The sequence below is a fragment of the Mangifera indica genome, chromosome 12, assembly GCF_011075055.1.
Source record: "Mangifera indica cultivar Alphonso chromosome 12, CATAS_Mindica_2.1, whole genome shotgun sequence".
NCBI lineage: Eukaryota > Viridiplantae > Streptophyta > Magnoliopsida > Sapindales > Anacardiaceae > Mangifera > Mangifera indica.
This window is the reverse complement of record NC_058148.1, coordinates 5,205,341-5,277,429: the sequence shown is the minus strand read 5'-3', so window position 1 is coordinate 5,277,429 and position 72,089 is coordinate 5,205,341. Positions and strand designations below refer to the sequence as shown.

The window sequence follows — 72,089 nt, the reverse complement described above, 5'->3', positions numbered from 1 at the left end:
CATTAACAAGTTCATCAATACCACTTCATAATACCATTCATTATGAAAGCAAGGTGAGACACAAACCAAAGATGTGATGTGGTGTACCATGACTGGTAAGCGTGCATACCCTTATGTAAGATGGAGGGATAAATTTGTAAACTGGTTGCAATGTACGACCATGCATGAGGAAGGGAACAACCATGCATTCGAGTGATTATTGGATAAATCGTGTCTTCCAATGTTGAGGGACATAACACAAACGGTTATAACTGCCTACATGATTGTGCATAGGTGATACACGACCATAAGTGGCAATATTTTAAGAAAATTATATAAAGAACCAAACCTCTTGGTCAAGACATATTTCAGTTACTGTTTTAGAAATATTTCTCAAAGACAAAAGAAATCGAGATTGAGAGAGATCAAAGAGTGTCATCGCTAGAATTAAGAGGCTAAAAAGGGAAAGAGATCGTTGGAAATCAATAGCCACATGAAGAATCTTGCACACCTCATACATCAAGAAATAGGCCATAGCAACTCATTTGAATTCGTTTTTGGATGTAATGGCATGATGTTTTTTATCGGTTATGAACTTTATAATGCTTGGTTGGAGATAAATAATTAATTTTATGTTTAATTTATTGTGATTAAGCATTATAGAGTGTTGAATGTAACTAGGCATGCTGAACATAGAGAATAAAATGAAAATATGATTTGTGATTTATAATTATCAAGTTTGAGCATGCTAAAATGTAAAAACTAGGATGTTATATATGTATGATCTAGGCTTAGAGATTCAATTTCAATGTTTTAGGGCATAGAGACATTCTTCATAAGTTGTGATGTAATTCTTTATGATAATGAAATATGATGGGTTATGTAATTGATCTATGATTAGGATAAAAAGTATGATTTGTTGAATGTAAGGAATGGTAAATTTCATTTTTTTTCTTCGGTTATTTTGGGATATGATTAAGTTTCGATGTTTGTACAATAGGTTTGATATGTAAAAAAAAAAAAATGAATGTATTTATATATATGTTTGTGGGTATTTCAAAAGAGATAGAGGGGAAATGATTCAAACTGTGATTTGAATGTTTTAATTGTGATCTATCATGTAAGGACTTACTATGATATGATGTAGGTATTAAAGACTTGTTGAATGTGTTATTTAAAGTTAGAAATCAATTAGGACATGAAAATAAATGAGCTTAAGCCTAGAATTTGTGTTCCAAATGTCATGCATAATTGTACCAAGGACAGACATGGCCATGACATGCTTAGGACAATTTCATTTTAAGTCATGCAAGGTTATGCATGAAGGGACACGTGCTTGTACATCCGATAGTGGACGCTCATGACTAATGTCCAATGAATAGTGAAAGTTAAAGAAATGAGTCATATGTTTATTAGGTTGTCTCGAAGTATAGTACAAATTTTTTGGGTACACAATAGTGCCCAATGTACCTAAGAGAGATAATGTTAGGGCATAATCTATGAATAAAGTGAAAGTTAAGATGAGCCTAAGATGATTATCCGACTTGAGATACATGCATGCAAGACATATCTTAGGATCATTATATGAGAGCACCATGAATTTATACTCCTTACATCACCCATTGTAAGACATTATAGCCATAGTAAGGTACCTTGCTCATAGTAAAACATAGTTACAGCTTGGCAATCTGTAATACCATAGGCAAATAAGTTGCACATCAAATGCTCACATGGCCACTATATCAAATCCTTATATCTATGTAGTCTAATTGTCCTAGTATATAGTTACAGATGAAATAGTATTTTCACCTGAAAAATGATGTGGTCACACCACTTTAATGATCAAGTGAGACCCACATAATCTTGAAAGATGTTTTATGAGTCTAGAGGTTCCTTAGTTTACATAAATGAGTAGTAGGATTTATGTCATCATAATAGAAGTTTAGAGATAAACTTTTGATGATTGAGTTATAACAGATTGAGTGTATGAGGATTATGAAAAAGTTAGTAAAGTCTTTTACTTACTGAGTGACATTTCCTTCACTTTCGTGTTTTTCATGTGTATAGGTACAAGTGATCATAATAACTGCAAGACAAGTGGTAATCAACAGGTATAAAGTGGTATAAGGGTAATTTAGTGTTTTTATGATATATGTTATTTTCAAATTATGTATTTGAGATTGAGATATCATGCTTATGTATTTAGGCATAAACATGATAGGGATTATAAAGAGATTAGGACTAGTGCCCACAATAGTTAGTCAAATTGCCATTGAGTTGCCTGTGGGGAAAAAGTGTTGAGTAATCATATGTTGTTGGGTGAAACTATGATGATAAGGGATTGAGAATTCGATATTGTTTGAATTACCAAATTTTGATGTAATTCTCGATATGAACTTCCTTAAGAAATATGATGAAAAAATGGAATACAAGTTGAAGAAAGTTTGGTCCAGTTTGGACGAAGGTGATGAGTTTATATTCAAAGAGGGTCAGCTATTGTGTATGATGAACAATAGCATGAAAGTAAGGAAAATGTTGAGTAAAGTTTATATGGACTACTTGGTAGACATTGTGAGTAAGACAGATGAGTCAATCTCAAATTTGAGCAAGACTTCATTGGTTTTTGAGTATCGAGATGTGTTATTAGATAATTTACTAGGGTTGGCACTTGAGAGGGAAGCGGAGTTCAATATAAAGTTGACTCTTGGTATAACATCGATACCAAAGTTTCCATACAAAATTACCTTAGTTGAACTTCAAGAGTTAAAGAAACAATTATGAGGATTATCATGTAAAGTTTACTCTTGGTATAACATCGATATCAAAGGTTCCATACAAAATAACCCTAGTTAAACTTCAAGAGTTAAAGAAATAGTTACAAGAATCATCAAACTAAGTCATTCTTTGTAGGGTGTACCGATTCTATTTATAAAAAAAGAAAAAAGATTGATCAATGCGGATATGTATAGAGTATATGGAGCTAAACACAAGGTTAGATCAACAAATTTTAAAAATTGTTTGCAACACATATTTTAATTATTCAAACATGATAAAACCTTTTTTTTAGTTTATATTAGTTTATATTTGCTACAAGTGATAAACTTACATTTATTGAGAGAAAACATCAATCATAAAAGAATTACAATAACACAGTGTGACATTGCAGCATTTCAGAGTGGGCATATAATAGTCATAGCATGAGAATTGTAAACCAATACAACGTTCCATCTATTGCCATCGAGAATGATAAAGAGAAGTATCCATGTGACAATACATTGATGGATGTGGGATGTAACAATTTACTTTAGCAAAAATCATTTTAAAATCCAAACAATCCAACGAAACAACTTGAAACAAGTGAAGACACATTTATTGAGTGTGATTTAGTAACAACTTAGGATAGACATGAAAGGTTACTTATGAATTCATGCATGTAACACAGTACAACCTAAGTTCTAGAGTAATGTTATGTGCACTTTATCTTTACTTTAAAATTACTTAGTTACATGATAACACATTACCCAAATTGATATTCAATATAAGTATGCATAGTTTTATTGTTAAGGAAAAGTTACTAAAAATAGACTATAAGCTACTATAAATTATGTATATTGCCAATAAATCTAATGAAATCCCATACACGAATAACCAATAATCTAAGAACAAAAGACGGTATTAAGGAATAGTTTAATTGCTTCATGTCATCAGGTCATGTTTGTATTGTGTAAATTTGGGTTTCTTATCAAACACCCTAAACCATAACTTGAGTCAAAATAAAATTGTGTTAAAATTTCTTACCTTAAACTACTCTAAAATATTTTTGAATTGACCTAATTTGACCTGAATTAATCCAACCTATGTTAGTAATAAAGTCGTGCCAAAACATAATATGTAACAACATGATTTGTTATGAAACAACACATTTTGTTAAATATCAAGGAAATTGTTAAATGTCAAGGAAGAACATGATTTGTTACAAAATAATACACGAAACAATATTTTGTCAAAATAAAATTGCTCTATTTCAAGTTAATACTAATAGTTTGTTTATTGTTTCTTTATATGATCAATTATAGAGATAAAAAAAATAAAATACCATAATCAAAAACTTAAATAAGTCTACAATTTCAATATCAATTTCAAAATAATATAATTAATAACCAATGAGTTTAACAATTACTTGTCAAATATTTAAAAAATTTAATTTTTAATTCATATGATCAATGTGATTATCATAAATATTAAAATCATTAAAAAGTATTTGAGTAAATCACACCTGACATATTAATTCAAATCAATAGTGTTTTTAACAAAAAAAAAAAACTATTAATAATTTTTTACAAGTCTGCCAAAAAAAAGTTACTAAACTAAAATGGATGTCATTAGGTGATGCAATACTGATTTCTTTGTTGACTCGAATTAGGGAATAGAGATTTTATAGATTAAAACTCTTTCTCTCAAATTAAGAAAATAAATGATATTAGAGTTTTTTAACTGTTATGATGTTATACAACACTATGTTTAAATTTTTTGGATTAGTTCTGGTCAATTCATGTTGACTTCATGTCAACCTGAACATAACTCAATTTTTTAAGGGTTAACCTTAACCTAACCTGAACTAACGGATCATATCAAATTTTGTCAGGTCTAATTGCTAATAAAGCTAATGAAATCTCATACACCAATAACCAATCATCTAAGAATGAAATATGGTACTAAGGAATAGCTTAATTGCTTAATCAAACTTGTCTTTTCTACTATGCCCACCAACAATTGAAGAGTAGGTCATTGCATTAGGCTTGAGATTTTTCCACGCATCTCATTCAAAAGTGTCATATCTTGTTTTGTTTTCCCTGCTGATGAGATAATTGAAAAAATTAATCAAGTTGTTGAATGTCGTAACATTGGGATATGTTGCATCGTTCCGAATCTTTTCAACTAATAGTCTCTTTACATCTATCCACCTACCAAATTTCCATGTGTTACACAAAATAATATAATGTGTAATAGTTTAGCATCAATAAGATGGGATGTCATTCAAGAATTTGATTGCTTCATCCAACCTTCTTTCCTTACAAATTCCATTGATAAGAACATTGTAGGTAACCACAACCCTTTATTGTGTATGACACCTAGGATCTCTAATAAGATTACAATGAATAAAATCATAATTAATTTACAATTAATCATCTTTTTATTACAAACTATAAGCAACCTCTAGTAAGACTTCATGGCCACCCAACTAATTAAGAATCAATGTTAAACCAGTAATACCTTTCTATGGTATAATTACTATGCAATCGAATTCTTTCATCATACTAATATTTTATCAAGGCTAAGACATAAAAATAGTTTCTAACTCAATTCCCTTGACTTTATGATTTGGCTTCCAAACAACCAATCAAGTAATATTAGATTTGGGCGCCAACTCTAATCCTACTATAGCCATAAATTTAATTGGTTGTAGATATCCATCAAATAACACCATAAGATATCTTCTCTCAAACCTAGGAGTGATGATTTTTTTTTATCCACCATGGTCTTGCTGCACTTCTTAACATACACAGCAACTACCATATTGATAGCCTTAAGAAAAAAACTACATTAAGCTAATATCAAACTAGGTCGGTTAGTATACGAAATGTTTTGGTGATCTCAAGCCTAGGATCAAATGTACCGCTATTCATTAGAGGATTTATTTAATAGATATTAGGTTTATATCTATGTGAAATCCTCTTGAAAAATCAATCTGGTGAACATGTAGTTAATATGCACCCATATATTACACTAGGTTGACACCAATAATCTTGACACGTGAGATTTATCGCTATTTTTTGGTAGGATTGTTTAATAGGATAATAGTCTTACTTTGTATCCTTGATTAGAATAATATTAAGGGTACAAATGCTTCTAGATTGACTATCACATGTGCTTGTAGAGTTCTTACAATTAACTTACACGTTGATCACTTAATCATGGTTATACCCCTTTAAGAACATTCATCATATATATATATAAGTAGACACATATGTAATAACAAATTAATAATTTCTAATTTATTATTAATATGATACATCAATGGAGTTAAATTATAAAATAGTTTTTATCTAGCACTAATTTCTTATAAAATCTAAGTCTTACCATTTAAAAATTTGAGTTATCTTTTATATTGAAAAAATGATTGCTATGATATCAAAAAATGTTTTCAATTAAAAAAAAAAAGGAGGAGTTATTATCAACTCCCTCTAGGTTCAATCAGATAAATTTTAGAAATAACACAAATCTTCCCACCATTAGAATCGTTAGAATTTACTATAACCTAGGCTAATGAATATTTACCTGTTTACTTATATGTCAATTATTTTGAAAAGTTGTGAAAATTTTTATGAATCATTTTTCTATTTTTACACTAGTTTATTATAGAATTGTATTTGAAAACTTTTTTAAAAAGGCTTTTTTAACTAATTTCTATCAAAGAACTCCTTACTTCGGTCCTTTCATTTATATTAAAACGTTGATGCGAAAGGAGAGAAGGGATGGAAGGAAATCAAGAAGCAATGGAAAATAAAAATCAAAGTTAGTGTTTTCAAAGTGGGGTTGAAGAAAAGGAGTGTCCACCAAATTAGGTGTTAATTTAACATTTAAAATTTTAAATATTTATTTATTCATTCACTTTAATTATTCAATTATTTAAAGTTAATAGTTAAAAAATTAAATTTCATGCTGATAATTTATTATTATTATTATTATTATATTATGACAATGGCATGGATCTTGTGACTTTATGGTATGCACACTCTTTGAATTGTCGAGAAAAAGCTTTAAAAATTATGTATAGTGAGAAATATTAATTTTTAATTTTCATTTTCGAACTATAAAAAAATATATATTAATTTGATTTTATCAATTATGGATGGTTAGATAAGAGTATAATTTTATCAAATTATAGAAATTAACATTGGTATTAAAGAATTAATTTTCCTATCCTCCCATAGGGAATGTAGTTGTATTTAAAAGGAGATAATTAAAAGAGAGGTGGCCGGTTAGTTGTGAACACAACAATTAATGCACTAAATTAATTATTGATTAGGATTGTAGCCTTAAATGCATTTATGAAATTGATAATCATTTAAACTAGTTAATTAAGGCCGCAAATACAAGTCGGTTCTATTGGGCACAAGATCCCCTATAATAAATAATTAGGTCCATTAATTTACATTAGTATTGTAAAATTTTTTCCTACCCGAATTTTAATGAAATAAATTCTCATCCTTTAAGAATGAAAAGTTATACTTGTCCACTCGTCTTCCACTTCTGTTCATTGAAAATCATTACATGGAAAGGTAAAAAGATTATTTTGCCCGTAATCTCCTCACACCATTTTTTCGCTACTATGGTCAAACTCGTGTGCTGTTGGTGGCTATTTTTGTTGGAATTTCAACGGCTTTCACCACAATCGTTTTACGCTATCGGCAAGTTATGTCATCATTGCCTCACATCATCAACTCAAACCATTTCTAACCATTTTTGCTAAAATCTTTTTGTCTTTAACCACTGTCATCTCACACCACTATCAACTCATGTAATCATCGTCTCACATCATTAGCTCACTATTTGTGCATCATCGCACATGCAACATCTCTGATGTTGCTCCTCATCTTGCTACACTTCACAATCTTTGTCATAAGATTAATATGTTCTCCTCTGGCCAAGCCTTTGTGAAAGCAAGGGGACCTAAAACATAAAAACTTATACACAAAATGCAAGGTTCTCCCATTACATAAGACAAATACCCATTTATTGCGTTTAATCTTGTAAACAGAGGAATCCTTCCCACATAACTTGAGATTAGGGATGATAGAATTATTTGATTTTACTAATGCCACTTGTTTCATTCATATTCAAACACATACAAACATCAACATCAATTGTTTTACATATCACTCTCTTAGTATACGAGAAGAAAAGTTTCACAATTCAAGTTTAAAAACTAACCAACCATTTTAGACATTTTTCTTTAAGTTGTCTTCGTTCTCATTCCAATAAAAATGTAGAGTTGATTTTTTGTAAAACAAATTAGCATTGGGTTTGTTGTGGAACAACGTAGAATTATAAAGATAAATTGTTATTTAATATTTGTGTTACATATTTGTGATAATTAAATTTCATACTTTATTTTTTAAATGATAAACTAATGATATATAATTTGTTGGAAATATAAATTGAGCTTACAAGTGTGAAGATTGAAATTCATATTATACAAAACTAATTGGTTTGTGTTAAAGTCCAATCTACACACTTATATACCACTCTTTTATATTCTATTCATTAGATATAAAACTCTTTTTCTTTCCTTTTTATTTGAGTCTCCAACACTCTCGCTTAAGTGTAAACACCTAGGCTAGACCTAGCCATTTAACTCAGCCAGTTTTTGGTTAGGTGTATTGTTACTTGTATCCAGAAATACTTAAGCTGTTAAACCCGTCGTTTGACTCGTACTCTGATACCATGTTAAAAATATAAATTGGGTTTACAAGTGTGAAGATTGAAACTCATATTACATAAAACAAATTCGCTTGTGTTAAAGTCTAATTCACACACTTATATACAATCCTCTTAAGTTTTATTCATTAGATATGAGACTCTTTTTTTTTCATTTTTATTTGAATCTCTAACATAATTAATCAAAAGTTTTTATTAGCGAAATGGATAAAGAATAAAAAATTGACCTTTCTAACGGAAAAAACGAATATTTTAGTTTCATGAAAATTCGGATGGGAAATGTCAGTCATTCAGCCAATAATTAACTTTATTTCTTGATTTTTTAACCACCTCATTTACTCTCTTCTGATTTACATTTGTCTGTACCATAACTAGAGAGGCTCCTATTCCTCTGCGTGTGTGTATAAAAAAATATGTTATATGACATTTATTTTTTTCAAAAAGACTAAATTCCATTCCACTCTTTTTTGTGAGCATGGATTAAATTGCGAGATTTCAAGAGATCTCAAATTTATTTTTATTAATATTCTATAGAAAAATTGGTTAGGTCTAACAATTTGAAAAATTAAATACAAACAATAAAAAAATAATTAAACCCTCATAAATTATGAAGATATAATATCTTTATAAATTTGATATTAATTTATATATAAGCAATAAAATAGTTTTGCTCTTTAAATGAGTTAGCTTTTACATGAAATGGGTTATTTAAAAAAATAAAGTTGAAATATTTGACCATTTTCTCATAAATTTTTATGCCTTTCACCACTGTAGTCTTGCACCATTATCAACTCATGTCACGTATCATCAACTCACCACTAGTAAACAATCACACATGTGACATTTCTAGTATTGCTCTTCCTCCTACTGCACTCCACAATCTTTGGCATAAGGTTAATACGTTCTCTACCAAAGCCATTGTGAAAACTAGGGGAGTTGAAATGTCAAAAGTTGTACAAATAATGCAAAGCTCTCCCATTACAGAAGATAAATATCTACGTTTTGTTTTCAATCTTAACCTTTTATAGGTAGAAGAATCTTTCCCACCTAAATTGTGATTGAAAATTATAGAATTGTTTGATTTTACCAACGTCATTTATTTCATTTATATTCAAACAGAAACAAACATCAATGTCGATTATTTTATAAATCACTCTTTACTAAATGAGAAAGAAAGTTACACGAATCACCCAATCAACCATTTTAAGCATATTTGATTTTTTCATTTTTGTAAGTTGCCTTCTTTTATCATCCCAAACAAAATGGAGAGTTGATTTTTTGTGAAACCAACCATTTTAGACATATATGATTTTTCTTTTTAGGTTGCCTTCATTATCATCCGGAACAAAAATGTGGAGTTGATTTTTTGTTATGCGAGCCATTGGTTTGGTGTGGAAGGGTGTAGGATGAGGGGGGATAAATTACTAATTTATATTTGTATTAAATATTTATGATAATTTTATAATTTTACTAATGTCGGCAAACTTATAATTTGCAATAAAATCAAACGTTTTTTATTTACCAAAGTGGATAAAGGATAAAACAAATCAAACTAAAGGTGAAAATTTTAATTTTATCAAAATTTAGATGGAAATTATTATTCGACCAATAATATATTTTTATATAATTTAGTATTATTTTATCTTTAATTTAAAATTAACTAATTATATAATAGGATATCATTATTTATGCATACTATTTATGCACATAACATTACTCTACACATATAAATTACATATAATTTTACTACTAAGTAGATATTAAGAATAAGTTATATGACACTGTATATTTTCAAAAAGACTAAATTCCATTCCTTTCTTTTTAGTGAGCTTGGTTTAAATTGTGAGATTTCAAATTTATTTATATTAATATTCTATAGAAAAATTAGGTTAAATCTGTCTAATTTTACTAATGGGGAACTTATGGCCGAATTGCATTATTCTCTAATTTGTCTTTAAACTATTAGTTAGGTCCAACAATTTAAAATATTAATTACAAAAAAATAAATAAATAAATAAACCCTCCAAAATTATAAAGGTAAAATTAACAATAAAATTATGTATATTAATTAATTTTAGGTATACATTTTATGTGTGTCATCATGTGATTGATTAATTTTAAATTATAGATAAAATAACACATAATCATATGATAACATATATAAGTGTATATGTAATTATGTATCTAAAATAGGTATACTTAATATTGTTCTAAAATTAGACATGAGCAAATGTTACTCACTAAATGAGTTAGCATCTTACATGGAATTGATGATTTAAAGAATAACACTGATGTACATGATAACCAAATATCATTTTCCCTTAAAAAAAAAAATCCAGAATCCAGAAGGGAAACACTTCATCAATATCACTCCAAGTAAATTTATGACATGTACAAATTTTTCTCTCTTCTATCAGAAACTGGGGAAAAAAAACTGACATCCGTGATAGAATTTTATGGGATTTGATAGATAATCTCCATTCACCTAATACTCTTTCCTCATAAATAATCTGCAAAACCTGTTCATTAGCACGTCTCTAACCTGGTATCTATCTTTTGCATTGAAGAAGTAGTTGCATGCATTCATGGCTTCTAACTGTTAAGGGTCCTCCATTCAATAACCCCACCTTTACTTGTTTTTGTTTGCTTTGCATTATTGTCTTATTGGTTCGGCTATTAGAAATAGGCCAAAAACTTGTTCTCACCCAAATACAGTGAAATCTCAAAGTTTAGCTCTTCAATTTTTTAAAATCTAAATACTTTCTTATAGATAAATTTCTATTAAAATTTTCAGTTATAATTAAAAGTGAAATCATTATTTAATAATAATATTTAAAAAAATAAAAATTTATATCATTTTATTCCAACAATTTAAAAAACTAATAATTTTCTCCTGAAATTAAGTTTTGAAAAGTGTCAATTTCCCTCTACCTAGGGTTTCTAATTTCCCAAGCGATTTTCTAGTGAACGATCGTTGATCTCTCTCTCTCTTGACAATGTCTCTCCCTCCAATGTTTTCCCTTTGACCAACAACATCTTGAATCCAGAGGAAGAGTTTTGACTCTTCGTTTGGATTTCGTTGAATCTAGACATCATCAATTGGAAAGAGAGAGAGATCGATCATCGTTTATTGAAAAATCACCAACGAAATTTGAAACCCTAGGTAGGGAAAATTGTCACTTTTCAAAACTTAATTTTGGGGAGGAAATTGTTAGTTTTCCAAATCAAAAGGGTAAAATGATACAAAATTTTATTTTTTTAAATATTATTATTAAATAATAATTTTATCTTTAACTTTAACTAAAAATTTTAATAGAAATTTGTTTATAAGAGAGTATTTGAGTTTTTAAAAGTTGGACGGTAAGACTTTGGAATTTTACTATCAATAATACTATATGCACAACTTTATGCACAAATAATGATATATCATTATGTGATTGAGTATTGTTTTATCTTTAATTTTTAACTATTCAATTATATGATAGTATATTATTATTTATATATAAAGTTATACACATAATATTATTCTTTCACTATTCTTGGGGTGGGAATAACTATTTCAACCTTAGAAATAAGAGCAAAGGACTATTTCCTACCTAAATTTAGGTGCATTCTTAAAGTCACATCGTGAGGTTTGAAAAGCCAAAAATTTCATCCATCTATTAAAAATCTTAGTTAGGGTTAAAGTAAAATCATCATTTAATAAAAAAACTAAAGTTTTATATTTTTATCCCTTTTAGTTTGAAAATCTCATAATTTCCCTCACCTGAAGTTTGAAAAATTAATATTTTGCCCCTAGGGTTTGTAAATCATCGTTGACGATGATGAACTTCACAATCTCCAATCGCGTTGGTTCTCCCTCCTGACTTAACTTTCTTTGTCGATCACATCCCAACCAATGGTGAAAACTATTTTCTCTGATGAAGATAAAATTGTCTTTGTCCAATACAAAAACTACTATCAGAGGTCTCAGATGGCTAGATCGTCTTTGTCTAAGATCTTTGACGGTCATCTTCATGTTAGACGAAAACAAAATCGTCTTTGTCCTGACAAAGACACTTCAAAAAACATGAAATTGTCTTCGTCGAAGGAAATAGGTTTTGTTGGTGGTTAGGATGTGATCAACAGGGAGATTATAGCCAAGAGAGAGAGCCAACGCGGTTGGAGACGACCATCTCTAGTGACGGTTTGCAAACTCTAGAAGAAAAAATTTAATTTTTCAAACTTCAATAAGTGAGAGAGAATTGTGAGTTTTTAATCTGAGAGAGTAAACGTAATAAAATTTTAGTTTTTTAAAATTTTTTATTAAATAATAATTTTACTCGTAATTATAACTGAGATTTTAAACAAATTGATGAGATTTTTAATTTTTCAAATTTTATGAATGTGACTTTAATAAGACACCTAAACTTGGATGGGAAATACTACTTCGGCCTCCAAATAATTCTAAGCGCCAATTGTCTGCAGGCTGCAGTTGATTGATTTCATTAGCCCATGGTTTAATGTAACCGCCCTCCCATCTTCCTTCAGCATTTAAATCTTCCACCAGTACCACTTTTCTCAATCCTTCATTAAAGCTCACCGGTAATTTCAAGCTTCTCTCTTTCTTATAAATATGCCTCTCTCCTCCTTTTCTTTTGCCTCATCAAACAAAAAATGGCTCTCATTGATTTCTCTTTCTATTCCTCCATTTGTTCTTACAATCATCTCTTCTTGACCGTCCTCTCCTTTCTTGTTTCAGCCTTAATTTTCTTGGCTTCCATGAGAAAATCGAAGTTGAAACGTGTGAATCTTCCTCCAGGGCCTGCTGGATGGCCGATTGTGGGAAACCTCTTTCAATTTGCTCGCTCAGGAAAACCTTTCTTTAAATACGTTGAGGATCTTCGTCCAATTTACGGCCCCATTTTCACTCTCAAAATGGGAACGAGAACGATGGTCATTCTCAGCGACGCCAAGCTCGTCCATGAAGCTCTCATCGAGAGGGGCTCTATCTTCTCCACCAGGCCGAGAGAAAATCCCACCAGAAACATATTTAGCTGCAACAAGTTTACTGTAAACGCCGCCGTTTATGGACCAGTTTGGCGCTCGCTGAGAAGAAATTTGGTTCAGAATATGCTGAGCTCAAGTCGGATTAAAGAGTTTCAGCATGTGAGAGATAAAGCAATGGATACATTGATTAACAGATTGAAGGCTGAAGCAAAGGCAAACGATGGAGTCGTTTGGGTGCTGAAAAATGCCCGTTTTGCGGTGTTTTGTATTCTTTTAGCTATGTGTTTCGGGATCGACATGGACGATGAAACGAACGAGAAAATGGATCAAGTAATGAAGCTCGTACTCATCACATTGGATCCAAGAATTGACGATTATTTACCCATTTTAAGTCCATTCTTCTCAAAGCAACGCAAGAGAGCACTTGAAGTACGAAAAGAGCAAATCGATTTCATGGTGCCCTTCTTCGAAAAGCGTCGGAAAATGCTCCAGAATCCGGAATCTGACAAAACGGCCATCTCCTTCTCCTACCTCGACACCCTTTTTGATCTCAAAGTTGAGGGGAGAAAATCAGGGCCGTCCAATGAAGAGCTTGTTTCTCTTTGCTCAGAGTTTATCAATGGTGGGACAGACACAACAGCCACAGGAATCGAGTGGGGCGTTGCCCAGCTAATCACCAACCCACATGTCCAAGCCAAACTGTATGATGAAATCAAACAGACGGTCGGTGATCGAGCCGTGGCCGAGAAAGACATCGACAGGATGCCGTATTTACGAGCTGTGGTGAAAGAACTTTTGCGGAAACACCCGCCAACATATTTTTCCTTAACACACGCAGTGAGCGAGCCGACGACTCTGGCCGGCTATGACATTCCGACGGATGTGAATGTGGAGATTTATTTACAGGCGATTGGGGAGGATCCGAAATTGTGGAGGAATCCTGAGAAGTTCAATCCTGAGAGGTTTATTTCAGGCGGGGAAGATGCAGATATAACTGGGGTTAAAGGGGTGAAAATGATGCCATTTGGCGTTGGAAGAAGAATCTGTCCTGGTTTGGGAATGGGAACAGTTCATATTCAGTTGATGTTGGCGAGAATGGTTCAAGAATTTGAATGGAGTGCTTATCCTCCGAATTCGAAGATAGATTTGACAGAGAAATTGGAGTTCACCGTGGTGATGAAGAACAGTCTGAAAGCAATGGTGAAGCCGAGGGCTTAATTGGTTTAATCTCCAAGGTATTATATTAGGAAAGTTAGTATTATTGGATAAGAAATAAATTTATTTTTGTTTAAGAATTTTTAGGATTCTTATCTAATGAATCTGACTTTCTAAATACTTTATCTGTTCTCATAAAATAACCAATGATTTTATGTAGTGTATACAGAATTTTATGTGCTTTTTGTTCTTGGGGTTATTATTTGATCTGAATTGGGTCTGTATTGTTGGTTGATTTGCTTTAATGGAATATTTGATTTTGTTTGAGAAAATGATGCAAATTTCTTGAACATTCTGGCACCGGCGGAGTCCGAGATGAGATCTTGTAAATGTAGTGTCCAGTCGGAGATCAGATCTTATAATAAATAAATGTTGCAGAAGTCATCTTATCTTAAAGAGGGGTTTGACAAATATTTAAAACAAGAGTGGAATGCATGTGTTTTTACATATGTCAATTGTCATGCTGGTGAGGGCTCTGGAAGCTGTTCGAATTTGTAAAATTCGGATGGGAGTTGTGGTCAGAAACCAGAAGCCGTGTGTGTGCCACTTAAATGAAAAATGATGCGGGCACCTATATTCAATTCAATATTATATAAAGTGGATTTTTATTTATTATTAATTTAAAATTAGTTAATTACGTACACACATCACTCATTTATTTATTTATTGCGCTTTGGTCAAAAAGGCTTGTTTCCACCTAAAGGTAGGTGTAAACATAAACTTATATTTTTCGATTTTCAAAAATTTAAATTCTAATATTCAAAAATTTAGTTAATGTTAAAAGAAAAGTTGTTATTTAATTAAAAAAAAATTTTTAAAAATTAAAATTTTATTATATTTTTTCTCTTACTTTAAAAATTTAATAATTTTTTTACTCAAAGTTTGAAAAGTGACAATTTCTTTCTTAAGGTTTTGAAATCGTCACTGAAGATGGCAAAGTTTGTCATCTCTGATTGCATTTTCTCTTCCTCTCCGCTTATCTCCTCCTATCGACTTATTTCCACCTATCGACGACAGTGATTTCTTTTGACAAAGATAATTTTATCTTTATTGAAGGTACCCATTTTAATTAGAGATATAAGATTGATCGATAAAGAGAGATAAACTAAGTGGTAGGATGAATTCGATAATGGTTTTCAGAATTCTATAGGTGAAATTATCAATTTTTAAATTTTAATTAAAAAAATTATTATATTTTAAAATTAAAAGGGAAAAACATAATAAAATTTTAATTTAAAATTTTTTTATTAAATAATAATTTTATCTTTAATTTCAATTAAACTAATTTTAATTATACTGGGCATTTGGACCGATGAATAAATTCATCACATCATTCATGGATAGTTTGAGTAGCCAGAGTTGCAGGGTGGAGGTTCCAACGACCAAACATGGGTTCACGGTATAAGAGTAAATCAAACAAAATTTTAATTTATCTTTTCTATTGGTTATGTTATAAGGTCTCATCACAAATGCACTCTCACTTATTCATATTTTGTCAAATTGTCAATAATATATTTCAAATAAAAAATAGTAAATATTAGACATGTCAAGGGTTTGGCTCAAACCTTTTATTTTGGCACCATGCACCAATGATTCACAGATTGTTCGAGTCTTACTTGAGTTTGGAAATCAGGTTTGCTAGCCAAAAAAATATTTAAAAATTAAAATGCCACTTTGCACCCACCAACAACTACTAGTTTGAACGGTTTATAAAACTTTTTTAATTTTTCTATATAAACACCCAAAAAAGAATAATAAAATTAGTATATATATTTTTAATATATAATTTAGATGCACAAATAATATGTCATTATATAATTAAATAATTTTAAATTAAAAATAAAATAAAATTTAATCACATGATGATATATCATTTATATACCTAAATTGTATAATAAAAATGTGTATACATAACATTACTAAAAAAAATCATAATTTCTCAATCTCTCTCTTTATAATTCCATCAATCTCTCATTCTCGAACTTTTTTAAGTTTCAATCAATTTTTAATTTTATCTAACGACTTAGTTTTTTTTTTTTTTTAAGTCTAACAACTTAGTTTTCATTTGTTTTACAATTTTTTCAATCATTAATTTTCATTTAACAAAAAATTACAAATGAATTCAAGCACAAATGAATTTAATCCGTTTAAATACTTTGGAAGTTATGAAACTCAATACGTTGTTGATGATGTATCTAGAGCACCAACATTTGAAAGTGTGACACCACCAACGAAAAAAAAAAAGGAAACATAAATTGATGGTATGGGAACACTTTGATCAAATTGAAGAAACAATTATAAGTAAATTAATTTGATAGACAATGCGCAAACATTATTTTTCCTTTTTAACATGTGTCATTTAGGACAGCACCAGTCATTTTCACCATCATATTTTTTAATATTATAGATAAATTTCACACCACTTGAGCGGGTAACTATAACACCTACAGGTATGACCAAAAGTATTTTGGTCTTTTAGCTTTGTGTGTATTTAATTATGAATGGCTATGTTGAATTAATGCAAACATGTTGAAAATGAGATGCACGATCATGTGGGGTGGCCACACACCTGCATGTATAGTGGCAAGGGGCAAAATGGTCTTTTGCCAAATGTTCCACATAATTCAACTAAGTCTAGAAGACATGCACACTTTTGTATGGGGGCATACACACTTGTATAGTGTAAGTGAGTTTGAAATTTTAGATAAGAATGCATTTCATGGAGATTTCAAGATGTGTCTTTAATGTAACGACATACATGACTATGTATGAACAGTACACACCGGTGTATCGCTTATTATAGCGAAAATAAAAATGCAACCCAGACATGTTTGACTCACTTTTCAGACACATTTAAAAAAAAATTGCGCACTGTGAAGGTGAGCCAAGGGAGTGTTTAGCCACAAAAGGCCATTATGAATTGAGGGAACAAACTTTTGCCACGTGATGACCACTCACACTGCCGAAAGAGAGGTAAGACTAAACTCCCTTCCCTCTGTAATATGTGATTTTCATTGTTTGATTGAACTGAATTACTTTAAATGATTTGGGGAGTAAGTATTTGTTTTGGGGTGAGGATTGTACATGAATACAAACGATTATTTTGAGTTATATGTTGCATGTGTCTATGTTGGTAAAAATTTGAGGTGGATGAATGGTATGAATATGTATATATGTGTTATTTGATTTTATGTATGTATTGATTTGTTGTTGGATTGATTTTTGAGTATGATTATTAGGGTATAGGTTGGAATTTGTGTGCTTCTTAGGAAGGAGTAGTTGGACTTGATAATTGAATTGAATATGTGATCATTCTATCATGAATTCAATAACTATAAATGCCTTGGGTTGAGAATTTAGATTGTCATCGAAGTCTATACAAGTGTATATGTGGAGGAGAGAGTAGTTGCATTTGAATGGCATACTGGAAGTGTATGTTGGTTAGGAAAAAAACTGGAAATCGTAGGAAACTCAAGATGAAATTCTAAGGAATCATGCCACACACCCGTGTGTTACTTGACACACAGCCGTGTGCTTTTGCGGGAAATTTTCACCATGTGGTTTTGTGTCACGAGTGTGTAAAATTGGGGGTAGATACATACCCATGCGGTATAGGACAAACAACCATATATCTTACCCTGATTTGATTATCCATGTGCAATCCATGCATAGACGTGTAACAGAAGAAAGAACACCCCTGTGCATGGTAGCTACACCCCATGTACTTTCAGGGAAAATGGACTCTAGGATTTAGAGGATGGAAATTTAATATATGAATATTAAAATGACTACTTTACCCTTAGAAGGGTTGACTTTGGATAAAAGTTAAGAAAAAGGCCCTAACAAAGGCTACTGATAACGGAAATTGTTATGGGGATGCTCAATTATATGGACAATGACATGAACCTTGATCAAATTGAATCCTAATCGAAAACACCAACGATGCAGCATGAGATTTCTACCACCAAGTTGTGTGCAGTGTGAGCTTCACTAAGCTTAGTGCAATGTGGATTAGTCATCGGGTTATGTGTAGTGTGATTGGTCACCAAGTTGTATGCAGTGTGACGCATCACTGAGCTATGTGAGGTGTGATGCAGCCACTGAACTGTGTACGGTGTGGTGGTGAAAGCAATAAGGTTTGTTTGTGTGACCCCAACCCTAAGCTTGACCAACCTATGTATAGAGGACATTAGATAGTTGACATTAGAGATGTCACGTGTTTTCACTTGATATCGATGATGTCGTTAGACATTGTTGGACATGAGTTATCGGGGATGACACTAATATTGTGAATAGGCACTAAATGCCGAGTAATTCAGATGAGCATATGAGATACTAGAAAAACATTCGGAATACCACAACGTTAATAATAGGATACTTGGGAAACAATTGATGATTATATGTTGTGTGGTTACCTGCTTACTAAATGTGTATCACTTATCGTGTCTTTTCTATGGTTTTGCGAGTCTTGGAGTAATATGGCGATAGCGGGGCAACTAGCAAGTCGACACATGGTGGCGTATGAGGACAACAACATTTTTGTAATTTGCACATATGAAAACTATGGATATCTTTTTATGTTTTTGAACTTGCATTGGATATTTTTATTTTAATTCATGCACATAGGCTTTTATGTTGATTTTACAGATTATTATTTATTTTAATTAAAACACTTTTGCAGATTTGTGGGATTTTGTTTATAGTGTATAATTGGTTTTAAATGCGATGCTATGGCCATGTCAAGCTCAAGACCCACACAATAACGGGCCTTCGTGTCAAACTGCTCGCAAAAGTTACTAGGCTCGCGACACGACCCTATATATAATAGGGTCATGTTGTGTCAACCCTTGACGAATACTGAATCAACTAATTAATTTTAATAAAAAATAATTTTTTTATCAAATAATTTTTTCAAATTATGTTTTCTAATAAAAAAAACATGTTAAAAAATTAAAATGTGAATACAAAGAAGAGAAACTTATTTATATTGGGTGAGTTGAGTTTTTATAATCAATCTTACAAATATGAAATCCAAAACTTGAGTTTAGTTGAAATTTACATTTTTCTTAGCATTTATTTATAACAGATGAAGGAAGTGAGTGATTGTATTATTATAAATGTAAGACACTTTTGCACTTTGCATTTTACACTCTTACAAAAGTGTCCTGTATCTAAAAAAAAACAATTACTCACTTTCTTCACCCATTATTAAATTTTAGTTTTCTCACATATTTTTATTTCTTATAAAAACTTATAGTTTTTTATTATAATAATTATTTTATTTATTTATTAAATATTTTTTTAATATTTTGCGCATTGCACTGTTTTAGGCCTAATTGCCCACAAACTTGAAGGCCAGGCCCGCAGCACGGTCCAATTAGCCTGCAAGCTTGGCATAGCTTGTTATAGTTAGATTTAACAATTCATGTCATCAGATTGTGTTTATATCATATCAGTTTAGGTTTCGTGTCAAAGACTTTCAACTCTAACCTGACTCAAATTAAAATAGTATTGAAATTTTTTAACCTTAGCCTAACCCTATTATATTCAGTTGACTCGACTTAACCTAATTTGCCCTGAAATTATCTATTATTTTTACTTTCCAAAGTATTTTTATTATTTTAATTTTGTCACCAAATTACTTTAATTTATTATTAATAATACACACAATATAATATTTTGTCCATTGACAAATACTTCAAAAAATTTACATACTATAACTTTTAAAACACAATAATACTCTGACTAATCAAATCAAATTTTTACTACTTAATAATAAAATAAAATATCTAAATAAAAAAAAATAATATGAGTAATTTTAATTAAATAAAGATACAATTATTTGCAATATGTAAAGATTTCAAATTTTCACTATAAAGATACAAAAATATAATTATAATATGAGTAAAACCTTTAAAAAAAACATATCTATATTCAGGGTAACCAAATCAAATTTTTACTACTTAATAATAAAATAAAATATTTAAATAAAAGTAAACAATAATATGAACAATTATAATTATAAAATGATACAACTATATACAATCTATTAAAGTAATATTTGCTCAAAATATTCGTTTTAATTTAGGTCGTATTAGGTTATTTTTGTATAAACCCTAACATTATTCGATTTAATTTCATATTGTGTTAGATTAACTTGAAATAAATTTTATATAAAAAATTTAACCCTAACCTAATATTTTTTGTTTTGTATCGTATCAAATTAATAGGTCGTATTGAAAATTATCAACTCTAACCATACTAGTGGATTGTGTCTACTTAGACAAAACTAAAATAAAAGACTCTAAGTCGACCCAACTCTTTTAACACCTCTACAGTGGTGAATGGCATCGTTACTCATTTTTTTTATTGACAAATATACTTGAATGAGTAATGATTAATGAATTAAATTAACTTCTAAATGAAAATTTATGGTCTTTTTTCAAATAACAATCAATTCAATTCAACTGTTTGTAGAATTGTTGTCTAAGTATTTACATTGTAGCCACCTTGAATTTAGAGAGTAAAAAGTGGAGAAGCTTCTGTTCAACTACTTCATTTATTGCAATGCTCTGCTTTTGTCATTGTTAATTAAGAAGGCCTGGGGACTAAATCAACAAAATAAAAGCCACCATTAAAGATGTGACCTGGGTTTCTGTTAAATAGCCTGTAAATTGATTTAAAAAGAATATGTCTGCAATGCTGGAGAGTTTATACTTTTTGTATCAATATAACTATATTTATAATTTTTTTTATATAATTTAAATATATAGATAATATATTATTATATAATTAAATAATTTTAAATTAAAGCTAAATTATATAAAAAAATATGCACACAACTTTGCTTTTTTTACAAAAAATATTACTTTTATTTATTGCTCTTAAAAGCAAAGGCAAATGTGCGTACAAAATCTTAATAGAAAGTGTGAAAAGAGAAAGGAGTTCATTGCACAAGAAACTTGAGATTGGCACTGCCTTTAGGCTGTGTTCAATTATCAAACTGAAATCATGTAATTTCTTTTGAAAAATGAACTATAATAGCATTTAAAAAAAAAAAAAAGATAACTTTTAGGTTATTAGAAATTTAATAAACAGGAAACTATTCTTTTCCGCCCATCAATTCTGTAATGACATCATTATCATGAATAATATTATATATATAAATAAATTATACAAACTTATTTATATAATCTAATATGATAATATCTGATTAAATAATTTTAAAATGAGAAAAAAATAATATATAATTTATTTATACGTATAGTTTTATTTCATTATCATTATCAGCTGCACAATACAAGTTCTATTTCAGTTCAAAACTTGTAAGCCTAATAAGAAATTGAATCCAGACTGGTGTATTTAGATATGCAGTTCACATGATTTCCAGGGCAAGTAAATAGCTTTGACTAAGCGATAAACGGAAACCTGTCACAGGGCCTGACACAGCTGAGGCTACAGCGGTCCTGAATGATGATTGATTATTTTTCTTTTTCCGGGGGATAAAGAAACTGAGATATCCTTTGCACTTACCGCTGAAAAGGGAATATGGAAAAGTAGAAAAGCAGAAACAGAAGTGCAGCCACACGCAGAACATTACCAAGATGTTAGCCTGACCAAATGTACAAAGAACTAAGTTCCAAATGATCCTGGTGCATAAATCAATTTTGGCAAAATATGGGCACTCCCTTTTCGTTTCTGAGATTCTAAGCCTATTATATAATTACCTATATCAGGATACTAGATATGAATATCACAGTTATAAGGCCCACCAGCATAAAGAGTGCTTCATGTGGAGAATCCAAGTATTTGGTGAAGACAAATTAGAAACAAAACTGCAAGAAAACAGCTACCATTGAAAAGTAAAAGGATGGGAAAAAAAAAATCACTCTCTGCAATATTTACAAAATCCCAGAACGGAAATTAATTTTTCCTCTGGAATCTGATGTTGGTTTGATAGGTATGGCTGAACACACCCTTTTTCAGATTCAAGCAAAAGTCTCATTGATTGTAGCTTAGGCTCAAGTATTGCCATGGAAATTCAAGGGTTTGATGGACTTTCAACTTGTTTGTTTACGGAGTCTTTTGTAGTCTGATGGGCCTCGGTTGTAGTGGAAATGTTATTGCCAGCTTCTGTCCGATCATCTTCAGATGAAAATGGGTCCTCTTGAACAGGGTCCATTCTGTGGTTGCCAAGGTTTCTTGAAGAAAACCCACGTCCAGTCAGCAAGAAGTTATATGAATGCCTATCGGAAGCATGGCCATAATGAAACCGAACAGCTGAACTAAACATGGGCTGCAGCAAGCGCTTCCTGTCAGAACATTCACGCAGTGATATTCGACAAACTGGACATGTGTAATGTTGTTGTAGCCATATGTCTATGCAAGTAACATGGAAGGAGTGACCACAGTAGGGAAGAATTCGCAATGTGTCTTCACAATGGTATTCTGAGAGGCAAACTGCACATCTGCCAAAAGAAAAAAAAATTGACCCAAAAACAAAAAAAAAAAAAAAATCAGATTTTGGTTTACTAGGATTGAGGAAAGCAAAGCACATATGTGATCCAAGTAAAAAGAAATAGAACCCTGAAAGAAAACTACTAGAGTATGATGCCCCAAGGAAACAACAGGTGACCAACAATTTTAACTCTAACATCCTTTAGAAGAAAAAACATTAAAAATCCAAAATTATAAGCTTCCATATATAGCAAGAAGATGTAAAGAAGTTATATTGTAAAAATGAAGGGATTGCAGAGAGAAAAAAAAGCACCACAAATGGTGATTCCAGAACCATTCAACAATATTAAGTCAATTTCATATAACCTGATGTAGAAACTTTAAACTTTAGCATCGAAAAAACAGTAGCATCAAAAGATGATTTCAATCACAATTTAACACCCATATTAATTCTCAGCCAGACACAATCCTTCAAAAATTTCTTTAGAGTCGACAGTTGACAGAAACAAGAATATGCAGAAGTCTACCACAAATGTCTACTGTAGAACGTTGAGGCAAATTGGGAAGAAGTGAATTTAATTTGCTTGTTAAAACCTACAGCCTGGGTGCTTAATTAAATAATATGGAGAGCACACTGAAGTCAAAGCCTCAATGTTTTGTCTAGAAGGTTTTATATGGACTGTCATGCACATCTGATACCATATGCATATGTACAAAAGTTCAGACACGATACTAGTTTGGTATGATGGAGTAACTACAATTATGCTGTAAAAATTATAAACCCTATCTGATCCATAATTCGACCATGACTGTACAAAGAACAGCATATGATAAACCAAACAATCCTAATCACTTTCTATTCTCCAGACATGTTTTATCTTCTAAATAAACTTCAAGAGATAACAAACTGGTTAGCTCAAAAATCAAGTAGCAATAATCCAAAATGAAGTAATTTTGCAGAGACTCTGTGTACAAGGGAAAGAAGGAATATGGTCTTTTTAAAAACTTGCCGAATGGGAAAAATCTAAGTTATAACCCTGAGTCAGGTTTAGTAAAATTGGTTTTCAAGAGATTGGATTCATATACAATCAGGACTAAAAGATAATTTTCCACACAAAAAACAATATTTTTACTTAAAATGGGAAATCAATCGATCAGTGTTGCAAGCACCAACGCCCTTCGTCTGATCCTAAGGAAAGAAATAATCACAGTTCAATTCAACAGATACATCCTCAATTATTCTGTGCATCTTTAGACAAAATTCCATCAACTACTGTAAACTTAGAGAGGGACAGCTAAGTTTCACACAAAAGGGTAAGCAATGAATGTTAGACAGCATATCAATGACACATCCAAAGTCCAAACTAATGTTGAACACCATCTGATGGCTTATGTTCAGGTTTTAAGGTAAAACTTGGCACAATTTCCAGACATTTATTAACAAAGTCCTAAGATATTTGGCTTTACTTTCATTCAAAACAAGAACTATTAATAAAAAATGACAACCAGTTAATTCTCCTCTCTTATCCCAATTCCCTTAAAGAACTATGTTGAAGAGAGTACTCAACTTGTCAAACGTAATCAAAGACCACTTTTTTTAAGGACTGCAACTGACTGTCATTGGTTCTAGAGAGTAACACTCAAATTTCCATGTGAACTGGAAAATAAAATTTCAGAGAGCCCATAAATATATTCCCAACTCAAATGGTTCTATACACTCTACCATCATTCATAGTAGAGCTAAGGAGTATGGCTTCCTCAGTATATGCTTCACAGTATGCTTAATTTTAAAACACACTATTATTTCCACGAAAATTACTGCTTCTTGAATGCATCAAAATTCAAAAGGATAATAGCAAAATGATATTCTTTCAGCAATAAGTCAAACCAAAGGTTTTGCACATTTGACATTGGTAAGAACAGCATGCATATTGCAAAAAAATGGTGTCACCACTCATACATAGTTCATGTAAGGCATTTTACATCGTGAAATATATGATGACATTTGGAACATTTTCCATTTTATAACCAACCGTGATTTGGCCAACAAAAGCTAGAGTAATTAAGCTCATATAACAGAAACACTAAAATGCCTGATTGAATGACACTCATGTAGCGAAGACTTTTCCATGAAATTTAGAGAATTAATAAACTGAAAAAGGAGTAAGGAATACATGATTAGACACGGACACATGTTAAGGGAAAACAATGAACTGAATGATTTACTGGTTCAGTTCACCTAACACTCCATTGGATGAGTAAAACAATTGAATGACTAACATAAAACCACTAAAACTCACTTCACTTAATATTCCTTTGGATGACTAAACCAACTGAATAAGTAACAGAAAACCACTAAAACTTACTTCACTTAAACTTTTGGTCCCCGTCATTTTTTCATGGAAAGAGATTAAAAACAGAGAGAACAAAAACAATACCCTCAGCCTTGTACAAGTGGTAGATATGCCTTATCAATATACTTTCATAATGTTATATAGGCCATTGCATATCATCCAAACTTGATATAAGCCTTTAATAGAAACAAAAAGTAATGAGATGATAAATTAACTATCTCAACGAAAAGAGAAAGACTTTGAATGAAAGAAAAAAAATCAAGAAACAAAAACAACATTGTTAGAAACAAAAAGGCAACAATGAACATACTGAGCATCTTCTACAGCTGCAAAAAACTGATCACTGTACTTCTTTGTTGGAAAGTTGGCTATAGTTACAGGCTCAAGACCATGAAATCCTCTTTCCAGCTGTGCCACAAAAACAAAGTAATAGTCAAATTCATAGCCAACCCTCAAATATCCCAGAGAAAATTTACCCTATACTAATAAAGAGAACAAATGAAACAAACTCACTTTTAAACAAATGCACACACCAGCCGATCATGTCACAATGGCAAAATATTTTCCATCAAAAAATAGAAGTAAAAGTTGACAATAGAATCAAAATTATTTGGGACAAAGATACAAAGGGTCAAGCTCAGCCAAAAGCTGCTATGGATTAGTAATTTTACCAATACAATACCAATTCCCAGAAGTTAAATTTTACAAATGAACAAGGAAATAGAGCTACAGTGGTAGACTGCAGATCATTTCTGTAACATTCAACAAGAAATTATCAACAAAAACATGAAATACAAAAAAAAAAAAATCCATTATAGCATTATACAACTCAAAAAGTGATCATTTTTACCACTTTTACCTTGCAACTAAATCAGTAACGTTAGAGATTGATGAATATTACCATTTTCATTTACTAACTACTTTTTTCACCAGAAAGACATAAAAATTAGGTAAAAAGTAGACCTTTGTTTGAAGCTGGAAATGAGCAAAATATTAAAATTAAAAGAACCCAGAAACCAAATTTTAATGGAAAGGCTTACCAAGCCGAAATCAGATCGAGAGGCAATGGGAAAAGATCTCCTAGATGCATTCAACTGAATCCGAGCACAGACAAGGCGTGTACAAACAAACACTATAAACATAATACTAACAGCGAACCCTATCACTGTCATAACCAAATTCATCCCTGAAGATATCATCTTTTCTTTAAATTTCTTCACTTTCCAATATCAAAATCTAAACTTGATTCTACAACTCCAACCACACCAAGAACTCAACTCAACCCTCTGTAAGTTTCATTACAGAACTCATTGTTCAGTACTCGAGACTGTTTCATAGGATGAAAAGAGGAGGAGAAGTGCGAAGATGGAAGGTATAGAGGGATTGGGCAGAGCCATGCAGTGAAACCCACATGGAAAAATAAAGTTTTGATGAGGGATAGAGTGAATATAAGATGAGATTTACACAGATCTAAACACAGTAATAATGTTAGCAGAAGACTTTAAAACGGATCCCTACGGTACAGAACAGAACTGGTTTGCCTATTTTTTACTTTTGTTTTTGTTCTTGGACTTTTTTTTTATTCCTTTTCTTGTCTTGCTTGGGGGTCTATTATATATTCCTTTTGATTATTTTATTCATGACAGTCTTTTGAATATTTTCATTTTGTCAGAGAAATAATCTTTTATTTATAATAGAAATATACGCTTGCTAATTTTATAAATGGCACAGTCGTTTATGCAATAAAATTATGTATGAGAATTGCAACTTTTAAGGATAATAATAATGATTAGCCTTTTCTAAATCAAGTTTATCAAATATATAAATCATTATTTTTGTATTTAAAATTTAATTATAATATAAAAATATTATAAAAATATTCAAAACTAAATAATTGAATTGGTTTATTGTTTTTACAAATGAATTAAATTTTTTATTTAAAAACATTTGAAAATCAATTCAAACTAATTTAAAAATTAATTGATTTTTTAACTATGCTGAAAATACCGTATTGTCAAAATAAAATTTTGGTTATCTGATTTTAAATTGAATTTTAAAATTAGTATTACAGCTTTATCTTTATTACTCAATGCTTCAATTAATTGTGTTTTTTTTTTTTTACAATTTTTTAGGAATTTTCACTTTTGTAAAATTGTTTCATGAAGAATGCTTTTTGTTACAATATTAGTTGTATTGCTAATTTAGGTGTAATTTATACTCTAATTTAATGATTATAATTAACGGTAATGTAGACTTGATTTTAGAAATTGTAATTAACACTAATCTAGGTTTTAATTTAGTGATTATAATTAACCCTGATTTAGATTTTCTGTTAGTGATTGATTTAATTTTTTAATCTATATATTTTTTTAGACTATACATACTAGATTGTATATTGCTGTAAACACACAATGCAAAACATATAATTTCATTTTTATTCAATTTTTATTATCAAAATTATCATGGTATCAAAGTCTATGTAAAACCACTTCAACCGTTGGTTTTGCACAATTTTTTTTCTTCTAGCAATTATTTCATTCATTTACCATCTTTTAGGTCATCTCATTTTTTTTCTTCCCTCATCCCCACTTGATTTTTTTGATTTCTCTTATCTTTGAAATCATTTATGTTGTTGAAGGACAATATGATGTATCCAAACCATTTGATATTCTTTTGAATGATACAAATTATGTCACTTGGTCCTAAGCTATGTCTAGCTTTCTAAAAGGTCAAAAATTGTGGAGAATTGTTACTAGTGATATCAAAGCCCTAAATCAAGGTACGGAGGAAACTGATGTTAAATATGAAGAGTGTCTTGAAGATTGGGATTGCAAAAGCCATCAAATCATTACTTGGTTTCAAAATACATCAATTCGTGCAATTTCTTAAGAATTTGGTTATTATGAATTTACAAAGGGAATTTAGGACATGTTGAAAAAACATTATGTTACAAGTGATTTGACTTTTTGATATCACCTATGAAGTGTTTTACACTGCATGACTCAAGAGCCAAGTCAATCTATCCAAGGTTTTTATGCTCAAATGAGTTTTGTTTGGGATCAAACTGCTATGTCAGAGCTTGTTTGGGACAACACTAAAGATGCATAAAAATTTCAGGAATACAGGAATGAAAACTGATCGATTCAATTTTTAATGGCTTTACGAAATGAATTTAAACATACACAAGCCTCCTTGTTGCACATAGTATTATTACTAACTTTTGATCAAACAGTTGCTCAATTAGTTTTCAAAAGAAACATGGTGACACAATTATGGTAGTTTCTAATGTTCATTCTACTCCAATAGTTGTTGCAGCTACACCTATACCAAAGATTGGATATAATGGCCTTAATGAATGTCGTTATTGCAATCATATTTCAGAGTGTCAAAAGTTGGTTTGAAAACAATCTTTCAATTTTACCACTTTTCAAGCTAGATCTTCACAGTTTCGAGATACTTCATGTTTTGCTACTTCTGCTACTATTGTTGCCAAATCTGATGCTACTGTTGTATTCGCTGCTGCTATCAATTCCTCGCCAACTGACATGCCATTTTCTATGCATGATCTTCAAGCCTTTCCAAATCATCATTCTTCTTCTTCTGGTAATAATTTATCTTTTGCTATGTTGGTTGGATTTTTGGTACTACATGTTGTAATCATATGACATCTAGTTCTACCTTGTTTGTGTCTAAAGTTCCTACATCTCATATTCATGTCATTCATATTGCTGATGGTTCATCCATGTTAATTAACCATGTTAGTCATGTTTCTACTATTAAATTGTCTATCAATGACACTTATCCTTTTCCTAAAGTTAATCTTAACTTGTTATCAGTTAGCCAATTGTGTGACCTCAGTCTTGATGTTCACTTTTCTGCTTCTGGTTGTATTGCTTAAGATCCACAAACAAAATAGACTAGTGGGACAGGGTGTAAAGTCGAACGATTATTTGAGCTTATTTCGCTTCAAGCTAATTCTCCTTCTATTGTTGCTGCTTCATCTACCTCAGTTCCTTTGAATGATTAGCATTCTCGGTTAGGTCATGTTTCTTTTAGTCATTTATGCTTTTTAGTTTCTAATGGAAAATTGGGTCTTGTCAAAGATGAACATATGGATTGTGAGTCATGTCAACTTGTAAAACAAGTACATTTACCTTTTCCTATTAGTAATTCGGTATCTTTGGAACCATCTGATTTAGTCCATTTTGACATTTAGGGACCATCCCTTGTTATTACTTTTGGTGGTTCTCATTATTTTGTTATATTTGTTGATGATTTTTCTTGATTTACATGGATTTTTCTAATGCATAATCGTTTTGAATTGCCTGAGTTATACTCTACCTTTGCATACATTGTTCAAACTCAATTCTCATGCACCATTAAAATACTTAAAACCAATAATGCCATGGAATACAAGGCACACAATCATATATAATTTCTCAAAGCACAAGGTTATATTTTACAACACTCTTCTCCTGGCACCTCACAACAAAATGGTAAAGCTGAATGAAAACTTAGATACATTTTAGAGACTATTCATGTTTTACTCATTTCCTCATCCTGTTCTTAATGCTTTGGGGAGAAACTGCTCTTATAGCCATATACAATATAAATTGTATTCCTTTCTTCTGTTATTAATAATCAATTCCCTTATAAGCGTCTCTTTGGGTGTTTTCCTAATTATAATTTACTTAAAATGTTTAGTTGTGCTTGTTTTGTTCATTTGCAACCACACGAGCATAACAAGTTAGAAGCTTGGTCTAAACTATGTTGCAAGGTTTGAAAAGTCGGAACAGATTGGTTGGTCTAACCGAGAACCGAGAACTTGGAACTGTAACGAGTTTTCAAGTTGACAAACTTGTTTTCTTATATTTTTTTGGATAGGACCGTGGTTGGATTGGTTGTTTATTCCCAATTCATGGTCCAATATGGTTATTAAATCAATCAGTTCATTAAAAAGCCAAATTTTGCTTTTAAACGTTAAAATTTACTATAACTCCATAATAGGGCAATCAAAATTAAACTACAAAATCTTTCCTCATAACGTGACAACACCAGGTTTCCAGCCCTTGCGTTGCCACTGATGGTATTGCTTCAGTCCTTTTGCATTGCTGCAAATGTCGTTGATTTAGTTTTTCTACGTTGTCATCTATGCCATTGCTTTAGTCTTTCTACTTTGTCATTGACGTCATTGCTCCAGCCTATCCTAGCTACGAGTCGATCTAGCCTATGAACTAGACTAGAACTAACCCGCATAAAATCAAAACTGGAATTGCCAGAATCGAAACTGGCCTGAATCAGAATTAAAATCAGATTTTGAAGATTCGATTTAGGTTTTTATTTCTTTAAACCGTTAAACCGCCAATTTATGACTGGTTCACAAATTCATGACCGACGGTTTAATAATTTAATTAAAAATTTTATTAGTTTTAAATAAAATGATTAAAATTTTTTTATATTTTTACTTAAAAAAAATATAAATTTGCAGGGGACCATTACAAATATTGTCCCTAACAAAATGTTTTCAATACCTAGTAACTATAACTACCATTATGAATTTAATTAAAAAAATTTATGTTAAATATTCATTAGTTTATGGTAACCAAGGTAGTTATTCTTCCTCTTTACCACCTATTACCCCATCATCAACCTAAAATATTAGTTATGGTAATCGTATTATGATGCAAAGTGGTAAAAAACCAAGAGGAATATCAGACTCCACCTCAAAGCTTGAAATTTTTCTAATCACTACTTTTGAGTTTCTTGATAGCAATATAAATAAAGACTTTCCAGTTCTAAAATGGTGGAGTCGTTATACATCAACATTTCCACTAGTAACAACTATTGTTAAATAAGTCCTAGTAACATTGACATCAATTGTCGTAGTGGAACAAGTTTTTAGTCAAGGGGGCAATATATTGGACGAGAGGTGATCAAGTTTAGCTCTTGAATCTATTGAAGCCCAAGTATGCATAGATGATTGGACAAGAGCCGAATTATGCCAACAAAATATAAAAATATATTTTAATGAAAAACCCTTTGATTTAATTACGAATAGTTCGATGATAGAAAACTATAGTCAAGATAGTATAGGTAAATGATAAGGTAAAGATGTACAGTTAGTTATAAGGTACACAAAGGTAAGAGCTTAACCATGTTTGTGTTTTTAGCTTTTCGTTATTAATATATATATATATATATATATATATATATATCGTGAACTATGTTAAAATATGATGGGATGTCATTGTTATTCTACTTATCAACCATGATTTTGCTTTTGTTTCAATTTACATATTGAGACAAAACACTCAGACTTTATCAACTCTGATTTTATGGTTACAAGTTTATATTTCCAGTATTTGTCTATTTGCTTATTACATTGCTTTTGCTTATTTTTCTGCGCACTGCTCCATTGCTGTGGTCTTCTTGCTTGGGACAGCTGCTTGTGTTGTGAAGTATACTAGTTCTGTTGTAGGTTGGTGGCCAGTTTGCAGTGTAAACTGATTGATGTCTTACTGTGAGAGGATTCAACCCAGGTATTCATTATGCTTATCAACTTTGATTCATATAAATTTTGTTGCATATAATGAAACCAAGTTTTCTGTTTAATAACCTCGCACTTTATTTATCTGTTGCAATATGTTTTTTATTTTGTTTAACATTATTCTGCTCATGTAAACTGAGTGTGCTTTGTCAACTTGAATCATAAAAAGTTTTTGAGATTTTATTTTATTGTTGATGAATACAGGGAACATAATTCTGCATGATTACCATTCATCAATTATCATAAAAAAATATAGTGAATAATTTAAATTAACGCAAACCTTCATATTAATTATCGTATGAATTATCTACATATGATAGTCATTATATGATTATGTCTCTATATAATTTGATCTTCCTTATTAATTATACATTATATGATAGTGATTATATGATTTTAAATTATTACATGAATATGATGAATTACCTACATATGATATGAGTATGCCTACATATGATTCGATCTTCCTTGATAATTATGCATTATATGATTGTCATTATATGATTTTAAATTATTGCATAAATTACCTATGTATTATAGTCATTATATGATTATGCCTCCATGTGACTCGATTTTCCTTATTAATTATGCATTATACGATATAACAGTGCTAGTCATATATAATATAACAGATTAACAGTGACATTATGCATTATTTAAGGCCTAGGTAGAAATTTTATGTCATGGAAGTGTGGAACTTCTATTTCATTATTTATTTTCTTACTTTTGCATCTACTTTTTATGCATTCTTGTGGTCCATGCACTAAAGGCAGAATCAACATGTGGAGGGCACCCATAACTTTGTAAACTTTATATTTTGATTTGTACGCGTGTGTTTGTGTGTGTATATATATACACACCCACATATACATTATTAAATATATATATATATATATATCATAATTGATCTGTAATAGTATTTTAACACATGTTTTGCTAAGTTTAAATTAAAAAGTACGCATAGCATAAACTTTAGTGTGTAAAACACATATAATCAAACATAATTTTTTCAAGTTTTTACATAAAATTGAAAATCCGATTGGACCAACCGATCAAAACAGTCTAATCAAAATCTATACTCAAAGCAGTTCATACCTTAATCTGATTCTAAAACCTTGTTGTGTTATTCTCTTGGATATTCTACTACACATAAAAGTTATAGGTGTTGGGACCCTATCTCAAAACGCATGGCATTTCTCACCATGTTGTTTTTTGAGAGCATAAAATGTTTTGCACAATGTCACAATTTTCTATGACACCTTCATCTACATTTTTTACTAACCTCTCAGTTGAGTTATTCCCTAAGGATTCTGATGTAGGTTCTTCTCATGACCTTATCGTAACAACCAATGATATGCCCTTTTTCAATGAGTCTGTTACATATGTTGATCCAATCACTCCACCATCCTCTGAAAATCTTTCACTTCAAAAATCTAACTAAGATAAACTCCTATTCATCTTCAAGATTATTTTTGTTATTCTACATCTAGTTCTACTCATGAGCCTCGCACTTTTCATGAGGTTTCCTTTAATCTTGTTTGGCAGCAAGCTATGATAGAAGAATTATAGGCATAAAAGAAAACTCAAACTTGGGATTTAGTTGACCTTCCCCCAAGCAAGTCTTTGGTTGGATGTAGATGGATCTACAAGATTAAAACTCACTCTGATGGGACCATTGAACAATATAAGACACATCTTGTAGCTAAACTCACTTTGAGGAGATTTTTGCTCCAGTTGCTCTATTAACATCAATTCGTAGTCTTGTCGCCATTATTACAGTTAGAAAATGGAATCTTTTTCAAATGGATGTCAAAAAAGTTTTCTTAATGGTAATATTTTCGAAAAAGTCTATATGCAACCACCACCTAGCTATGACCATCCACCCAATAAAGTTTGTCATCTTCGACTAGCATTATATGGTCTTAAGCAAGCTCTTCGTACTTGGTTTTCAAAATTTAGTACCACTATTTCACAATTTGGCTTTTGTCCAAGCTCATAGATTCAACTCTTTTCATTCGCAAAAGTAACAATGGTATTACTATCTTATTGCTCTATATTGATAATATCATTATTATTGGAGATGATAATATAGGTATTGCAGATTTTAAGAAATATCTTCGTCAGTTGTTTGAAATGAAAGATTTGGGATTTCTTAATTATTTGTTGGGGTTAGAGGTCATATCTTCATCTAATGGTTATTATATCTCTCAAGCTAAGTATGCATTCGATCTTATTTTTCAAGCGGGTTGATAGATAGTAAGATCATTTCCACACCAGTTGAGTTTAATGTTCGTCTCACTCCAATAAATGGTGTTGTTCTTTTTTTTGCTACTCATTACAAACAATTGGTTGGTAGTTCGGTCTATCTTATTGTCACTCGCCCTGACATTACTTATGTTGTTCATATAGTTAGTCAATTCATGTTTGCCCCTCACTCTAATCATTATGCAGTTGTTCTTCACATCCTTCGCTAGGTCAAAGGAACTATCTTTAATGGTTTACATTTTTTAGCTTACTCTTCCTTATAGTTATGTGCTTATTCAAATGTTGATTGGGTTGGGGATCTATCTAATAAGCACTCTACTATTGGATTTTGTTTTCTTTTGGGTGACTCTTTGATTTCTTGGCAAAGCAAGAAACAACTAGTAGTTTCCCACTCTAGCACCGAAGCAGAATATAAAACTGTTACAGATATAACTGATGGGCTTCTTTGGCTTCAATGGTTGTTAAAGGATATGGAAGTTGTTCACACTGGTTCCACTACTCTTTATTGTGACAACTAAAGTGCAATTAAAATTGCTCACAATGATGTCTTTCATGAGCGCGCCAAACACATCGAGATCAATTATCATTTCATTCGACATCATATTTGACAAGGCACTATGACACTTCAATATGTTCCCTCCACCAATCAAGTAGCTGGCATTTTCACCAAGATTCATCCTTTTAGTCGTTTTCAAGAATTGGTATCCAAACTCAAGATTATTTCAATACAACCCTCTTGAGTTTGAGGGGGATGTTACAATAATAGTTGTGTCTCTAATTTAGGCCTAATTTATGTTCTGATTTAGTCATTATAATTAGCTCTAATGTAGGCTCGATTTTAGAGATTGTAATTGACACTAATCTAGAGTCTAATTTAGTGATTGTAATTAGTTTTAATTTAGACTTTATATTAGTGATTGATTTTATTTTTTAATGTGTATATTTCTTTAGACTATAAATAACAGGTTATCTATTGACGTAAACACACAATACAAAATATATAATTTCTTTTTTATTCAATCTTTGTTATCAAAATTATCACTTTAATTCAATCTCTGTATATTAAAATATTAGGGAATGCATCCTCTGGATTTTTTTTTTCCTTTTTTATAATTTTATTTGACTTGAGTCCAATATTTTTCAATCAATGAATCAACTTGTAGTAAACCACATTTATGTGCTACATATGATATGTGACAGAGACCACTCAAGACACTTCTTAAAGTTCATTTTTTTACTTTTTCTTTTTTAGCTTCTCGACAACAAAATAGAAGATAATACCTATCACATAAAAAGACCACAAAATAAATAGAAATAAAGGAAAAAATAAAACTAAAATCCAATATCTTCTAAAAATATTTACCCAAATTTGGAATTTTCTTCTTTTAGGCACATCTCTGAACTATTAAAAATTCATAAAATCTCTCTCTCTTTTTTTTTAAACCTGCTATTTTCTTTTATTCTAATGGTGTCAAGAGGAAAAATAAGGAGATGCTGAGAAAGGAGATTTAGAAGTGGAGAGAAACTGAGACATGTTTTTGCCTAGTCTCGAGAGGATTGCAATTATGGTATTACTGTGTTAGGTTATTTTATTTTCATTTTTTATTTTCTCAATAAAAATCGGTTTAGTTTAGATAACAAGTTTTCAATTAATGGCAGACCAATTCAAATCGAAAAATGATTTGTCTAGATTTCCCAACTTTTTAACATTTTGGTTCAAATATTAAATAATTATGTACATCACTAAAAAGTAGACTTTGATTTGGTTGTAGAGACTAAAATTACCATATTGCCATCATTGGTTTGACTTTTATTATTCATTATTTATAAATATTAATAATGAATGAAGTGTCTTAATTAATTAGTCCTTTTCTGATTTTATCCTTGAATAAATAAAGAAAAGAGAAAAAAGAAGGTGCTTTGAAATGAAGAGGAAACGAGAAATTGTGGTTGTTGTTGTCAAATTCCTTGTTTAATAGTGTGACCTATTATCAAAATTTTATTTACTTTGAATATATAGTCTATCATAATTTTGTTTTGCAAGTCAAAATATTTTTTTCATATTTTACTGATATGAGATTCATTTAAAAGTGTCACATTCACCCCCTTACGAGACTTAAAGTCTTTGTTAAAGTTGAGTTTCATTGAGATTTGCCTCAGGGTCCTTATTGAAATTGAGTCACATTGAGGTTTGCTCCTTAGTCTAATAGACCCTCCACTTTTGATGTATATTTCATCATGATTTTGTTTTTGAGTTTTACAAACTAACATGCATATTGATAGTTTAAGAAACTTACATACGATTTAACCAATAATATTTTGGTATCCCTAAATGATGTGAAATATACATATAAATCTAATATCTTTTTTATGTTTTACAGATGCACGATTCACCTAAGGATGTCACAGTTGTTGCCTAAATCCATATCACATTGAATTTGTCGATGGCAATAGAACAACCACAAATTTGAAAGTCAAGATCGCGCATTGCCTGTGTGATTCTGATGCTTGATTAAGGACAAGGTTGTCTTATGTTGCAACTACGACCACTCTAAGGAAAAAAAAAAATTTTGATTTACACATTGAATGGGTGGAAAAGTGTTTTTAGCCCATAGCTTGGTAGGAAAATGTTAATCACTCTAAGAATCTTAAGTAATAACCAAGATTCATTTGAATTTTGGTAAATTTAACTTTAACCTATATATAAACAATATAAAATTTTAATTTTTACTATTAATAAAAATAGAAATTAACCATGAATATACTTTTTTCAAAATTGATTCTTTGTCTAATAAATTAAATATCAAGTTAAACATCCCTACAAATTTTGAAACAATCTTAATGCATTTGAATTATTAAAACTATATCTAAAACATACAATTTTTAGGCTGTATTAATTTCAGAAATTAGATTATATCTCAACAGTCCAAAATATTTTGATCAAGTGACTCAAAATCTAAAATAATTATGCATAATAACATCTAACCTTATTAATATAACACATAAATAAAATAAATTTTGTGAAAATTGGAGCAATCTTATCAACTTCCCTCAAGATAAATGTTTGGCTTGTGGGTCATTGTTTAAGCGGTTAAGTCAACTTCTTGTGTTGCTTAACAAAACTACAAATGGAAATTTCTATGCTAACAAATTTAGCATAAATAATGACCTTTGCTTTGGAAATTGACATTGACTCCCACAAATTGTTCATTTTTGTCTCGAGTTTTCGTTCATTTTCAAGATAAGTTGGAGAGATATTTTTAAAATCATGATGCGCCCACCAAATTGAATCTTTGTTTGACTTAGAAATATGATGGTAAAGAATCCCATTCATCGTCATGTATATTTAAATTGTTTTTTTTTTTTTTCCGCCCAAGGTTTGGTTTTAAGACACGTTCCACTCATTTAAAGCATAAATTATATTCTTTTGTACAAAATCGAACTCTCTTCGTAACAAAAAAAATTGATATAATATCAAAAATTTAAATTATCATATTATATTTAATTATTTCACTTTACAAAATGATCATATTATCTCTGTGAAGAATATCAGCATAATACTCTTTTTTAGATACATTCCTTTACCCATAATATAAACCCAAAGAGAAGTGTTAACTTAAACTTTTTTCCCCAACCAACAGTGAAATTAATAGTATTGTACCACTAATTCACATACAATGTGCAAAAAGGTATAAACACACATTTGAATCGTTGCATATAAAATAAACGAGTCCACACACAAGTGTTTGAAATCCAAGCAACCATAATAATAGTGCATAATTATAAATACACAAGTCTCATAATAAATGATAAACATATATGTAACAAGCGTCCACATGATAAAAAGTTCAAATTTTTCCTCTCACCTCATGCAACATTCTAAGCTGACCTGCTTACTCCTTCGCCACCCTACTGATCCATATATTTACCTATAAAACCACAATAAGAATATAGTAAGTGAAAACGTCTAATAAGTAGGTGATCTCTCGACACCTTGCATATAACCTTAATTATAAGTAATTTGTTCCAATCCTCAACATAATGTGGTACTCTCAAGTGTTTCCTTAGCATCCCAAATACCCACCCAAACTATTTTGACACCTAGTGTCATATCTCCATTGGCGGTATTATCTCGGATAACTAATATCAAATTATGTACATCAACGTCCTAGACGTCTATTGAAAACATTTGACATCTCAAATATTTATCATAAAAGTGCATCCAATACACTTGCTGATCGAACTTCACGCTAAGCATATCAGGTGAAAGACCCCGAGCCTCTCCTCAAGAACATTCGTTTGCTTCTAAACTAATAATTCATTCTAGATTTACCATGAAGGGATGCTCATCCCATACTAAGTAGGCATTCATAGTGTCACCTCCTAACCATGTTCTTAAGGTAATGAGAAAATTGTCTCTAACCTAAAGGGGTGAACAGACGTCATTGTTACATAGGAACGATGGTTTGTCATCATCTAGAAATCTCTACCCTACGGATTTATGTTATTTCATGCCACCACAATGCAAACCACACTCAAATGTTTATCCAAATCAGTCTCTAAGTATCTTAACATGCTCCCACAATAGCCCTATACTCAAAGTATCAACATTACATATCATGAATTTCCATGTTAATTCCACACATGTTATATCCTCACGTTAGGTACATATGTAAATCATCAGCAATAATTCAATGTACAAATTTTCTTGCAATAAACATGTCTGCCATATCTATTCACATTGAATCCTCAAATTTAAGCACAGTAACACAATCATAATCATGATTTTCAATTCAATAAATGTGGAAGAGTAGATCAACTACTTACCTCTCTTCTGACAAAAGCTAAAAATTTTCATGTTGTTTTGAGTTTTTCGACGTCTTGGTGCTCCAAAATCTCCCTCTCACTAGCTCTTTTGCACTCTAGACTTGCAAAAATAAGGAAAGTGAGCCAAGCAGCAACAAAACTCTTTTCTTTCTTTCTTTTTTTTTTTAAAGAACGATCAGTTGCCTCCAAGAATGGTCATCCCAATTGTTTCATACTTAAATGCAAATCTTGAAATCATTGTGAACTAGTCCTTGTCTGATTTCAAATTTGACAAACTGATGAATGAGCATACATTATATCATGAATGCTAATTCATCCTTCCACATTTAACCATTTTCACGCAATCAATGCGAAAGGATGGATTTGCCCTTCTTAACACATAAGCGAGTGTCCAACCCTATGGTGAATGTTTGTTCCAACCCTCAAATAATAAACATACAACTTCAACACCCCCAAAATCAAAAGCAATACAAAAGATAAAAATACTCTTAAATGTATATGTGAGTGTCATAATCCATTCATACTTCATATGTCCTTTTATATATATATAAAATAGTAAAATTATTATTTTATTTTTTAATAAAATTAGATTTTAGGTAGAATAGTGTGATTTACTGATTCAGTGAAAAAATCTTTTAAAGCCAACATTTGATAAGAAAATATAAATCATTCCATTATTTATTTATTTATTACTACTTGTGTTAGTAATGATGTCAATCAATAAATAATTACAAAAACTGAATCAAAGATGTTGACAATTAGATGCAAATTAAATTAATAACTTTTTTTTTTTTAATTTGGTGAAAGTCAAGTGGGGTAATTAATTAAGACGCAGTCTTGATAGTTTTCTTTTAGGGTTTTATTTATTTATTATTGGATAAGAACGATATGGCATTTTTCAAGACTTTTATAAAGCAAAGTGCATGTCAACTTTAATGCAACTAAGCTGCAAGATCATTGGAACAAGTCTCGTTTCTTATATCTCAAAGTGGATCTTATTAGTACACAAGAGTTTTATTCTTATATCTCAGCTAAAAGATGCTTGTTCACATTATTAAAGGATCAAATCTATGGTCCAAGAAGGATCAAACAAATCAACATTCCTGAGATCAAAGAAAGAAAAATCTTTTCATTCCCAATTATCTTGTAGCTGAACCCTTACGAACCTTAATAATTCTTAGAGTGTGATTCCAACACCACACTAATTGGAACTTTGAGAAGAGTTTGAAAATTTCATGCAATGAAAATTGTAAGTTGTTTTCAGAATTATTACTATTACAATGAAACTATATGTATATATTTTTTAATACACAATTTAATACCTAAATGATATGTCATTCTGTGATTAAGTGTTATATTATTTTTATTTTAAAATCACCTAATCACAAGATAATATATTATCTGTATATCCAATTATATATTTAAAAATATGTACTCATAACATTACTTTTAATATTAACTGGTTTATTCATATTAGTGAAAGATTAACTGTATAATCGAAGGAGCAAAAGAAGTGAGAATCCATCACATCTTTGGATTTTTTGGAAGAGTTGTTATTTGAAAAGCGTAAAGCGATGAATGATGTAAGTTATATTCAAAATTATAAGATGATTAGTCTACTTATTGGATTGATTATTTAGAAAAGATAAGGTTCTCTTAAATTATTGTGCTCTTAGGTTGAAACGTGGAGCAAGGCAAGTTTTTATATGAGATGGTATCTTTAGAATTTTGTTTCTATTTGTCTAAATTTTTTAGAATGTAACTAAAGTATAGATTTGTTTACATAAAGTTTGCTCTTAATTGAATACGTGTGATGGGAAGAATGAAGAAGCATCTCAATAAAAGAGATTTGATTCTTGGGTGTTCCATAATCAATAAAATAAAAAGAGAGGAATACTTAGGATCTTATTTTATTCACTTGCTTAGCTAAAAAGAGAGGAAAATAAAAACAACGGGGTAAAAAGGAGTTGAATATTCTAATTACTGTCTCTGTCCTTATAGATGAAACCCTTTTTATCCATCTATGTCTCCAAAAAAATTTCTCTTTTCTTCCCTTTCCTATCCCCACAAAAAAAATTCATCTCCCTTTTTTTCTCATTCCTATTAAAAAACTAGTAAAATATTTATTATATATTAGGACATATTTGTAATAATTAAAATTTTTTTTAAAGCATTTTAATATTTAATGAATTAGAAAATATGTAAGGGAGAGAACAAACTGGTAAATGGATAGGTGAGAGATATATCTGTCTTCATCCTCAATTACAAGGATTTTATTCATCCTCATTCTTATTTCTGTTCTCGTTCTTATAGAAAAATTTCCTTTTTATATGGAAAGGTTAGGTCAAGAATCCAATTTAATATACCAACTTGTCATCTAAATCTACAACCTACTTTTTAGATAATATCATTTCCATCCAAGTAAATGCATCCAAATGTTTGTAAACAAATTATAGAAAATAAACATGTGAGAGACTATTAGTTTAAACAATTATATATTATAAAATCAACCATATGCCTTAGTTGATATTATTAATTTGCTTTTTGTTGTGTCATATTCAAAGAAATAATTAAATTTTCAAGGCTTAAAATGGCTCCTTCACTTGTAATTATGTTAATGGTTAAATGGCTAATGTTAAATAATATTATCAAACACAACCAATTTATAATACATGAAAGAGATTATTTTCAAATCTCAAAAAATATATACTTTTCAAACTTATATCATTTACTTATATAATATAATATAATATAATATATAATTTTATTTTATTTTTTATTAATTAACCAAAAACATAACCTACATGAAGATATATATTTTCACCCATATTTCACTTAAAAAATTTCTCAAGTTGAAAGAAGAAGTTAGAATTTGGATTCGTCATCTTAGATACACATTGACAACAAGTGTCTAAGTGGGCATTTTAATTATTTCATGGCTAAACATTGACAACAAGATTTTCTTATTGCCCACTTGATTGACAAGATTTTCTCAATGAGTATGTAATATGAATGAACGTCTGAATCTGCCTCCTAACTTACTATCAAAAACATATATAATTAAAAGTGGTGAATTGAAATCCATAATTATTTCAAAATGTCAAATATGTCAAGTCGAATAATGTACAAAAATATCTACATTTTTTGAGATATTTCTGAGATGGGCACTTTCGAAGCTGTCCGAATCAACAGAAGCTTGATGGAGCATGCAATGATGCCAAGATGTCGGAAGCTTACTGTTTACAATGACGTCCTCATCCTATTTGGAAGTCAACATTTTGATGAGTAGTTGATTTTACGACTCCCCTTTTTTTTTTCTTTTACTGTTCACCTTAAGGACACTTCATCTTGGTGGGAATCAGAAGGTGCTCCCAACCGTTTGGATGATAAGAAGGCTACGAGAGCTATTCATATATTGATTGATAAATCATTTATTGAATACAATTATGAGTATAAATAAATTTTTTTAATTTATAGTTAGATAATATGAATTTTTTTAATTATTTAATTAAATATTATCATATCAAATTATATAAATAAATTTATACAATTTATTTATATATAATATTATTCTTATTTATTTTAAATATACATATTTTCCCATATTTTCATCGTAAAATACGTTTTAACTTTAATGGGGCGGTAGTTTTAAATGATCACTTGACCTTACAAGGAAAGATGAAAACTAGTTATAATATAATGTAAATTTCCAACGTGTCAAGATACCTTTTTTGTGAAAGACTTTTACATAAAACTTAACAACAAAAACATGTGAGCTTTATATATATATATATATATATATATATATATATGGTATTAACCAATAGAGAAAGCCCTTGTGCAAATACAATAAGCATATTTATGTCTTTTATAATATGCAACAGATATACGTAAGTTGCATTTTTCTTAACATCAATATAAGACAAAATGTCCAGTTCATTTGTGTCAAGTTTATGCTTGTTGAATCAACAAAAAATTGCCCTGCATTTACTTTAAACATGGCAAATGTGGAAGTGGCTAAGTGAAAAAAAATAATAAAAATGAAATTTTATTGAAGTTACGTATTTCAAGAGGTTTTATGTTCATCAAGTTGAAGACTTCCTTTTTCCTCTTCTTATTACCATATAGAATAACTCTTTATTCTATTTCAAAGGGGTCATGAATTCTTGCATTATTGCGTTGATAATATTAATTAACCTAATGAAGTGAATCACATCAACTGCTCTTAATGGGTTTTTTTTACAGTTGTTTTCAACTATAATTACCGTTCGTTTAATGTAATTTAATTGTCATTAGTGGCTGATAGCGACTCTGTCCACTAAGTATTGGATAAGGCAATCCTTTAATTAATTAGTTTTTTTTCTATTAATTTTTCTTTAATGAACTATTCTTATGGATTCAATGCAATTACGAGATGTTTTAACTTAATCTAGTTGCTTAAAACTAGAGTTTCTTTAACCTTTTATTCTAATCCATTCAATGTTTTGGTTAACAGCTGGCATGATATTCAAACTTAACTTTAATCTAATAAGGTGGTAATGAAATCATTAAGCTTGATAGTGGTGACTTGGTGAAATTGACAATCAAGGCAAGGATGGATAGAGACTGCTAGGATCTGGGCTGTTTTTATCTTGAAGCCCAAAAGGGTGAGCTTCGGTTATACGAATTAATAAGAAAAGTGAGGTATTGTTTTTTTATGTGTGTTTGTTCTTCGATTTCTGGTATGGTATCTGAACTCCTTTGTGACTAACATCATATAATGGAAGACTCTTCTACCTCTTTCACTCTTACCTTAACCCCTAAGAAAAACTCTACCCTTAATGACTTATCTTTGTCTAATCACAGCGGATCAAAGTGTTTCTAATGCCAACTCTATAAGCGATGAATCCCAAGCTATTAGAGGAAAACTCTCACTTTATGCTATTGTGTATAGACCTTATATTCTATGATTTTTCATCTCTCTTGCTTTTATTTCTCTCTCTCTAAAATGGGAAGAAACTTTTCAACTTCATTCCTCAAATCTATAGGCTATCATTAGTTCATGTAGCAAATGAAACTCTACAAGCGATGATCCCAAGCTATCAGAGGAAAACTACCGCTATTGGTGTGCATAGACCTTGTATTCTATCGATACTTATGATCTAGAAGAGTATCTAATCGAGTTAATTTAACATCCATCACCTTCTATGATTGTTCAGAATGAATCAATGTTTGAAACTGTTAAGAAAATCAATCCTCAATATGCTATCTAAGAAAAGTATGATAGGTTATTAATGAGTTTATTATAGTCATCAATCAATGAGTCAATGTTTAGCTATGTCGAACAACATTGGAAATTTGGAACACACTAAAGGAGTATTTTATAATGGAGTCGAAGGTTAGAGTCATGAACCTGAAAACAAACTTACAAACAATGAAGAAAGACTTCTTGACAATACATGAGAATATTAGATACATGAAAGAAATTTATGATGCATTGTTAATTAGTAGCTAGTCAATCTTTGAAAAAGAATTAATTAATTTTGTTATGGATGGACTATGACTAGAGTTTGATCTTGTAATGGTTCATTTATTGTCCAAGCTAGATTTTGAGACTTTTGATATTACTTTAACTAAAACAAAATTTTTTCTACAAAAATATGAGAGGTTAATTAGAAATTATGTCTATACATTTGATGTGGTTGGTGGTATTGCAAATATTACAAACAGGATACCTAAGTACATGTCTAATGTTGATCTAGATAGTGTTGGTGATAGAAGTAAAGGTTTCATGACCTATATTGCAAGTTTTGAAAATTTTGAATCTATTAACTCTTACACCATCTAATAGCCTCAAAAGTTTGTAAGTTTAGGCTGTTATAATTTTGGTCAAGATAGAGGTAGAGAAAAAAAATCTTTCCAAACAAAAGTAATGTGTCAAGCATGTGGGAAGAATGGACACACTTCTCTTTAATTATACCATAGGTTTGACATAACTTGTGTACGCAATATACCTCCTTCACGAACTCCTCAAACACAAATCAATTTGAACACACACAAAATCCCTTCTCTTAAGCAATCATTAGAAGAGTGGATAAAAAGAGAATAATTATTATTATATATTATCTCTTTTTATATGAATTATATGAATCAAAATATTTTTAAAAAAAAGTTATTATTATGATATTTTTATTTAACATTAGAAATGAGTAATAAATATATATACACGCCTGAATAAATGATAAAAAATTTAATATCCCAAAATTAAATGGTGTCTGAAGGCGCGTGTATTATTTATGGAGAGAGATGAAGTATTAAATGTATGTACTTGCTGAGTAACCTTATGTTTGACAAGAATTTTGAAGGCAAGACCAAGTCATTATTACTAAATGATTTGAATGAGTCATTTTTATTTTTTGGATAATTCCGGCCGTATGCTCAATGACACTTTGATCCCTGATCTACGGCAAAAGGACAGTTATTACCCTTGCCTTTGAATTTATGCATTAGAAGTTAGCCATAAAGGGACATTTTTGTCTATTCATAAAGTTAGATTAGGTTGTTTGTCTTGGTAAAACCCAATGTTATCTACTATTTTCAAATTCATGCATTAAAATTAATCCGTAATAGAGCATTTTTATCAATCCAATCGCACATTCATAACATACAACCAAATAGAACATGATAAATTAACTTTGTATTTAAATCAAAAAAGGGCACATTGGGTATTTCCATAAATACGTGTTTTAAACTAGCACGTCTCATCTTATTTTTAAATTGAAAACAAGTAAAATGTATGTGTATAAAATATGTATTAAACAATTGCATTATATATTATCATTTTTTTTTTTATCAAATGATACAACAATTTTATTTTACAAACCACAAAATTATATTGTTTTACAAAGTATCAAATGATGTTGTTTTACTTAAAATATATAAAATTCAATATAACTAGTGACAAGTTGCATTTTTTTTTTTCAAAATTAAAAACCTAACAATTTCATATTTTTCGTTACAATTTATATTTCTCATCATCAACTTATCATTTTATCATTCAATTTATTAAAGACAACTTGCACTAGTGATTCGGTCAATGTAAAAAAATTATTACTTTGTTAATTTTTATTAAAACTGTCTACCGATAATAAATTTGGACCTTCATTATTTATGTTGTAATAAAAATCTTAAACTTAATTGACAAGGTTATGATAAATCTTTTTTATCTCTATCGTTTGACATTAGAGTTTAATCTTCATAGATTCATTTCTAGGGAAAAAAAATGGTTTGATTAATTCTAAGTTCACCATTGACAGAGATGGAGGCTTATAGATGATCGAAGAGGTTGTTGTAAATTTACTTTTATCAAAATTAGGGCAAACAATTTATCACAATAATACCTAATAGTGTAATTCAAAAAATCCATAAATTTTATATTCACATAATGATGCAAAATACTATATATGTCTTAATATGCATCAATTCAACATGAAACTTTAATATATATAAACATTGTTCTTGAATTTTACTAACCCTAATTTTTGTCCTGATTCTATTTTCATGGAATTAAGACTTGCAATTATTATAAATTAATTAAATAGACATTTCTGATCCATTGGTGATTTGATATAAGATTTTGGGTTTATTTTGGCGTGAATGTTGAAGAACCCAGACTAGATTTTTCTCTCTTTTTTCCATAGTCTATTCTACATATCTCTATTGGTGAATAAAATAAAATACGAAATTGAGCAAAGAGAAGACTAGCATTTTATAGTTCTCATAAAAATTTAATTAGACCCCTATCAAAGTGTATTGTACCATATAAATCCTTTAAGTTTGATTAATAACACTTTAGCCTATAATTTATTATTAGACTTATATTTTGTGTTAATTACACATTGACCATATTAATGAAAATATTCTTATATTCTCACACTTAGTTCATAGGGTCATTAAATAATTTATAGTCTAATAATAAAACATGATTTGTGAAATAAAGTTAAAGCTTTTTTTAAAATCAGTCAACATTAATCAACATTAAGCAAAAACTCGTAAGAATCATAGTAGTCATATGTCATTAAATCAACATAGTTTCTTCTATGTATCACTATATAAGTTCTATACTTAACATAATCTATAATGAAGGATATCATAATGGTCAAACAATAATGTCTTTATTAAAGAAATATCCTGTTAACATTCTCATAAAATATTCATTCAATTATGTGTATACACAATAACATAACTAATAGCAAAATATAAAACATATATAAATCAAAAACAATATATACAATAGCTCACAATGTAAACCACATAAGAACAAAATAAATCATAAATTATTACTAACAATGCCTATTGTTTAGGCATGTTCATTAAATGTCTTAGGTGGCAACCCTTTAGTTAATGGATCCGCAATCATAAGGTTGTGCTAATGTGCTCAATTGACACTTGTTGTTTCTAAACTTCCTTCTTAATGGCAAAATATTTTAATTCCATATGCTTAGCACCTTTAGAATATTTGTCGTTTTTAGAGAAGAAAATTGTTGCGACATTATCATAATAAATTTTCAGTGATTGGCAATACTGTCGACAATTCTAAACCCTAAAATTAAAATAAAATTCCACAACCATAATCTTTAAATTGTGGCCTCAAAGCATGCCACAAATTTAGCCTTCATAATGGAAGCAACAATAACAAACTGCTTCGTACTTTTCCACAAAACCGCTCTGTAATACCATCAGGTACGTTCTAGGGGCATTTACGTCTTTTGACCCTATTTCGAGAATATAAATATATTCACATGTATGTGTGTGTTTATATATATATATATATATATATATATATATATATATATATATATAAAGAAATAAAAAAAAGAAAGAAAAAAGAAAATGAGATAAAGATTATATATAGAGAGAGAAAAGTCAAAAAAGACATCTTTTACCCCTTTTTCCATCATTTTCCCATCTCTTCCAAAAGGAGGCAGATTTCCTCTTGCTTTTGCTGTGTTTTTTGAAGAAAAGTGGGTGATATGAAAGGGTTTTGGAAGTTAGATAAGGAAAGAAAATAAGAAGAAGCACTTTGGGAGCCTTGGTAACCAAAAGATCTCTTCTTTTTCCCTTTACCTATGTTTATATATATATTGGATGCATGTTATATGAATATGTTAGTATATTTTGGTGTCGATTTAAGGTGATTTTAGTGATAAAAAAAACAAAACAAGGAGGAGAAAGCCAACTTGCAAAGATTGGCTTGAAACAAGGTATGGGGTGTCATCCTTGATATGTTGCATGTTTTAGGCTTTTGGTTCTTTGGATCTATGTTATAAATGATGATTTTGAAGTTGAGGAATGTTGTTTTTCCATTTGGGATATCTATGTGTGTGATTTTGTTGTTGGCAGAGAGTTAGATAATATTTACAGTTTTACCATTGACTTCATCCCACGTTTTGGCTGTCTTATCTAATGAATCATGGGTACTATTATAGCTTGTTGGAAAGTTCTTTGAATCCTCATTTCAATGATATATAGCTTGTATGAATTAGAGAATGTTTGTACTATTAAATTACTTGAACAAAAAAAACTATCTTATCAAATAAACAGTGAAGGTAGTTTTTTGCCACTGATTTCATTTCACGTTTTGGCTACCTTATCTAATGAATCATAAGGGCTATTATAGCTTGTTGGAAATCTCTTTGAATCCTCTTTCTAATGATATATAGCTTGTATGAATTAGAGATCATTTAAACTATTAAATATTGTATGAACCAAAAGGACTCCTTTACTAAATAAACAGTAAAGACAGTTTTTGCCACTGATTTCATCTCACGTTTTGGCTGTCTTATTTAATGAATTATGAGTGCTATTATAGCTTGTTGGAAAGCTATTTGAATCTTATTTTCAACGATATATAGTTTGTATGGATTAGAGACTGTTTGGACTATTAAATTATATGAAAAAAAAGGCTGCCCTACCAAATAAATAGTTTCATGAACAGTATTTTACAGTTTTTGGGAAAAAACGATAAGGAGAAAAAGGAAAGGAAGAAAGAAAGAAAGAAAGGAAAGGAAAGAAAAGAAATGAGAGATAAAGAAAATCAAGAAAAAGAATTTGGGACTTAAGATTTAGAGGTCATCCTAAGAGTATGGTCTGATGAGTTATGAATAGATTTAGATGGAAGCAAGATTAGTAAGATATAAGGCATGCATACATGCTATGAATTATGAGGGGGCACTTTACACTATATCACCCGTAGTAGGACATAGACCCCTAGTAAGGTGCACTTGCAGTAGAGCATGCTCGTAGTAGAGCTCAATTCAGATTCAAAATTGTGTAATGAGAGAAAGGAAGAGAGCTCGAGCTTAGAAAGGTGTCAAATTCCTATAGTCAGCTTCTAGAAAGTATCAAATAGACATCAGATAGGACAAAGTATGACCCCAATAGTAAAAAATGAACCAGATTTTTCTATCGATTTCTTATGAAGGTTATGATGTAGGGTTACTAAGTTTTCTTATCTCTCACTTCCTTTTCTTTCATGATTGCAGATACAGGTGATCGTGGTAGCTGCAAGGCAAGGTCAGCTCAGCGAAGATAGATCCGATTGGAGAAGGTTATCTCTGGTTTATATTACATGCATACAGTCGCATGTTCTAATTGACTTTTGACCTTTTTGAGATGATTGTATAGTTGTCTAGGATTACTCCATGTTTTCATATGCTTCCAAATGAGTTTTTATATGAGTATTTATATCTTTTGTTCGCTTCTAAATTTTTAATTTTCTAAGAATAATTTTTAAACACTTTTAGTGATGCGCTCATTTTAAAGTATTTCAAAGAAAAAAATAGACGTTTTGGATATTAATTCGTAACATTTCTCCTTCGGTGGGTAGTACTTTTAGGGGAAAGATGTTACACGCTCCACCCACTAATAAAAGTAAAAATGCAAAAGTGAACTTTTTGGTATCCATACATCCAGCAAAATTTGAATATGAATAACTTATGACCTCAAGATCATTAGATCTCTTGTAAGTGAGCATAAAATCTTTCATTCCTTGCAAGTATCTCAATATTTTCTTAGCAGCTTTCCAATAGTCTATCCCTAGATTACTTTGATACCTATCCAGCATCTTAACAACAAAACTAATGTCTGATTTGGTGCAAGTTTGAGCATACATTAAACTGCCTACAACAAATGTATAAAGAATTCGTTCCATTTGAGTGCATTCCAATTCATTTCTTACACATTACATAAGACTAAGTTTATCCCTTTTCTGAATTGGAGTAACACTAGTAGAGCATTTATTATTTGAAACATCTTTAAAATTTTGTTAATATATTCATTTTGGGACAGTCCTAACAATCCTTATGACCTATCGCGAAATATTTTATTCTTATCACATAGGATGTTTCACACATATCTTTCATTTCAAAATTCTTATAAAGAAAGTATTTGGTTATCATACCAAGATCATTGGTAGCCAGCAAAATATCCTCAACATACCGAATAAGAAATATAAATTTTCTCTTACTGACCTTCTAATAAATACACCGATCAACAACGTTCTCTTTAAAACTGAAAAAAGTAATGGTATTATTAAACTTGAGCTACCATTGTCTAGAAGCTTGTTTAAGTCTGTATATTGACTTCTTAAGTTTACACACCATTTGTTCCTTTCCTTCAACTATGAAACCTTTAGGTTGTGCTATATATACTTCTTCTTCTAAGTTCTCATTAAGAAAAATAGTTTTTATATACATCTAGTGTAACTCTAAATCATAGTGAGCCACCACTGTCATGATAATTCTAAATGAATCCTTTTTAAAAACCAGAGAAAATGTTTCTTTATAATTGATTTCTTCTTTCTGAGTAAACCCTTTAGCAACAACTCTAGCTTTGTACCTTTCAATATTACCTCTTGTGTCACATTTGGTTTTGAAAACCCATTTACATCTAACACTTTTACAACTTTCAAGTAATACTATAAGGTCCCAAACTTCATTAAACGACATTAAATTTAATTTTTCTTTCATGACATCTAACCATGTCTTAGAATTGACACTTTCCATGGATTGTGAAAATGAAATTCCATCTTCGTAAATTCCTAAATCATAATCATATTCTTATAGATAAACCACACATTCATCTGAAATAGCTGATCTCTTTACTCTTTGAGACCTTCTTAATGCTACTTTTTGTGGTTCAAATACTAGAGTCTCATTGATGACAACTTCATTAAAGAGTAACGGTTATTCTTTTTTTGTTGTTTTTGTATGTTGCTTGAATGTTTTACAACTAGAGGAACAACAACATGAGTAGAAGTTATAGGTAAAGAAGAATGAACGTTAACTTCTTGGATTTTTACTTCACATGATTCCGCACTCCCACTAGTTTCACCATTTGTAATGAATCTAGCATTTTCAGTTTCCATAAGTCTAGCTTTTGATTTTTCTGGATAACCAATGAAGAAATCATTGGTTGTTCTTGAATCTAGTTTCTTTTTATGTGGATCATTAATCTTTATTTCTGTTAGGCAACCCCAAACATGCAGGTGTCTTAAACTAGATTTTCTTCTAGACTATAGTTCAAAAGGAGTTTTTGAAGCAACTTACCAAGAACCCTGTTTAATAAATATACAACAGTCTTTAATACATGCATCCACAATGACAAGGGTAAAGATTAATTACTTATTATACTCCTAATCATATCCATCAGAGTACGGTTTTGTCTTGCTGCAACACCATTTTGTTGCGGTGTACCAGACATTGTGTATTGAGTACATATGCTACATTCTTCAAGGAACTTAGCAAATATATTAGAGTTTTGTCTTGGTTCATCATGTCTTCTATAATACTCACCACTTCTGTCAGATATAATGATTTTCACTTTTTTGTCAAGTTATCTCTCAACCTCATTTATAAATACCTTTAGGGCATCTGCTAATTGATATTTTTCATAAAACAGATAGACATAGTCATAATGTGCAAAATCATTTGTAAAAATGATAAAGTATTTTTCTTTTTCTGAAAGCTAAAACATCAAAAGGTCCACATATGTGGTGTGAATTATTTCAAGGAGTTATGTGCTTCTTGTGGTTGCTTTCTTAGTTGTGTGATTGGTGTGTTTACCCTTAATATAGTCCACACAAATACCAAGATCAGTAAAATCCAAATCAAGAAGGATTTCATTCTTTACTAATTTTTGTATTTTTTTTTATATATATATGGCCTACACATTTATGTCACAAATAAGTGTTGTCCAGTATCAAAAATTAAATGGTAAGTCCAGATAGCTTCAACTTGAGCTTTGACTCTATTTCCCATGAACACAAACTTTGCATTTTCACTTATGGTTTAGGTCATAAAGAATCCTTACAATGTATATGAAATGTGAGTGATACAACCAGAGTCAATCCATCAAGTATTATAAGGAACTTCTGATAAATTTGACTTGAAACATACTAAAGCACTAGGCTTACCTTTTTTTCGAACCATATGCTATGTTTCAGACAATCCTTTTGAAAATGCCCAAGTTTTTTTATAGAAATGACATTTATCATTCTTTCGTTCCTTCTTGTGAATTGGGACAGAAGATTCATCTATCTTAAGTGGTGTTTTGCCCTCTCTAAACTTCTTTCTTGGTTTCTTTTTAACTCTTGAAGATGAGCCTACAAGATTGACTGAATTGACTATTTGTTTCTTAAGTCTTGCTCTTCTTGAATGAGTTTAGTTTTCAATTCTATCACATTCCATTTATCTTTAATTGTGTTATAATTAATGTGGAATGGACCAGACTCAAGAGATAAGAAATTAATAATGAATTGAACGAGGAAACTTTGATCTACAGTCATTCCCATGGCCCTTAACTTTGCTGCTAAATTGGCCATTTTAGTCACATGCTCGTGCATAGCACAAGAACCATCAAACTTTATGTTAGTAAGTATACTCATCAATGTTACAAAACAAGACTTGTTAGCAGATTCAAATTGAGAAGCCTCTTCTAACAACTTCATGTATTCCTTAGCATTATTAGTGTTAGCACTGATTAACTTAATATTGTTAGCTACTGTCATCTGCACAAATTTAAGATTCAATCTGTTTGATCTTTCCCAAGCTTTATGAAAATATTTCTCTTCAGCTATACTAGCTTCAGTGAGTTTAATGGGCTTATCATAAAGAAAAAATTGGTCCAAGTCTAACACTCTTAAGTTAAACTCAACATGTTCCTTCCATTCATTAAATTTTAGCCTATTGAATTTCACAACAGATAAAGCCTACAAATATAGTGAAAGAGGAATTGATGCTGCAAAACAAAATAATTAACATAAAACTCACACACAATAATGTTTTGAGTAATTACATAAACCTATAATACAGACTCAAATTATTTTATAATATTAAACATTAAATGTACATTATTGTTCTCCTTTGGGAGTTACGACAATGAACAATTTTAACGATAACTGATATTTTATATGAAAAACTTAAATTGGTTATATTATATACATCAATTAGATATGTTTGTTACCTTTGGGTATACTAAACTTACCTAACCAAGTATATTCATTAACCACAATTATGTTTATAATTTTAAAAATAATTAGTCAACCTTTGGACGACCCTTAAATATTCTATAATCAATCAACTTCAATCACTAATATATAAACATGCTATGTCTTCATGTTATTTTGTAATATGACATCATCATGAGTAATTAAATTTATTTTTATCAATTATTGATGTCTATTAAAAACTTTCTATTTCGGCTACTTTAGTAACCAACGAAATATACCTAATATATAGACATTAGATTAATCATTCAAATAATTTTACATTTAGTCTAAACACCATTAGTTTCAAGCAATAATATTGTACTCAAATATAATAAAAATATAAAATAACACTAATTTAGACATATACATAAGTATTTGATTTATAATCAATGAATTGAGTAGCAACTGTAATAGAACATGTATAAAAGCATTAACACATGGCTTAAACTCTTAAACCCAATTAACCACACGTACTAGAATGACTAATTTTATTTATTTAAAAAAAAAAAAATCAACTAGCACATGATAAGTAATGTCATCAACAATCATCAATATTTGCCCATGGACTGAAATTTATTAATGACAAGCCACGTCCTGAAATTTCATCAACAGTCATTATCTCATTCAGAAACTCAATTTCGAAGCGCATATTCAATTCGTATCTAACACTTGAAGCCAATTAAAACGAAATAGACTACAAAAGGAAATTATAACAAAACGGATTAATTTTTTGTCAATCTTAAAGCCAATACAAATGCTAAAATCAGGAATAATCAAGAGAATCAAACTTTAATCTCAACCCTAACTCAATTAATTTATATAATGAATAATTAAAAGTTCTATAATTAGACTCTAATACCATCTGTAAATTTACTTTTACCGAAATTAAGGCAAATAGTTTATCATAGTAATACATAATATTGTAATTCAAGAAATCCATAAAATTTATATTCACGTAATGATGCAAAATACTTTGTATGTTTTAATATGCATCAATTCAACATGAAACTTTAATATATATAAACATTGTTCTTGAATTTTACTAACCTTAATTTTTGCCCTAATTTTATTCTGATGAAATTAGAACTTGCAATTATTATAGATTAATTAAGTAGACATACATGACTCCATTAGCGATTTGATATAAGACTTTGGCTTGATTTTGGAGTGATTGTTGAAAAACCCAAACTAGGTTTTTCTCTCTTCTTCTCATAGTCTACTATATGAATCTCTAATGGTGAATAAAACAAAATACGCAATTGGGCTGAGAGAAGACCAGCCTTCTATAATTATCATAAAAACATCAATTACACCCCCATCAAAGTATATTGTACTCCATAAATCCTTTAAGTTTGATTAATATCGCTTTAGCCCATAATTTGTTATTAAACTTATATTTTATGTTAATTACACATGGACCACATTAATGAAAATATTCTTACAGTTGTGACTAAAGTGTTTGATGGAAATTTTGATCAGAAAAAAAAAAAAAGTGACAGTGATAGAGATGGAGTTGGTATTCCTAATATATTAAATGTCCAAAAGACAAAAGATTTTTAGTTTTTAAGGAATAAAATGACATGCAACTACACAGGGTGGCAATGACATCTCTGTAATTTGAAACTCAATGAAAACTTTGCCTCTAACAGTTTTACACTTGGTTGGGATATTTGTCACTTTGTTGTTTTAGTTTTTTTTTTTTTTTTCCCCTTATTCAAATCAAAGCCTTGTAACATTTCACAGGTATGTCTCCAAGACATTTTGGTTATTTCACATATAGTTTGATTATATTTGTTTTTGGCTTAAGTTTAGATTAAAATTGGGCTAAGTATTGAATTTCTAAGGCAATGCATGGTTGTATATCAAGAGTGTGTATCCGTACATTGTGTGTCACATCAACAAGATGGATAATATGTCATATTGGAATATTTAAAGGGGATGTACGACCATACATATTAAGCATGCACACTCATACATCTTGTTATAGGAAAATTTTATAAAAGGCACGATTATGACAACTTTGGGATCATTATCCCATTCATTCAATTTGAGTTTATCTACAAAGGTAGAGAGTGAGCGTTTTTCTATAGTGAGCGTTTTTCTATAGTGATCGCAGAGGCGACCAGTGCAAGTTGTTTTGACCAACCAGTTCAAAGAAGAAGAAGAATGAGTCTTATCGGTGGCAAATCATCCAACTTGGAAAATACCAGTAAGTAGGACAACTTTGGCTTTGTTTAATCATATGTATATGTCTGTTGAGTGATGGTTTGGCTTGAAAATATGCAATCGAGTTTAATTTGTATGGATCTAATGATTTTGTTAGAATATGATACAAGAAAACATGAGTTTTGTACCATGTTGTGTTAAGATGATAAGAAACTGTATATGCATGAGTAATAATGATTTTTGGAATGCTATGATGATATACGAACTTGTTTGGCATTGTAATGATTGTAATATGTAATGTCTATCACATGAAAAGGAACTCCATGTTTAGTATGATAGATGGACTATTATATGATTTATGGTATGTTAATGACATTTGTTGGTATAGAGACCTACTTTGTGCACCTCTAGGGCATTAGAGACATGTGTATTTGATTGGAAAACATTAGGAATTGAGTAAAGTTAGTTTAGATAAGAAATCAAACCTAATATTTGTTTTCCAGATGTCATATATGGTCATACCAAAAACAAGCACAGTTATGACATACTTGGAATTAATAGTTTTGATTTTAGATCATATATGATCGTGCACAAAGACATGAACTCTCGTATATGTGAAATCCATATTTTTACAAACGACCAATGGATGAACATGTAAAGGACATGCACCGTCATCCAATGACTAGTAGACTAAGATGTAGGTTATGCTCATACGAACAGAATATACAATCGTATGTAGGGTAGAATGATGATAATACCCTTGGGAAATGCATAGGTCAAAGACAATAAGTTTTTGTGAATAGACAAGGTTGTATGCCTATATACCCAACCGTGCATGCTCAAGCATGCTTGCACATGTAGTCACGACTAGAGATGTACGAGGAGATAAGTTGAGCATAAGTAAAAGGGGAGTGTACACCCTTGCATATGACCATACACGCCTATGCATGCTTGTACATAGAGTTATAAATCATGTATGCTTGTAAAGGAAAAGTTGTACACATAAAAAGGAATGTATGATTGTACACCTAATAGTGTACACTTGTACACTTAAGAGATGAATAGCAAATTATGTAAAGTGTATAAATTGGTCCTAGAAGATGGTACAGACCAATGTACAATAATATTGAGCGTGCCCTAGAGAGAAAAGATATTTTGGGCATGAGTTATAAGTTAGGGTGAAAGCTAACACTAGCTTGAGTTGAGTTAGTGGCTCGAGATACATGCATGCTAGTCCATGACTTGAGGTTATGAGGGTCGTTACGAAGGGACACCTATGAGTTTATACTCCCTATACCACCTAATGGCATATCCACAACAAGACACTGTGCCCACAATGGTGTATCTTTGCTTCTAAAAGAGCCTTGTTTAGTTTAGTTGTCCATAGTGGTGTAATTGAGTGAACTGCATAGCGATACTCACACTACCAACATGTCAAATCCCTCTTTTGACCTAATCTGATTGGTATGGTATTCAATTTTAGTTTTAGAAAATGCTTTTACCTGATCAAGTAAGAAATGAAACAATCATCCCAATTTAGGATTCTGAGTGATTTCTAAGTGATTAAGCGAGATCACATTTGATCCTGAGAGAGTGATATGAGACTTTACAACTTCCTGAGTATTCAAATAAGATTAGAAATACCCACGTCATCACAATAAGAGTTTAGAGATTGACTCTTGATAGTTGAGTTAGAGTGGTTTGAACCAAAGGTATTTTCAAAATTTGATAAAAGTTAAGTAAAGTCTTCTATTTATTGAGTAATTTTCATTCTCCTACTTTTCATATTTTATTGGTATAGATAATGATAATAACTGCTAAGTGATTGACAATTAACAAACATAGATCAAGCATCAGGGCATAGTTATCATTTCAGTATTTATGCTTTGAGTTTAGTTTGTGAACAGTGATGCTGGATTTTGTTTCTTTTTATGTATTACCACACATTTGGACTATGGTTTATTGTTGATGCTATGTTTATGACATTATTTTTTATTAACAAATTTAATATACACCTAGTTAAAGAGACTTTTCAAGACAGAAAATTGTCTGGTAGGGGATGAAATGCGCCTTCTTTATTGACGATTTCTTGGCCGCCTATTTGCGGAGGCTTAGAAGTCGTGTCTGGTCTTCCATAAGAAGACACCTGTGAGAAGAGACAAACAAATTTTCCCAGAAAGTTTCCACATGTTTATTAATTGTCTGTGCTTGGACAGGATTTTTTTTGTTTTTAAATTTCCCTTTTAGATAAGTTGTGGTTGTGCAACAAGGAAATGAACTTGGAAGGAAAGTAATTTGTCCATGTCGAATCAGACATCGCTTTTCAGTAAGAAATTATCAGCGTTTCTTGTAGGATTACAAGAACAGCCGGTGCCTTTGTACACCGAATCAAACATTATTTTTGTTGATGGGTTACATTCAACTTAAGTTAGCTAGATTTTGAAAGTTCACATACTTTAGATTGATTTAAATCGGATTTGTTTATTTAAACTTCAAGTTAAGAGCAAATTTGGAGGATTGATTTGTTTTTAAAATTGATTTGAACTTAAGTTAAAAAAAATTTAATTTGATCTAACTCGCGACTCTAGATATAGTTTGATTCGATTTAAACTTAATTTACAATTCGATGTAGATTATATCCAAATAATTGTCAAAATGATATTAATTTTTCATTATTAGATAAAGTGACGTTGTTAGTTGTGAGTCATGAATTTAAGTTATAAATTTAACTTATAAATTCAAACCAAATTTTAATCAGATAGAATCGAATAATATTTTATTTGAATTAAACCTAAATTACAATTAATTTTAACTCGATAAATTCAAACCGAATTCTCTTTTATTTGAATTAAACTTGAATCAAATAGTATTCAAACTCGATTTAGTTCAATCCCACCTATCTTTATTTTTTTCAGAATTTTTTTTGTTCACTCTATTATGAATTTCATCCTTTTATATAAAGACCAAATTAAGATATAAGTTAACCATGCTTTATTTTATTATCAAACGTAATTTTTAAAGATAATGTATTTATCATTTATAATTTTAAGGTAACCATGGTGAATGTGTTCGTATCGTATCAGTTTCAGATTTCGTGTCAGAGACTTTTAACTCTAACTTGATCCAAATTAAAATTGTGTTGAAATTTTTTAATTCTAATCCAACTTTTTAATATTTAAGTTAACCCAATCTAACCTAAATTAAGTCGAATTTATTTATTATTTTTACTTTCCAAAGTATTTTTATCGTTTTAATTTTTTTACCAAATTACTCCAACATACTATTAATAAAATATATAATAATAAAATATATTAATAATCTGACTAATTAAATCAAATTATTAATAATAAAATAAAATATTTAAATAAAAATAAAAATAATATATGTAATTATAATTATGCAGAGATACATAATTATATACAATCGGTAAAAATTTTAAATTCTTATTATAAAAATACAGTACATAATTATAATATGAGTAAGAAATTTTAAAAATGTCTATAATCAAATTAATCAAATCAAATTCTTACTACTTAATAATAAAACAAAATACTTAAATAAAAATAATTATAATTATATGCAATTAATAAATATTTCAACTACTATTGATATTATTTTTTAACATTTCTATAATTTATCTCAAATAAATTCTATTAAAATAACATTTCTCCAAAATATTTAAATGGATTCGAGTTATATCGAATTATTTTTATCTAAATCCTGACATTAACTGATTTAATTTTGAATCATATCAAGTTGACTCAAAATAAATTTTGTGTAAAAAAATTCAACTCTATCTCGATACTTTTCATATTGTATTATATCAAGTTAACAGATTGTATTAAAAATTGTAGCAAATTTAATCTTGAATTTTTCTAAATTAATATTTTAGTCTTACTTTTGCGCATCAATGACCTTATCATACATATATACGTACAAAAGATATTTCCAAAAAAATCCTTCACATACATGATATCTATGCAATGAAACTATAATTTATAAATATTATAAATGTTACAATCTTATAAGGAATCAATAAAACAATACGTTAGAGTTGCAACAATATTTGATTGAAGCAGCCAACGACTCTTCTTTCTTCTTCATACAAGACTTGGTCATTTCTTGTCACCCTGTTGACCATCACCTTGGCCTCCACCCTGGGAGATTCCGTCCAGAATTACAGTCCGAATCTTGAACCGATCAAGCCTCAAAGGGGATTCATCACCGTCGATGGACCGACTGCGCGGCGAACCAACGCTTAAACTCCTTTGCATACCTCTCACGCTTCTCCTTCCATTATGAGATTTCAGTTGGGACAATAATTCGTCAAATTTCATGGAGAAATCTACAAACTCGTCATGAATTCCCGGAAATATTTTTCTGAACAAGTCATCTTTTCGTTCGTAGAGCTCCATGAAATATTCTAACAACACAAGTAGTCTTGGATCAATTGAACTCCCTGCAGTAGCTTTTGGTGGATGATGAGCATTTTCCGACGGTGAAATATGATCAGCAGGAGAACTTGCCATATTATTCTTTTCATCTTCTGGGAAATTCCCACGTTCATTAGTTTCCGTAGTATAAGATTGAGCGTCCGTGGCCATGAATTTGTTTACAAGTTTGAGATGGTGATACAGAGAAATAGATTCAGATAAGCCTCTGGGTTGATGGGAAAATTGATAATGAATTTGCTTGTGCTTGAATTTTTTTGATGTGTTACGCCAGTTGGTTGGGAGCTATATATATAGATTTTGAGCAACCAAAATATTTGACTAGTCAGAGTTTTAATGCCATAACCAAGTAATTCTTATTGAATTTCCAGGATAATTCTTGCTTTGGGGATATTTTGACCAATGGAAGTGAATGAAAGTCTAGTTCAACGGAGTATAATTGGTCATTTAAAAGATTTTCTTGAGAAACAAGCATCACAAGTTTTTTGAGTCTGATTAAGATTTCTGTACTTTGCTTGTTTAAAGGAGCTTTCTGAGAAAATGACTGAAAATATTAAAATACTTCTGTTCTGTGTATTTGTACAAATGGTTTTACCAAGTTGTGTTTGGAAAATTAAAATAAACACTTCTATGAATTTCCAGAAGCAGAACCATCAAACAAATGTTTACCGATTCAAAATAATTGTGAGAAAAAAAGTCCACAGCGCAGAATAATCTGGAAAAATGGAGAATGACAACTGCTTAAATTGTAAATAAAGATAATTTATTGGATACAACAACAAATACAAGAGAAAAACGTGAGCATAATTTGCATCAATATTTTACAAACACAATAAATACAGGGAAATAATGGAAAGGAATGATACAGAGAGTGGCAGCCTATCAAAGGCCGGGATTTTGAAAACATATGGTACACTCTAAATCAGTGCCCCTAACATCTAGGTTAAGCATCAGTATTATCTATATGTATTTGGTCTGGTATGATCACAGTAGAATAAGTGATCAGCAGGCGACATCCCTACAGACCTACCAGTGAGAAAAGTAGGACATCCTTCATTAGTCAGTATCCTTGGCATTTGGTCAGGATAGGATGGTGACATGGGGTGAATAAACCGATTGGAGGAGGATAGACCTGCATCCAGGTTTGAGGGAGGCATCCCAACTGGTCTATTCAGAGGGTATGTTGAAAATCTTTCATCAGCTGGTGTTTGTGGCATCAGGTCAGGAGAGGAAGAAATGGTGGAGTAAGTAAATCGCCTGGAAGAGGGTTGAACGGCATCCAAGTTACCATCAAAAGCTGTCTTCCGAATGGATATTCCTGAGGAAATATCTGAGTATTCTCTGGTGAAAAGTTGACTATCTGATGAATAGATTGACCTCCTATCCATGCAAGCTCTAGTGACAAATTGATCACCAGCTTCCAGAAAATTACTAGCAGAAGAAGTGGACCTACTATCCTTGTACAGATTTGTAAGAATTTGGTCACCAACAGTTACTCCAAGACTTGTACTAGGATCATGGTTTACCAACCCTGGTTGAGAACAAGAAAACAGCAAGTCGGCTCGGCTCTCCTCAACAGCATAATCAGTTGGTAATCTGAAAAGTCCAGCTAATCCAACAGGAATCTCTCCCTTGCCCCAAACTTCCGTAGCGGGAATAGAAGGGGTAATAGCTTTTTCAAGAGATTTACTTTCTCTTACTGGCACTGGAATAGAAGGTTTAAAAGCTTTATCAAGAGATTTCCTTTCTGTTACTGGCACTCTACTGACTTCCCGTTGCAGTGAAAGCTTTGCTTGCCTAAGTGCCTCCAGAACTTCATTGAACCCAGTAGGTTTTTTATGTGGCACTAGAGCATAGAGTTCATTTTGGCTCCCAGAAAGTTCTCCTCTACTGAACATGCCACCTGAATTTGATGAAAAAACCAGTGCTGAGCGGTTTCCAGGGGAATCATGTGAATGAATATGGGAGCTCTGTGAAGGTGGACAAAGGTTGGTTTTCAGGCTCTCCTGATTTTGTTTTCCATTTGCTGTAGGAAAAGAAAAATCTTGGGCAAGTGATTCAGATGCATGAATACTGCCATGTTTCTGATCACCTAAAGATTGCACATCACCTTGTGAGGGTGGTGAAAGAAAGCCGTTAGTCCGAATATTGGAAAATCTGTCAGAGAAACAAACATCTTTTGACTTGGCCTCTTGTATAGTATTGATTGTGGTAGCAGGACTTTCAATTTGTACCTTGATCTCCTCTCTTTCCTCAGTGACACCTGATTGATTCCCAGGATCACAAGCATCCTGAACAATATACCACAATGTCAGCATGTACGAAAACAAGATTTGATATGGACAAAGACTTAGAAACAGATACAAAAGCATATGCCTGACAACAATAATCTACGGTTTCATTCAGGAAAGGGATAAATTAAAATCAAGCACTGCAATACACAATCAAAATACTGATGCTTGTGTCTTATTTATCTGGGGTGTGTTAGAGAAAAAATTCCAACGTTTGAACAAAACACAACCATCTGATTCATTTTCTGTGCCTAGCTATTGTTAAATAACAGACACTTTGAGGACACCCCACCCAAATGATACACCATATATATCTGGCATCATCAATAATAGCATTCACAATGTAGCTAGGGTGCAGTTCAAGCATTAGTTGACAGCAACAAAAGAATCCTACAATATTTGCCTTAGCAATATTATTAAGTTTCTTTCATGCAGCTAACTGTAACTGGCCTAAGTTAATCTAGTTTAACAATTTATGCCAGCCATTTTTTAAACATAGATGTAGCAGTGAGTATACAAATGACCATTCCTCTATATATCATAACAAGAACATATCCTTTTTCTCTTAAGGGAGGAGGGAATCTTTCCTCTTGGAAGAGAATAATAAGGGTTCAAATACTGGAATATCAAAATATTTAATATTTTAACAAATCAAAATGCTAAAACAAGATGTAGTATTCTAAAAGGGCTATGTTTGATGCCATTGAAATTTCAGATCATGATGGCATTAATACTTTTGGGCAACTGGTGCATATCTAGTGTTAATCTAACAAGATAAAGTAAGATACAGCTACCTACACATGTCACAGATGCACAGAAGCACAGAAGTGTGAATACACACACACACGTACACACGCACACACACAATAGAAAACAAAAAAGACGTTGCTAATTCAATTAGTACATTGTGGAGTGTCTTCAGTTTTTTCCAGATAAAATAGAAAACTCTTTTTGGAGTTATCAAAACCAACCTCTTTGTCGGTTGAATAACACACATGCAATGCATAGACAGCACCAATTTCAGTGGCACAAGCATCTACTACTCAAATAAGACTATTACAAATGTGTGCACCCACAAGGCCTTACACAGACATGTGCAACTTATTTATTTTTAGGGGAGAAAGGGTTTGCAGAAAAAAAAAAAAATTGGGAACAATGCTCTAACCATATATATAAATTAGAGGGCAGAGTCACATTGGTACTATAAGATTTGGATCTCTGAGCCATTACCATCACCATTTCATTTATGCTGAACCCTTACATCTATAAGTTTAAGAGTCCATTTGTGTATAAAACTTAAACTAAAATCCAATTTCTTGTATTCTGGTGCTTTAACATTGGGTCACCCTCTTTTTATTGAATGTCCAGACCAATTTAAAGTAAAGAAAGAACTTTTCTATTGCTGCAGGGCGGGGCTTAATAGCAGAAAATTGTCTGACTTCACAACAAAAAGTCTAAAAGGACATTCAGATTTCACTACTAATACTTATTCTTCCTTTTTAAGTCTTAACACAAAGCAAAAGGTTTGTCTGCTATCAGTTAAAGAGAGAGCATTTAACTCGCTACAAATCACATAGGTTCTAAAGAAACATACCGGTGTACTGTTGTTATTTTCTCTAAACCACTCTTCCCATTCTCTCTGAGCCTTTTCCATCTCTTCATATTTTCCAATCAGTTGTGCTTGATGTTCTAGTGCCTTCTCCATAGTTATTTCTCCTCCATGCTCATTGAAGTCAACATTACCACTAGCCAAATTTTGTCCGTTTCCTAAGCTACCTTTTGAATCCTCCAGTAAAGATTTCTCTTCCGAAGCTTCAGAGCTTCCACTCAAGATCTCAGGTCTACCATTGGAGTGATTTAGAGAAGCCTCTTCTAACGAGGTGGCAACCTCATTTTCTTGAGAATCAACCTTTATAGGTTTTGTTTTAGATTCCTCATCCACAGATCTGCAACATAAACAACAGATTAATAATTGCCTAGTATCAGGGTAGAGCAAAGCTTAAAAAAGATACATATCAGCAGACACAAGTTGACATGAACCAAATAGAAGAAATTTCTTTATTAAAATCATGATATCCCACAGAAAGGGAGAAATATGAGATACTCTAGAAAATATTATCCTGTTATTTATTTTAGGTTCACCAGTTTTTCATATCATTCCAAAATTCATTAGATAAAAAAGTTGCCATGAGAACGATGATTTAACAGCAACAAATTATCTCTGATTACCAAAACAAAAGTTCATTCTAGTTTTTGTACTAAATTACAAGCTAAATAAGCATAGAAGTGTTTATCATATACTGTTCATCAATATAGTACTACAGAATAGAGGGCACACATGCACATTTGATTATTATAATAGAATTTTATTAGACAAAAGAGTGTGTGTGTGTGTGTGTGTTTTTTTTTGGGGGGGAGGGGGAGAGGGGAAGTGAAGTGGGGAATGAAATATATCACATTGTTGATAGATTAACTGCATCCTCTCCACACACATTAGAGAGAGAGAGAGAGAATTAAACTAACTTTGATTCCTGATTTCTTATCTGACGACATGACTTTCCCGTATGATGTTTGGGAGAAGATCCAACAGGTCCAAAACTGCGATGTCTTCTCATAAAAGAATCCTTGTACTTTTCAGAAGAATGTGAAGTGTTCTGACAGCCTTCCCAAGACAAGCCTCTGCAAAGCACTGGAGAAAAATCAATGTCCAAACCTGAATGTTCCTCCCACTCATTTCTTCTTAGTTTTGGACTGACTGAGTTCTCCTCTTCTTTATTACAATTATTACTGACTTTCGATTCGCAAGCGGCTTCTTGGTCAAAGCTTGAATCAAATGACTCAGAAAAGTCACTTATCCCATTATTCTCCAATATAGCAAGAACGTCAGCACTTGCTTTCTCAGCCATCTTTCTTTGATGAGACACAAACCTCAGTTGTTCCTCCAGTTCTGCTACCTAATCCATATAAAGAACCAACATTTGTAAATGGGAAAAAGAGAACTTTAAGAGAGAGAGAGATGACTAGTTCTTCAAAAGATAAATCAAACCAGGAAAGACTTCCCTACAATAACATCGAAACCCACCCTTCTTGCCAATTCATCAGCTCGCTGTCTTGCACTTTTGGAGACAGATCTTTCAGACAGCAAGCGTGCCCGAAGAAACTCAATAGTCATTGCTGTGGAATCCTCCATGTTAGAATTTGTCCTGATAAATAAATACCCCTATATCAACAAATTGTCAAAGACAAACACAAAAACTATTGAGTGAAAGCTTTACAGGTCAACATACATTCACTGTCAACAACTAACGTCTCTCCCTCTCACACCAATGAAACATAATATAAGCTAAAAAGCCTAAAGCTAAAAATCCTATAGCCAATATCTTTTAAGAATACAGGTGTGTATTCACCACAAGCAAAACAACCTCATGGTCAAACTTCAATTGTTTCAATTTAACTCATTGAAATGGAAAAGCCAATACAAGTGAACATGCAATAGAATCCTTGCTCAAACACTTGAAAACATAAATGAACTCAGCAACAGTCAACGAACAACAAAAATTTTGAAGTTTTAAGTATGCCCACATCATGTTGACATTCAAATCTACCAGTTCTTGACTTTTTCTCAATTTAATTCAATGGATCAAAAGCTAAAAATCCTATAGCCAATATCTTTTAAGAATACACGCGTGTATTCACCACAAGCAAAACAACCTTATGGTCAAACTTCAATTGTTTCAATTTAACTCATTGAAATGGAAAAGCCAACACAAGTGAACAAGCAATAGAATCCTTGCCCAAACACTTGAAAACATAAATGAACTCAGCAACAGTCAACGAACAACCAAAATTTTGAAAATTTAAGTATGCACATCATGTTGACATTCAAATCTACCAGTTCTTGACTTTTTTTCAATTTAATTCAATGGATCAAACTACGAAATAACTATTACAGAAGATAACTAGCCAAAATAAACCAGTAAGACATCATAAAACCCCGAGTCAAGCACAAAAATCTCCGAAAATAAAATATACCCAGATGGTATTTACCTCTGATCTTGCTTCTCCAGAACAGAATTCTGCATTATCACACAGATAAACACGACGCCCACGAAACACAACTCAGCTTCTGTGACAACAAAGAGATAGAAAATCACTGAAAACATCAGTTAAAACAAAAGAAAAAGAGGAGCAGGACCCAGATGGGGAATTGAGATGAAAAATGAAGAAAGAAGAGAAAACCTTGGAAGGTTGAAGTTCAAAGTCCATGAAGCTGGCCAAGAAGCCATCAATTGCTTTTGTGAATTTCTGAAGTCTTAACTGTCATCTGTTATCACTGCTTTCTTACTTGCAAGAGTAAAAGATTAAAAAAATCACGTCGTCTCTTTTGAAAATATCTAGATTTCGTATCATTCATTCATTCGTATGAATAATTTCTCTCTCATCTAATTTTTCTCTTATCAATCGTTACAGACAAAGTGAGTAACATTTCATCAGGTGATAACAATATTTCACCCCAAATGTTTATTAAAAAGTCTAGGCCAACGCACTTTTTCCCACCAAGGATTACTCTTTTGTCAGCTTCCACCTATTAACTTTCAAAAACCTAAATACTTGCCCATCAACCATTAAAGTCAATTAAATCCATTAGTTTTAAAATTTTATTTCTTTTTTTATCCTAAACCTAAAAGAACTAACAATTTTCCACTACGCAAAAGTTTAAAAAATACATTTACCCTTACTAGGGTTTTCAATTTCCTCCCTTCTTCTCCGACCATCGAAGCTGATCGAGAGCCTCATCAACCCATCTTTTACCTAACATTAACAACCCGACTGAAAAAAGACCAAAAGATGATGAACCGAAGAACGGTCGAACGCATCCATAAAGGTCATCAATAGACAAATCGATCATGATTTCACTAGATTAAGCCAGATTCCCACCTCTGAATTCAACCAAATTGCTACCAAATCTAGTGAAATCATAGTCGATTCATCTGTCAATGGCTTTTGTGGATGTGTTCAATAGTTCGTCAATTCACCATCTTTCAGTCTTTCTCCAGTCAGGGTCATCGACAATAGGTTGAGGATCTGTTGATGAGGCTTTCGATTAGCTCTAATCGTCGAAGAAGAAAGGAGGAAATTGAAAACCCTAGCAAAGGGAAAATATAACTGTTTAAACTTTTAATGGGGGAAAATTGTTAGTTTTTTAAGGTTTAGGGTGAGTAAATAGATAAAATTTTAGTTTTTTTAAATATTATTAGTTAAATAACGATTTTAACTTTAAAACTATTAATTTTAATCATTTATGAGTGGGTATATATCCTTTGGCCCAAAAATCTATTATAGTGATTTTATTATTTATTAATTTAAAAAATTTTAATTTTAATTTTATTTTAGATCAAATGTTTTAAATATAATATTATGTGTACACATTTTTAAGTACATAATTGGATGTGTGAATGTATATTATTATATAATTAAGTATTATTTTATTATTAATTCAAAATCATACTGTCACAATTCAACTTCCTTCTATATTTTCTTTTAGGCCTAAGGAGTATTCCCACCCCCTACCCACCCCCCACAAACAAGTTTTAATGCATTTTAAAAGTCACACCTATGAGGCTTGAAAAATTAGAAATCTCATCCATGGGCTAACTTCTGTTAAAAGAGGTAAGGATACATTTTTCATTTCATTAATAATATTTAAAAAATATAAAATTCATTATGTTTCCCCCAATAGTTTTAAAAACTAACCACTTCACCCCTGTGTACAGTTTTCTAACTTTCAGAAGTAACGTTTTCCCCCCAAAACCTAAGATTTATTTTCCAAATGCTCTCCAGCCACCAAAGAAAACGGTTTAACCCACGAATCATTGGCCACTCTTTATCTCTTTGAAGCTTTCATATGATGCAACGAAGATACATCTTCATCGATTCCAAAAGAATCAATGAAGACGAGTTTTCATCGACACTAACGATTCCAAACAAATAGATAAAGATGAAGGTCTATGTTGATTCCAAAAGAATCGATGAAGACTTTGTTAATTTAGACAAATCGATGCTTTTTCATCAATTTGTCTGGAATCAACAAAGACATGTCTTCGTCGCTTCTTCTTGCGTCAAAGAGTGAAGATCTAGTGGCTGAAAATGATGGGTTAAAACGTTCTCATCGGTGGCCAGAGATGGTGGTCGAAGAGTGTCTAGAAAATAATCCCTATGTTTTGGAGAAAAAATGTTACTTTTGAAAGTTAAAAGACTTTAGACAAGGGTGGAGTTGTTCGTTTTTAAAACTGTGAGGGGAAAATGTAATGAATTTTCTATTTTTTAATATTATTAATGAAATGACAATTTTACTTTTGCCTTTTTTAACAGAAGTTAGCCCATGGATGAGACTTCTGGTTTTTCAAATCTTACAGATGGGACTTTGAAAACACATTAAAACTTGGGGGGAAATAGTACTTTGGCCTTTCTTTTATTAAAAACATTAATTTTAAAAATAATAATTAATAAATTTAAAATTAATAAAAAATATTATATTACTATAGTACCAAATCAAACTCAAACCCTTTGAGTTGAGTCAAGTCAAGTCAAATTCGAGCAAGCCCAAGCTTGAGCTCAATTTGAATCCACTCTAGGTAATGGTCGTAATGATGGAGATGAAGATGAGGAAGGTTTAGACAGTAGTGTGGAGAAGAAATCAAAGGGTTTTTGAGACAAAATGACCTTTTTTGATACTTGGTTAATTGCCTAGAAAGACATAATTTGCTTAGAAATTCCCTTAGATATCCTCTTCGAATAAGGTATTCAACGATGTCTTTTAAGGCTCAACATTAACTAGTGTTATGTCCAATGTTGTTATACTAATAAAAAAATAAAAATAAAAACTTCTTGGAATCATCTTTGGTGTAATTTCCCTTCAAAGCTACAGGTCTAAGGAACATACTTACATTTTCAAATTTTGCAAAGGTGTAAGCAACTAAGGCAGTGTAGCCACTATGGTAAATAAACAAAGTATGATTCTTTCTAGGTTCCATTTTTTGTACTTTTTGAAGAAATTTCTATTTGCCCCTATTATCCTTTTCTTTTCCTCTAATTTGCTCTCATAATTTGAAAGTGTTGGTTGAAGCCTTTGAGCCAACATCATTTAAGAAAACTATAGAACTCTCTGTTCAAAGGTGTCTCTAAGTTATTTTATACAAACGAGCTAAAGATGTGATAGGGCTACTGTCTTAGAATTAGTCTTCCTAACAATAAAAGTTCATGAATAAGCCATATTTATGATTACTTGTGGCATTCTTTATTTGTAAATGCATGTATTTCAAGATAAATGTCTTAAGGATGGTTAAACCATGACAAGAGAATTAGTGCATGTCAACTGATCATGAGGATCCTATATTCACATGAGTTGGCTATTATGAACATGTTCATAGTTCTAATATTATTCTAACTAAGGGCATAAGTAATATAGTGAGGACTATCATAGTGTTGAATGACCTCACTAAAAAGTGGTGACAAATTTAAACATTACAATTGTTCGTAAACAGCTTAATATAACACATAAGTCCATGTTGTATAGGTGTGGCCATTGAATTGACTCACCAAGAGGATTTTTTTGGGATGATTATTCTAATGTCTATGAAATATATCTTTTTAATAATCAGTGATACATGTGATCCTTCAACTTGAGGTGATTGGACTCTTTTATACAAAAATTAAATGTGGTTTAACATCAGCCTAACGTAATCTTTTAAAAAGAATTACCAAAAATGTGGTGATTGACCATATCGAAATATATATGAAGGTTATGATACATCAACAAATGATTCATCACTTTCGAGCATGGAAGATAATATCTCTGATAAGCCAACTGATGAATATCAATGACCAGTTGAATCCATGGCTATAGTAAGATTGAATCGTTTCTCAATCCAATATCACTCAATTGTTGATACATACATTAGTCTATACTCATCAAGGATTCACTAAGGTAGACATTGAATCTACGCCTTAACATTGAAGAGATGTTTTATTATGAAGAGATCAAATTGTATAGTAATTGTATTATTGATAGGTTAACAATCAATTGTTGACACTTCATTAGTTGGGTGGTCAAAATATCTTGTTAGAGACCAATCTTGGTCTCTGCATGAATGACTATCATAGTGTAGATTTTATACAAATTTATTCACTATCAACTCGATGAAGAGTCTATGGGTTAGACATAATAGAAGTTTATCGAACTTTAAAGACATTGGATTATTCAAGATGATCTGGGTTCAACATCCAGATAGTTTATTTCTAGTCTCGTAGAATGATTGGGCACAAATTATAAGCTAAATATGCTTTGAGGGCCAAAGTAAAATAATCTAGAGGTGAATGGAATTATGTATGGTTAACTTTACCCAAATCAAATAAAGATAAGGCCAAAATGGATAATTGTCAGGTCACATGCATGACTTTGCATTATTCTAGGTTGACCATATCCATGGATCTTATTAGATTGCTTATAATCTAAATAATTATGGATTGTACAGGATAAGATAAACATTGAATGCATGACCATGTACTATCTCCTATATAAGGAGATGGGATTTCACAAGTTCGTAACTTTTTGCCTATCATAAAAGCTAGTGCACGTTCACATAAATACTATGCATGTGCACAAATGGTTCTAGCAAACCTAAGGTATTTGTCACAACTTCAAAAGTTTCATGCTTCATGTGGATATGAGGTGCAATCCTACGTTTTGAATTAAAGTGAGAATTGACACATTCCAATGGGATTAAAAGACAAAAGAGATGTCAAATGCTAAAATGTTTCTTGAAAATAACTTGTGCATGTTTTATATGTCCTCAACATAACCATTAAACAAATCGTATGCATGGATTTATGGCAACTAATTGCATTTTTGTATGATATTTTGAAAAATAAAATTAAATATCAATTTTGCTACGTTTGTTTTAAGCCATAAATCCTAACAAGATGTGCACTTTTCAACTTGTAGTAATTCCCAAAACTTTGTACGTGGGTGTACTCCACCAACGATAAGTGTTTCTCTAGAGCATAGACCAATTTTGAGAGTTAGTATTAAAGTGTTGTTGATAAGACTTTCAACTTTCATCCTTTTCTTGTCACATATTTCTTAGTGGTTGATTGGTATAGATAAACTTTTGATTGCTTGGAATTACATAAGAAAGTATAAGGGTAAAGATCTCTAGGAAGTTATGGATACAATGGGCAACTTCTTGAACCACCTTTTGGCTCCTCCAATAAATGTAATCATGGACAATGACATCTGACCAACTTAGAGATTTTGATAATCTTCTTATCATCAAACCGACATGACAGATTATATAAAGAGCAATTTGCTTATCATCTTTATCATATGTATTAAAAAATTGTCAAAATGATCTTAATTTAGTTACAATTTTTCCTTTATTAAATTTTTAGAACAAAAAAACCCTAAATTTCATAATGACTATTTTACTTTTATTCAAATAATTATTAATACTAAAATAC

At 30.9% G+C, this 72,089-nt stretch overlaps 4 protein-coding genes across 6 annotated transcripts; 1 reads left to right on the top strand and 3 right to left on the bottom strand.

Annotated features, from left to right (window-relative positions):
* The first annotated feature begins 13,110 nt into the window (after nucleotides 1-13,110).
* Nucleotides 13,111-14,957, top strand: LOC123192381 (cytochrome P450 77A3-like). Its single transcript, XM_044604913.1, has one exon. The coding sequence runs from the start codon at nucleotides 13,138-13,140 to the stop codon at nucleotides 14,686-14,688; it is 1,551 nt and encodes a 516-aa protein (XP_044460848.1). The 5' UTR covers nucleotides 13,111-13,137; the 3' UTR covers nucleotides 14,689-14,957.
* Nucleotides 14,958-22,417: 7,460 nt separating this feature from the next.
* Nucleotides 22,418-27,054, bottom strand: LOC123192217 (RING-H2 finger protein ATL32-like). The gene is made up of 3 exons (XM_044604691.1): nucleotides 26,537-27,054; nucleotides 25,807-25,904; nucleotides 22,418-23,153 (listed from the first exon to the last, which is right to left on the bottom strand). Exons 1-3 carry the CDS (start codon nucleotides 26,693-26,695, stop codon nucleotides 22,727-22,729), a joined length of 684 nt encoding a protein of 227 aa, XP_044460626.1. The 5' UTR covers nucleotides 26,696-27,054; the 3' UTR covers nucleotides 22,418-22,726.
* A 32,749-nt stretch (nucleotides 27,055-59,803) lies between these two features.
* LOC123193493 lies at nucleotides 59,804-60,594 on the bottom strand. The gene has a single exon (XM_044606515.1). It carries the CDS (start codon nucleotides 60,430-60,432, stop codon nucleotides 59,944-59,946), a length of 489 nt encoding a protein of 162 aa, XP_044462450.1. The 5' UTR covers nucleotides 60,433-60,594; the 3' UTR covers nucleotides 59,804-59,943.
* A 426-nt stretch (nucleotides 60,595-61,020) lies between these two features.
* LOC123193246 lies at nucleotides 61,021-67,054 on the bottom strand. 3 transcript variants are annotated; one of them, XM_044606104.1, is made up of 6 exons: nucleotides 66,810-67,054; nucleotides 66,618-66,696; nucleotides 65,635-65,790; nucleotides 65,094-65,524; nucleotides 64,165-64,516; nucleotides 61,021-62,570 (listed from the first exon to the last, which is right to left on the bottom strand). In XM_044606104.1, exons 3-6 carry the CDS (start codon nucleotides 65,758-65,760, stop codon nucleotides 61,236-61,238), a joined length of 2,244 nt encoding a protein of 747 aa, XP_044462039.1. In that variant the 5' UTR covers nucleotides 65,761-65,790; nucleotides 66,618-66,696; nucleotides 66,810-67,054; the 3' UTR covers nucleotides 61,021-61,235. The 3 variants fall into 3 exon arrangements, with proteins under 3 accessions (XP_044462039.1, XP_044462036.1, XP_044462038.1); XM_044606101.1 differs by having other exon boundaries at nucleotides 65,635-65,773; XM_044606103.1 differs by having other exon boundaries at nucleotides 65,653-65,773.
* Between the last annotated feature and the right edge of the window lie 5,035 nt (nucleotides 67,055-72,089).

Coding starts and splice junctions, on each gene's coding strand:
- LOC123192217 (XM_044604691.1), bottom strand. CDS start 26,695: ATGATATCTTCAGGGATGAATTTGGTTATGACAGTGATAGGGTTCGCT. Junction 25,905..26,536: donor CTCGATCTGATTTCGGCTTG/GTAAGCCTTTCC, acceptor TTTGTGGCACAG/CTGGAAAGAGGATTTCATGG. Junction 23,154..25,806: donor GCAGCTGTAGAAGATGCTCA/GTATGTTCATTG, acceptor TTCTTTTGGCAG/ATGTGCAGTTTGCCTCTCAG.
- LOC123193246 (XM_044606101.1), bottom strand. CDS start 66,652: ATGCAGAATTCTGTTCTGGAGAAGCAAGATCAGAG. Junction 64,517..65,093: donor ATAAGAAATCAGGAATCAAA/GTTAGTTTAATT, acceptor TTTATGTTGCAG/ATCTGTGGATGAGGAATCTA. Junction 62,571..64,164: donor AAAATAACAACAGTACACCG/GTATGTTTCTTT, acceptor TATATTGTTCAG/GATGCTTGTGATCCTGGGAA.
- LOC123193493 (XM_044606515.1), bottom strand. CDS start 60,432: ATGGCCACGGACGCTCAATCTTATACTACGGAAACTAATGAACGTGGG.
- LOC123192381 (XM_044604913.1), top strand. CDS start 13,138: ATGGCTCTCATTGATTTCTCTTTCTATTCCTCCATTTGTTCTTACAAT.